Source organism: Sesamum indicum, linkage group LG3 (genome assembly GCF_000512975.1).
Source record: "Sesamum indicum cultivar Zhongzhi No. 13 linkage group LG3, S_indicum_v1.0, whole genome shotgun sequence".
NCBI classification, from domain to species: Eukaryota; Viridiplantae; Streptophyta; class Magnoliopsida; order Lamiales; family Pedaliaceae; genus Sesamum; species Sesamum indicum.
The window spans coordinates 1,549,592-1,614,466 of record NC_026147.1 but is presented as its reverse complement, the minus strand read 5'-3'; the positions used below and the strand labels follow the sequence as shown (position 1 = coordinate 1,614,466).

General features: G+C 33.1%; 4 protein-coding genes and 1 pseudogene across 4 annotated transcripts; 1 reads left to right on the top strand and 4 right to left on the bottom strand.

Moving 5' to 3' along the window:
- LOC105156978 (salicylate carboxymethyltransferase-like) lies at positions 12,354 to 17,123 on the top strand. The gene is made up of 4 exons (XM_011073260.2): positions 12,354 to 12,461; positions 12,625 to 13,050; positions 13,693 to 13,947; positions 16,705 to 17,123. Exons 1-4 carry the CDS (start codon positions 12,387 to 12,389, stop codon positions 17,074 to 17,076), a joined length of 1,128 nt encoding a protein of 375 aa, XP_011071562.1. The 5' UTR covers positions 12,354 to 12,386; the 3' UTR covers positions 17,077 to 17,123.
- On the bottom strand, positions 24,881 to 27,740 carry LOC105157077 (isoleucine N-monooxygenase 1-like). The gene is made up of 2 exons (XM_011073371.2): positions 26,780 to 27,740; positions 24,881 to 25,593 (listed from the first exon to the last, which is right to left on the bottom strand). The coding sequence occupies exons 1-2, from the start codon at positions 27,725 to 27,727 to the stop codon at positions 24,955 to 24,957; spliced, it is 1,587 nt and encodes a 528-aa protein (XP_011071673.1). The 5' UTR covers positions 27,728 to 27,740; the 3' UTR covers positions 24,881 to 24,954.
- On the bottom strand, positions 42,838 to 43,925 carry LOC105157076 (2-hydroxyisoflavanone dehydratase-like). Its single transcript, XM_020692717.1, has one exon. It carries the CDS (start codon positions 43,851 to 43,853, stop codon positions 42,888 to 42,890), a length of 966 nt encoding a protein of 321 aa, XP_020548376.1. The 5' UTR covers positions 43,854 to 43,925; the 3' UTR covers positions 42,838 to 42,887.
- On the bottom strand, positions 51,829 to 53,047 carry LOC110011728 (annotated as a pseudogene).
- On the bottom strand, positions 62,384 to 63,553 carry LOC105156977 (2-hydroxyisoflavanone dehydratase-like). Its single transcript, XM_011073259.2, has one exon. The coding sequence runs from the start codon at positions 63,483 to 63,485 to the stop codon at positions 62,520 to 62,522; it is 966 nt and encodes a 321-aa protein (XP_011071561.1). The 5' UTR covers positions 63,486 to 63,553; the 3' UTR covers positions 62,384 to 62,519.

Genomic DNA, 64,875 nt, shown 5'->3' with positions numbered 1-64,875 from the left:
TGTGATGGATGGATGGATGATCATGAAGCCCACGACCTCTTGTATGTTTATGTTTGTGGTTGGGCTTATATGCCTTTGTAATGCTTTCTTCTCTCTCCCTCTTGCTTCCAGTTTGGAATAATAAGGCTTGCTATCTCCCTCCTTATGTACTCCCACCGACTTCTGATTGAGATTTTTTATTTTAAAGCAAGCCCATGGAGAAGAAGATACAAGGAGAAGGAGGCCCACGAAGAAGTTACAAGGCCCATCTACATCTTGATGGGTAAATTATTTTTTAACAGCATAGGACCACCTTAGACTGCCCAGAGACTTACTGCGGGCTTAGTAAGTCGCATAGGTTGGGCTCATGGTCACCCCATAGGGATATGCTTAATTATGTTGCATGCAGTGATTTATTTATTGCTTTAGCATTTTATGTTTTGCATGCAATATAATTATGTGATGGGGTCTCGACAGATCGGGTTGTGTAAAACCAAGATACAACAATTGGCCCACAAGCCGTCAATAAGATCCCGAATTAGCCAAGAGATGGGTAGAGCGAGCTGAGAGCTTGAGTCCCAAAGGAAGTGGTGTTGCTGCTACCTTGGCTGAGGACTGACTAGTATCCGAGATGATATCGCGAATGTACTTGTGTTGAGAAACATAAGTGCCCGTAGGGGAACGTGCGATCTCCAAATCCAAAAAGTACTTCACAACCCCGAGATCCTTGATGGTGAAAGCATCATCCAAGAACTTCTTAACCTCCAAGATGGCGACCTCAAAAGATCTAGTAAGAAGGACATCATCAACATAAACGAGCAGGATCAGTGGACTTGCAGTAGAATGTTTAAAAAATAAACAAAGAACAAAGACCATAACAAAGAAGAGTTGCAGTGAGCTCGAGATTCCACTGTCGAGAAGCCTGCTTCAGCCCATATAGCGACCTCTTCAAACGACAAACTTTTCCTTGCGCAACAGGGTAACCATCCGGTGCCTTCATCTAAATAGTCTCATCCAGGAAGCCGTGAAGGAAGGCGTTGTTGATATCGACCTGGTGAAGGGGCCAGGAGCGACCAGCAGCAATGGCCAACAAGAGGCGGACAGTGACAGCCTTGGCCATGGGCAAGAACCGATCAATGTAATCCACCCCCTCGACCTGATTATACCCCTTCGCCACAAGACGAGCCTTATAGCAATCCTACAGGTAGTCTGTTTATTATGTGAGTTGCAGTAAGGATGGAATCTGACCAAAACGACATAGGCAATCCTGATTCGAACATGAGGGCCCTAGCTACCTGAAGGAAATGCCTATGTTTGCGTTCTATTGTTCCATTTTGTTGGGGAGAATAGACACAATTCTTTTGGTGAATGAATTACCGTGGAGCAAGTTTTGACAATTAAGGCTAGCGAACTCTGATCCATTATCAGTTCGCATGACTTTGAGTTTAGTAGAAAATTGAGTTTGTGTTTTGGCGAAGAAGGATGCGAGCAGGCTGAGTGTTTAAGATTTATATTGCATTAGAAAAGCCTAGGTCATTTTAGAGTAATCGTCCACAATTGTTAATTTATAGTGACAACCTAAAAGAGAGGCTTGTTTATATAGACCCCAAATGTCAACATGTATTAATTCAAAAATGTGAGTCGAACAGGAAAGACTTAAAGGAAATGTGCTCCTTGTTTGTTTTGTTAAAGGACAAATGGAACAAACATGTTCTTTTATAGCATCTCCTAATTTTATTATAAGAATATGTTTAAGTACTAGAGAGCTGGAGTGACCTAACCTTCTATGCCACAGGGTATACAAATTTTGACTAGTGGAAAGGCATGCCACAGAGGTAGGGTGTTTCTGTAATGAAGGCTTGTTAACAAACGAGCTCGCATCAAACACATATAACTTCCCTAATTGTGATTCTAGAGCCAAAATACTTTTAGTCTTTAGGTCCTGCAAAAGGGATAAAGAAGTGAGGAAAACAAAGTTGATCGAGTGAGACTTGCAGAGGTGGGAAACAAATAGGAAGTTGTATTTAAATTTAGGTAAGAAAAGGACGTGGGATAAGATAAGTCCTTGAGGTAGAGGAATATCATCAGCCTTAGTGGCCGATGTGCTGCTGCCATCAGGAAGAAGGATGTTTATAGGTCGCTTTAATGGGTATATGGTTTTGAACATTCCCTCGTTCCCACACATATGATTCGAGGCTCCCGTGTCTACAATCCAATAATCCAAACTCGAATTATGAAAGTCTAAATTTTGACTCATACCTGCAACCTCATCCGTTTGAGCAAAATGAACCTTCACTGGGTCCCAGGTCGCTTTATCCTGGATCAAGCAGAGCCTCCATCAAGTCCACAACGGAAACATTTCTTCATCCATCAGGTCGCTGGGAACCCAGGTCGCGCCCAGCATAAGCTTTACCTCCAACTGTATTCTTTCTCCTTTGCTCCCCGTTAGGTCTCTGTACCAGTCTGGAGTGCCATGGAGTCTAAAGCAAGAGTCCCTATTATGCCCTGTTTTATGGCAGTGATTGCAGAAACTTTATCGCTTTTCTCCCGAACTTCTGCGTCGCGAGTAGTTCTTTGGTCCAGACACATCTCGTTGCTCAACATTTCCCCCCATCATGGCTGAATCCCCAGAATCCACAAAACCCAGATTTACCTGACGTTGCCTCTCAATCCGAAGAACCATCGAATACTCCTTGTTCACATGCGGCAATTGGATCAAGTACCAAAATCTGGTTGCGGATATTGTCATAAGTTTCATTCAAACCCATGAGGAACTGTATCAGCTGGCTCGCTTCACTTTGATCAATTTTGGTTCTGTTGCACACACAAGTGCAATTTTCACAAGTACACATTGCAGGTGGCATCAGGCATATCAACTCATCCCATAGCTGCTTTAGTTTAGTGTAATAGTATAATACGCTGTGATACTGAGGTTTCCCTGAGTGATGGTACTGATTCCCTGTTGAATTTTGTACAGAAGTGGACCATCACATTCTCCATATCTAGCTTTGAGTTCCAGCCACAACGCCCTCACTAAGTTGGCGTAGAGGTAGGCATTCACAATATCCTTTGATATTGCATTGAGGATCCAGGTCCTCACCATTGAGTCTGATATCCTCCATTGTCAGTATTCTGCAGTCCCTTCAGCAGGTTTATCGCACGATCCATCTATATACCCAATCTTGTCTCGCCCTTCCAGTGCAACACGCACAGATCTGCTCCAAGATAACCAGTTGCTTCCATTTAGTGGCACTGAAATTAGCACCATTCCAGTGTGTTCAAGGACTGTTCCTCGCACACCCATACCTTCATTGCCAACACTGGCACTAGCTCCTGTAAAATCATGGTTGTAGGTATTTGCCATTGATAGGGAGTATATTTATGTATAGCTGCAGGCGTATGCAGAGACCATCATTGTGATGGCTCTGATACCATAAAGCATTCAATGGACTTCATTATAGAACTTAATATCAAAGCTGTCAAGTTTAATGTGAGTGAAAATAGCTCATTTCTATTACTGCTGAAGGAATACAACACGAACAAAAGTCATGAAAATGGTTGTAAAGCCCAACTTAAATACATACTATACATGTAAGGAGAGAGAAAAGATAAAAACAAACTAGCAAACTACAAAATTAGAAAAATCGAAAAAGCAGAATGAAAAACTGATAATGCGACCCGAGGGGAGTGACCTCCGTAACAGTGTTACCTCAATGATGATGCGATGTGCCCGTAATATGTTAACAATTTTTTACCCTTAAAGGCATTAACAAGCTGCGCTACATCCCTTTCAATTGGTCTAGAGTGACATTGTAGAGAATCCCAATGTCTATTTGATCTTGCCCGAAATCAGTGACCTGGAATGAGCGATCTCACTGCAGTTGACCAACTCCACCAAGATCAAGTGTTTGGGAGCCTGAGAATAAGACAAGTAGAATGAGCTTGTCGGGCACGTCCCGACAACGACCCTCTGACGCTCAAGTTAGGTTGATTGAGGAAAACGTATGCGATTAGGGGCGTAGATCGAACTAGTCATGTATTAATTACCTCAAAATGTGGCGTCTTGGGGTATTTATAGGGCTTAGCTGGATACTATTGAATGGGCCACGTGACCTTATCCTGCTAGCTTACGTCTCAGATCGGACGGTCATCGTTGTCTGGGTCTTCAAGTGGGCGGCCAGATCCGGGTTGGGTCTGCTTCGACCCTCCCAGTACTAAAGGCGTGAATCCAGGGCAAAAAGACTAAAATACCCTTAGTGAAGGGTATTTTGGATATTTCAAACATATACTCATCACTATTAAAACACAATGTACTTTATTACTACAAGAAAATTCAGCATCAACTCATGGCTAAAAGTAATTCGCAATAGCAAAAAATACTAGTTATTGACAGCTGCTCAAAGTTATTTTAGGATTAAAGTTAATAAAGTTGGTTATTTGTTTATTGAAATTTCCAATAGATACATGGTCATAGGACATCATCGGCAGAATAGAAAACTTCAAGGTTAATGATATTTTAATTTAATGGTTAAAATTAAAATTTTACTAGTTTAAAGTTATAGATTTGAGTTTCACTAAATGTATAGGTATTTGTCTCACTTAATATAAGTATTTTAATAAATATTTATCTCACTTAATATGAGTTTACTATAATATCGATTTATTATAATTTGAGTTTATTGATAGAATGATGTACTTTTTCAATTTATTGATATCGATGTAATTATGTAATCATCATTTCTATAAAAAAAAAAAAAGAAAGAAAGAAAAAGAATCCTCAACAATGACATAATTCGACAATGAACTAATTAAAACCTCCTCGAGGATGAAAAGATATTTATCCGTTCCTAATAAATGGAAAAGGACAATGATATATGTAACCAGCATATATATGGGTAAATTAAAAAATACTCTTTCATGACTTAGGAAATTACAAGTACCTCTCTCAAATAAAAGAAACAAATAATAATTATGTAGTCCGTAAACGATAATCAGATGAAAGTTATTATTTTACCCTTGTTGATTTTTACTTTTTTAAATAATCATCTAAAAAACATAAAAAAAATTATGTGGGTGGTAAAATAAATAATCCATAGGGGTATATTAGTTCATAAAAATATTTTTAAAAAAATATAAAAATATAAAAAAATTATAATTTGTAATTAAAAATTACTTTTTTGTTAATTTACCATTAGAATTGTATGAAGACGACCTAAAGAGGCTAACAAAATGAGTTTGTCGTTATAATTTCTTAAATCTTGAAAAAGATTACCATAATTTACCCTATATATATATATATATTGGTCGACATTGCAAATAAAGAGTTGAGTAGCTATGAATCGTACAATTTTTTATGATATATAAATAACTTTTTGCCATGAGTTTGAACCAGATCGATGCTGAATTTTCTTATTCTGAGTTAAGTACAATGAGAAATATATATTTTAGTACTTGAAAATAATATATGTGCTCAATTATTGTTAGGGTTTCTTTTCTTCTTTCCTTATATAATAATTGATTTTGGCATATGTTACATCGCAATTCTCTGATGTACGTAGTGTGAACATAATTTAATAATTACAAAAATAGCTAGAGTAGAAAATGACTTCAAGTCTTGTATTTTTTTAATTTATCGAAATGTTGATAACTTCAAGTCTTCTCTGATGTACGTAGTGATCCATGTTATTAATTGAATAATCTTTTATAGGTTTAAATATATTTCTGGTCTCATAATTATGATAAATTTTAATATTTTGATCATCCAATTTATTAGGATGGCAATTTAGTCCTGTACATTTTCAATTACGACAAAATTAGCCAAAATTTTCTCAAAATTGGGAGATATGATATCCCTTTTCGATCACCTTTGAAAATTATGATTAATTTTGTTCTGAAATTATAAAATAAGAAACATATAGAACTAAAGTAGTAGCTTAGTAAGTTATATGAACAAAACGTCAAAATGTTGTAAGACTGAAATCACAATTAAACCCCTTTGATATATAGTTTATAATAAGACATGGTTTTAAATTCATGCCTAGGACAATAACTGCACATGAAGCCATAAACCTAATTCCTAAACTTTAATTTTTGTCTCAATTTGATCTCTCTGATCATTTTTTTGATAAAAATATGGTCGGATTTTGACTTTTTAGAGTGTAAAATGATTGATTTAAGTTTGGTTTTATAACTTTAGTCCCTTAAATTTGTAAAAATAATCAAATCAGTCATTGTTTAAAAGGGAAACTATTTTTTTTATATTTTTATGGTATGATGTTATTATCTTGTATGAAAAATAAAAATTTTGAACACTTCTGAACATAATATTAACATATTGCTTTAAAATAAAATAATTCTTTTTTTCATTTAAAAGTGACAAAAAGAATATCAAATATTATAAATGAATTTATTAAACTTATCTAATCTAAAAATATTTTTAAAAAATCTAAGTTGGTTCTTTAATATTAAGAGTTAAATTATTAAATATTAACAGCTACAATTTTGAAGAAAAAGCGGGTTGAATGTAATTTTAATTAGATTATTTTATAAAATTTATTCATAATTTTCATTTTGTTTATCTATTAAAAACAGAGACTGTTTATTTTAAGTTAATCAATATATTATTATTATGTTCACAAGAGCTCAAAGTTTTCATTATTCATATAAGATAATTACAACATATCAGCATAAAAATATAAAAGAGTTCTTTTTTTCATGTAAAAAATGATTAATAAACTAAAGTAATAAAATCAAACTTATTAACCATTTTATCCTCCAAAGATCAAAATCTATCAACATTTTCGGCAAAAAATGGTAAAAGAGACCAAACTAAGACAAGAATTAAAGTTTAAGGATGTTAAAGTGATTTTAAATGAAAACTTAGTAAATAAATAAATAAAAATTTGATCACTTCATAAAAAATGTTAGATTTTTTTTTTTAAAAATAAGTAAAATTACAATTCATAATCCAACATACAAGGGTATTTGGTCATGTCATCCAAAAAATAGATAAAAAAACCTAATTGAGACTAACAAATTGTGTTGCTTATTTGACGATTATTAAAATAAGAGGTATCGTAATTGTCCATATCACAAGAAAGTATATATAAATAATTATACGAAATTTCAACATAGCACGTTGCAATTTATCCTAATTTTTATTTTGACGTAACAACACAGAATTCGTCTGGATCCACACTCCCACTTGCCAAAGCCTAGTTTTCTTGAAAATTGGCAAATAGTTTATTTCATAAGGTTGTGTAAGAAATATTTCTGTAAGAACAGTTGGTTTTATAAGCTCGTTTCACACTCCTGAATCTCATCCCATCAATTTTCTTGATTATTTTAGAGGAAGTTTACATGTGAAAGCTTTTGGTACCAACCGCAAAACAATGATTTCTAATTGAGATATAAAATATCAGAGTCAATAATTTTAATAATTCAAACTTAAAAAGATAACGTGATAGTAACCATAACGCATATATAATTCTACGTATTAGGATATTGTTTTAATATCATAATAATTATTAATTGATTATAAATTATACACTATTGTCAACACTAATTAATTAACTAACCCTTAGTTTATTGTTCAACGTGACTAATAAAAGTAAATTTTTATCGATATGTATCAACTTAATTACCAAAGATTGGTATATATTTGTAATATATGAATATATAACTTACAAAAATTAGAATTTTTCGTTTCTCATTAACTTTTTCATTTATAGTTTTAATATTGTGGGCGCAAGTGGCCGTTAAGTAATTTTTGTTGGAGGAAAAATTGACCCTTCTTCCCGCAGTCTAATTTGGCCTACTTAATTTACTTGTAAAATACTTGATTCTTTATGATGTTTCCAATCGGCTTCTATTTATAAGAATATGGGAAGGATGCGATTTAATTTTTCTGACAGAAGAGGGAAATCCACTTTTTCTAGCCATAATTTCCTTCGAAATTTATTTTTTTCTCTTCAAATGTAGTTATATTTTCGTAAAAGTGGTCCCAAGATAGAAAAATCGATTTTCTTCTAGTAAAAAATACTTAACGGCCACATACTGTGCACATGGCCGACGCTGTTAAATTATAGATGGAAAAATAAACAAGGATCAAAAGTGTGAATTTATGTAAGTCGCAAGACTAAAAAAATTAATTCTATAATAAATTGGACCAAAAATAAAGAGGGTCTAATTAATGGGATAAAAAATACTATTTCCCCGACACGAAATGGAGAATTTTTTTCAATTTAAACTATGTTATTAAATGCAGTTGCATTTATATTTTCTGATTTATTCTCTGAGTAATAAACTATCAAGATTCTTTTGGGGAAAAAAACAAAAAATATTTAGTTAGGCTTCAATCTTATCTGAACAATTTGTTTAATTCAATTTGATATGACATATAACTAGACTTGGAAAATTTTCCTATTATGTTCTGCATGTTACTATCATAGATGTCATTTCTGGAGTCATTTGCTTATTATTAAATAAAAAGCATGTCTCTTGCTTCGAATGTGTTTGGCTAAAATAAAACGTTAAAGCTTATAAAATATGAAAACATCTTATAAGAGTTAGGGTGTTTGACATAATAAGGTCTTTTATCGGTAAAATGACTAAAATGAACATGGTAACATTAGAATCAAATAAGTTGTTATTTCTTGACATATTTTACTTTAAAAAATTTTAAACGTTTTTATAAATAGTATACGTTAGTTTAATTCGAAATAAAATTTTAATAGCTAATCTTTTTACCATAACAAAAAATATGACGAAATATTACCTAAATTTTTTATAAAAATTATATATATATACAATCATGCTAGTCGAATATTAATATGGATATATAATTGATATTTTCTTTGTTAATCAATGATTATTTCTAGTCGTATGATTTATAATGTCTTGGATTTATATTTTCAGGAAATATAATATCAATAACAATCTTATTTTTATTTAACTATAACATTTTATTATTAAATAATTAAGTATTTTTTTTCTTTTTCAAACATCTTATTTCGAGATCTTATAAGCTTTTTTAAAAAAAAATTGTCAAATACTTTATTAGAGCTTATAAACTCTCTAACATCCTACAAGATATTTTGAGAAACTTATAAGCTTAGCCAAACACCTTAAATACTTTATTAGAGCTTATAAACTCTCTAACATCCTACAAGATATTTTGAAAAACTTATAAATTTAGCCAAACGCCTTCGAATTTTTTGTACTATCCCTCCCACAACAGGCGACACTGATCAAGGCTACCAGCCGGCTTACGAGGAGCAGGAGGAGGACATCAATTTAGATTAGGATGAATTTTTTTCTTTGTAATTTTCAGTTTTAAAACAAAATTATACTGAACGTTTATTACATTCTTTTATTGATACAATATTTTTATTAATATATTGTTTTAATTTATTCATTCTGACTTTAGTTTAATTGCATTCCATTTCAACGGTTTTATTCAATTTAAAAAATTCAATAAGTAATAATAAATTTTTATTTTGTTTTATTTTTTTTTGAAAAAATTAATCTTTTATCCAAATTGTTACAGTTTTGGGACGGGCCTGCGAAAAGATATTTTATTGCAACCCCATCCAAATATTTGTGACAATCGATACAAAAATCGTTTCAAATGACATAATATTTTCGTTCAATTTGTGACACAAACCCGTCAGAAACTTTGTCCCAATGACTGGCATATGTTGGGATGCTTTTCCGTTTCAAAATCTGCTCCAAATGTTTTTATACGCTATAAAAATAATTATTGCAAATTCATCAGAAAGCTTGTCTCAACAACAGTGAGAACATATTCTCTTCATTTAGCATACCTTGCGACGAAAAACATAAAAGCTATCCATTGCTGTCGTAAGACTGCGATGGGATGTCTTCTTCGGTCGAAAATTTTTTCTGACTCCACCTAGGCCGACAGTTTTGTTCTCATCGCAAATGTAAAATAGACAACATTTCATGGTAATTTTAGTCGCTAAAAGGGCCACTCTTTGTAGGGTCGAATAGCAATTTACTTTATATGATATTGAAAATGAGTACATTATCCCCTATGAAAAGAAAATATAGTCATTTACCCTTTTATACTTTTTAAAATGAAACAATTTACCTCCTTATACAGGGAGTAATGTGCTTCATTTTAATAATCATAAAGAGGTAAAATTATTGTATTTTAAAAAATACAGGAAGGTAAATCGATATTTACTTTTTTTTCTTAAAGATGTAATTTGCTTATTTACAATATCAAAGGGTTGCTTGCATTTTTTCTTTTTTTTGCAGTGTGTCATTTTTCGAGTCACTTACTTATTATTAAACAAAAAGCATGTCTTTTAATATAAGCGAATAAAGCACGACACTTGTAACAATAAACATTTATGAGCACATTGTAAACTACTAGGATATCAAGTGGCTTATATTGGTTAATATGTGCCGTATTGGTTTAAACGCATTTTTTGTTCCTTAATTTTGATTTTTAGCATTTTGGTCCTATAATTTACTAGGGTAATAATTTAGTCTCCTACGTACATTTTTATTTTTTTTGCAATTTCAGAATAGAATTGGGGATCAATTTAAAACTTTGAATCAAATTTATCCTGAAATTGCAAAAAATTAGAAACGTACAGACTAAATTATTATCTTACTAAGTTGCAGGACCAGAATTCTAAATAATTATAGTTACAGGACTAAGAATACAATCACACTATGCTGTACAAGTTAATGCGGGAAACAATATGCAATTAGCCGTGTAATTATAGGCTGTGGTGGCAATTTTGTTCCTAGTGAAATCAAATTTCATAATTGGTCTTGTAATTTTAAAAAAACTACAATTTAAAGACAACTCCTGTTAATTTTATCGAAAAATCGCATATGACTTGCACATAATCAAATTAAATTGAGATTTTGGAATTGGCCAAAGATGTCCTAAAATTGTAAAATATTTTCAGAAGACATTACTCATCTAAATTAGTGATAAATATTATTTTCATTCTTAAATGCTCTTATAAAACTATCACTGTTTATGAGGGTTAATTTTATTTTCATTCATGTGTTAATAGATCAATTACAAGATCATTTAAATTTTTCATTTGTTTTAATTTTATCCTTAATTCCAATCCCGCAATTAGCCGTGTAATTATAGGCTGTGGTGGCAATTTTGTTCCTAGTGAAATCAAATTTCATAATTGGTCTTGTAATTTTAAAAAAACTACAATTTAAAGACAACTCCTGTTAATTTTATCGAAAAATCGCATATGACTTGCACATAATCAAATTAAATTGAGATTTTGGAATTGGCCAAAGATGTCCTAAAATTGTAAAATATTTTCAGAAGACATTACTCATCTAAATTAGTGATAAATATTATTTTCATTCTTAAATGCTCTTATAAAACTATCACTGTTTATGAGGGTTAATTTTATTTTCATTCATGTGTTAATAGATCAATTACAAGATCATTTAAATTTTTCATTTGTTTTAATTTTATCCTTAATTCCCATCCCATTCCAGCCACTTTTTCCACCAACTTTAGGGCATTTATATACTTTCACTCTTATTACTAATAATCTATTTAAATACTTGGGGAGTGGTTACAAAATATTCTAGTTTTCGAAAGTGATTTTTATAAAAAAAGTTAGAAGTTGTACCAGAATCAAAAGTAGATAGTGTAAGAAAAATAAAAAGCAGATAAAAGCTAAAATGGGGATAGTGTTTGGAGAAAAATCATTTCGAAAATAAACTCAATTGGTTAAGACTGTTTTGTTCCCATGTGTTAAAAAAATACTATTTTTTGCTTATTATTTTACTTGTTGTTTGTCAGTAATAATTATTTTTGAAGCGCTCGCAAACGCTCTGTTGCTAAGCAGATTACACCCTTTTGAACAGTGGAAAATTCAAATTTTTTTTCTAGGTTATTTAGAAGTTAGCAAAGAGAAGAAAAGTTGACAAGTCTTGGAGGAAATCTTCATCTCTTTCTGTCTTATGAGTCGCACTTAAGTGTTGAAGTAGGTAGAACTCTCTATTTTATTTTTTAATAGTAGGTCTATATATATATATATATATATATATATATATATGTGCGGATCGGATTTTTCGTTATAATTTATGTTGCAACTTCTGCTTGAACTAATAAACCAGGTTTGTTAAGAATCTGGTTCTTTAGAGCCAGGATGACGCAGGCTAGATGTATTCGCCAGCAAAAAATTGAATATGAATATATATGAGAGCGGCGCAATTAATTATTAGCAAGCACCTAACAACGTTGATCATGCACAGCTATAAATAACGCTATTCTGCCTTGCATTCTTTCAAACACACATACAGATACACACAGTGTGTGTACATATATATATATATATATATAAGAGAGAGAGAGAGAGAGAGAGAGAGAGAGAGAATCAATATCATTCATGGAAGTAGGGAGAGTGCTTCACATGAATGGAGGGGTAGGAGAAGCCAGTTATGCTAATAACTCATTAGTTCAGGTATCTACTTGCTGGTATCTATACATACACATACGTACGTTGCTCGTGTTTTTGTTATATGTATATATATATTAGCGTATATAGTTCAAAAAAAAGTGATTAATTGTGTATCTGATTTGGGTAAGTAGGTAATAATCAAGGGGATGTGAATGAGTTTTGGCAGGAAAAGGTGATATCTATGACAAAGCCGATAACAGAAGCGGCAATAACTGAACTGATGATGTGCAGCAGCATGGCCTGGCGGCCGGGCAAGATCTTGTGTATGGCAGAGTTGGGGTGTTCCTCTGGCCCAAACACTTTGATTGTGGCGATGGAGTTTGTGAAAATCGTCAGCCAATTATGCCGAAAACACGGGCATGATCAGTTGCCGGAATTCCAGATACAGTTGAATGACCTTCCAGGAAACGATTTCAACTCCATTTTCAAATCCTTTGCCCCCAGTTTCCATGCACAACTGTTACAGGAATTGGGATCATCTGCACCATATTGTTTCTTATCCGGGGTTCCTGGCTCCTTCTATGGCAGGCTTTTTGCTGCAAAATCTCTGCATTTTGTTCATTCTTCTTACAGCCTCATGTGGCTCTCCAAGGTAATTAATAAAATTACTAACTAGTATATATATATTACCCCCTCTAATTAAATAATTAATGGGATATTTCCACCACCCTCCCACGAGGTTAGATATAATCACGTAGACTATCTGTGATAATTACATCTAGTATTTCTTAAATTTATTTCCGGTTAACAAATAGATTCATATGTTAGTCCAAATTAATAGATTTTGTTCATATCAGCAAAAAAATTAAATGAGAATTCATGTTTACACCGGATTAACTTATTACTAACTTATTATATGATCAAACAAATATTTGTTGACGAAATTATCTTTAACCATCTTCACACATGTGAAGGTATGTCAGAAAAATATCCTTATAAAAGTAGTTTGGTCATAAAAGATTTGCAATAAACTTGTAAGCAGATAAAAAAATAAATTTTGATTCAACTTTTTCTCTAATGTCATCAATTTTTGTGAAATGTTGCTAAGAGATGGATCTATTTGATAGATGATAATAAATGTCTAAAGTATTAAATTTAATTTTTCAAATTTTCAAAGAGACTGGTGTAATTATTCCTGAATTAATTGTCTTGAGTATGTATGATACTATACGATACGGCTATTGATTGATCAAATACTATATGGTGTATGTGTATATATTTATATAATGTGTAGGTCCCTGAAGGGGTGGAAATGAACAAAGAAAATATATACATAGCAAGCACAAGCCCAGCAAGTGTGATTAATGCATATTATGAGCAATTTCAAAGAGATTTCTCCACTTTTCTGAGATGTCGTTCGGAGGAAGTAATGGGCGGTGGGAAAATGGTGTTAACTCTTTTGGGGAGGAAAAGTGAGAGTGCTTGTAGCAAGGAGTGCTGCTATATTTGGGAGCTCTTGGCCCTCTCACTCAAGCACCTGCTATCCCAGGTACCTATCTATATCTGTATAATTTATAGGGTGAATTAGATTAGACACTCATTCAACAAGTTGTCATAATACACAGTGAAAATAGTATTTTTTGTCCTTTAATTTAAGGTCTTTCTACTATTACTTTTATTAATTATAAAATTCTCACTAATATAGTTCCGTTATATATTTTAATGAAAAATAGCAGGAAAAATAGCATTTTTAGTCCCATATATTGGGTTTGTGTCACTTTTGGTCTCATTTCTTATGGGATTAGCACTTTCTGTTCCATAATTTACAAAAATTATCATTTTTGGTACTCATGCACTTTTCTGTCTATAATTTAATCATGTAGATCACGTGTCAAGCACGCTGCAGTTAAGTAGTTTTGCTTGAAGGAAAAATTGGACCTTTTTTCCATAGTAGCATATGAGTGTTTCATTTGACCTACTTGATTCACTTGTGGAAGACATGATTCTTTGTATTGTTTCAAGTTGGCTTCAACTTATAGAAATATAAAAAGGATATGATTCAATTTTTGTGAGAGAAGAGAGAAATCGCTATGTTTTTTGCCCTAATTTCCTTCAAGATTAATTTAGTTTTTTCCCTAAAATGGAGTTATATTTTTCACAAAAAATTGATCCCAATCTTGAATATAAACCAATTTTCTCTCCAGTTAAAAACACTTAATAATCACATACTAGGCATGTGCCCTACACTGTTAAATTATAGACAAAATAGTGGATGAGGGCCAAAAGTATTATTTTTATAAGTTACGGGGCTAAACGTGCTAATCCCGTAATGAATGGGATATAGACAAAAAATGTTTATATAAACACCCCTATAAAGTACATATCTATAATTTCTCAAGGGATATCGATGTTAATTTTTCTGAAGTCTATATAAAACCTCCCACTACAAGAAAATTGGTCGATAAATGGAAAAAAAATTAATTTCGAACTAATTAATAAGTAAAATTATCGTTCTTAATCTAAATTATATAATACAAGAAATTTACTTACTAATCTATTTAGCAACGAAAATGTACTTGCTAGAAAATTTAACAAATTGTTTAAAATGTAAATTAAATAATGTAGATTAGCAAGAAAAATTTTAATTGCTGATTAGATCAATGATGATTTTAGTAGATTAATATTCGTTGCTATTAAGTCATTTTCTTATCGTGTCTTCGCCGTGCCTAATATAATCGAATTTGAAAGATCATAATAAGAAGAAAAAATTATTTGTTTAAACCTTTAAGTTTGCTTGCTATTAATTTTAGTCTTTTAAATTTACCTATTTTAGTTTTAGTCCTATAACTTTCAAAATTTCTTATTTTAGTCCTTTGACCCAATTTTGAACAATTCTTTTCCTACAGAACTTTTCAAGGGCAATTTTAATCTATAGATAATCATTAATTTTGCATTTCGTAGCTAATGCTCGCCTAGAGTGGTATAAGAGTCTATGTTTATTAAAAAATATTTATTTATATTACACTTAAAAGCATTAGGATGGGCTATTAGCCTTCATCATCAAAAGGGTAAAAGAGTCATAAATTAGACTAACTAAAGGACCAAATCTATGCAAAATTGATAAATAAAGGACCAAATCTAATATTGTAAAAAATATAGGAGCAAAATGAATTCAAATCAAAGTTGTAAAACAAAAATTTCCTTCTTCCCTAATAAGTATTAATTAATAATAATGTGCAATAGAAATTAGACGTTGTTGCAGCTATAGAACTCGATTGATAGTTAGTCTATATGGACAATATAATATATTGTTTCATTCTAGAGAAAGAAAATAAAAAATAAAAACTAGGGGAAATGTAGACATATAGATTCGGACAAATTAACAATTATTGGTGAAAATATTTTTTTAGTTCCATAAAATAAGGATAAAATTTTTTTGGTACCACAACTATGACAAATGACGATTTTAGTTTTATAAAACTCAAAAATATGTCTTTTTAGTCCTAAAAAATGACATTTTGGGCATTTTAGTCCCAAAATTATAATGCAGTTTTAGTACCAAACAATGCCTTTTTAATCCCAAAACCACAATGCACGTAAATTTTTGGGACTAAAAATACGTGATTATGAGTTTTATGGGACTAAAAGCAAAATCTACCATAGTTGTGGTACCAAAATAAATTCTACACTTATTTTATGGGGCTAAAATAGCATTTTGGTCCTAAAAATACGTCTCAACTCTTTCACCATTCCTTATTGTTAGTATTAATCACACCACATAAAGGCCATTGAAACAGTTACATGATTACATCAATACTTTTATAAATTGACCAATACATTAATATCAGTTGATACATTCATATAACTAAGAATAAAGAAACATAATACACTAAATTCACATAAAGTGAGACGAATACCACTAAACTAAGACATAATGAGTTTTACCGATCTTATTTACCAAAATATTACTTGATCACATCAATTAATTAATCACAATGAACTCAATTAGTTTCGTTCAATATTATTAATTGGAAAAAATGCAAGCAACCCTCTTGTGATATTGCAAAATAAATAACGATTCATCTCCTTATATTTTTTAAAATACAATAATTTACCCTCCTATGATTTTTAATATGAAGCAATTTACCTCCTTGTAGAAGGAGGTAAATTGCTTCATTTTAAAAAGTACAGGGGGTAAATTGCTATATTTTTTTCATAAGGGGTTAATGTGCTCATTTTCAATACCAAAAGAGAGATAAATTGCTATTCACCCTTAATTTATTATAGTACAAACATATATGTGCAGGGACTGATAGAAGAAGAGAAGTTAGGTTCATTCAACATCCCTCAGTACACACCATCGCTTTCAGAAGTGAAGACAGAAGTCGAAAAGGAAGGATCCTTCACTATCAACCAGCTCGAGGTCTCAGAAATTGAATGGGCTGCATGCGGCAGCAGTGGCTTCTGCTCCCAGGAATATTCCAAAAACGGCATCGACGATGGGTACAATGTGGCGAAATGCATGAGATCTGTGGCGGAACCCTTGTTAGTGGAGCAGTTTGGTGAATTGGTAATTGATCAACTGTTTGAGAATTACAGGAACATCCTTTCTGATCGCATGTCCAGAGAGGACACCAAATTTATTAATGTCACTGTTTCCATGACGAGGAAAGAATGAAGGCTGACTGAACGTTTTATTACAATTCATGTTTCATCTTCCATTCCATTTGATACGTATACATTATGTGTATGAAATCTATCCTTGCATAAAATTAATGAAATAATTTTTTTACGCGCGACGTTTATATTTGAAATGCAATATAAAATGCAACAAGAATTTTAATATAGAGAATTCAATTCGCATGGAGGAGGGTGTAGTACTAGTGGTGGCAACATATGGATTGAAACCCAAAGTTCCAATTCAAATTTTCTAGTTTAGGGTTGGGTTTAAAATGTTTTGTTAGCATAAGTGACAAAAAAGTCAACTAGATTGGGCTTTTATAATCCATTTCTAACAATTTCGATGTAATGTAATAATATTTATGATTTGAATAAAAGCAATATTAAAATCTATGACATGATTCTATGTTATGTTTACTTATTTATGTTAATGCTTTCTTTACTGCATGCACAACAAACCCCACAGACCAAACGATTAAGTCGAAGAAGTTGGGTTGTGCATTGGTTGGCAGCTATAGAACCAACTCTTGTAGATGGTCTGAAATGTTCCAAGTCCAGAATCTCGAGATTGAGTATCGAGTATCCTTTAGAGACTTGCATTACTTGTTGCAGCCATGTTTGGTTAGCAGGAGACGTAAATCGTCTGTGCAATACTAAGTGGGTTGGTTGGCAAGGTAGTCGACTAACTGAACTGACTCGAAGAAATCATTATATGTAAACCTCTTAAGGCTTGGTCGATATGATTGGGATTCCCGATTTTGATAGTACGAGATTAATCCTTGGACTTGAGGAACCATGGCAGTCAAATGCATATGATGGCTATAGTTTGGATGTGACGAGCAATGTCTGTGTCATGAGATATGGTCATTAGAAACCTTATCTAGTGCAATCAGAATGTGCAGTGAGGATGGTACGTTCCAAGAAACAATCCGTCCCCTGTCAGTATCATGATAGAGCATCTCCTATACGCTCTGAGACACATTTTTCTTAGAATCTGTAGCCATAATGACTGAGTAAGTGGGATAAGTTACCCAATGACAAATCAATAGGGTAAACGGAAAGTCTCGAGTTATTAAGTATAAATGTCTAGTCCAGAATGGGAATCGATACTTAATTCTAAGCCCTAAACTAAGATCGAGAGACGATCAATGGAAGGACCTTACTCCGTGTGAATTTGGTGGCTTAAATGTTCATCATTATTCACATAGTCTCTAGTTTAGTGAACTGTTGTTAGAAAGCCACCCACGAGCTATTTTTGATTATGGGATAATCGAAAATAATTAATTAAGTTAAATTAAATTAATTGTATTGGAAATACGTGCAAGTTTAGTTGAAGGTAAGTCTAAAGAGTTACACACTTACCACTAGAATGGGATGGAATTAATTTGGAGTTAAATCCAGAAGAATCAAATTAATTTAATTTGATTAAATTAATTTCTGGAGGGCATATATGAATGATTAATTATTTATTCAGTCAAATTCATTGGATGGATGACTTGAAATTTAATTAATTGGACTAATTAAAATTTTAAGTTAGTTCTTAAATTAATTGAATTAATTTATTTTGACTTGGTCTAATTTATAAATTGAATAAGAGAAAGGGCTCAAATCTTTTAATAGGATCAAAAGATATGGAGCTTTATGTTGGGATTATGATTGAATTTGATTTAATTAAAAGTCCATTAGTCATAAGCTTGGTTTAATTTCAATTATATTGAGCTCGATCCATAAAACACAAGCCCAAGACCTTAGATTGGCCTAGTGTAGGTAAAGGAGGAGTCTCCTCCTCATGAAGTGCTAAGGCCGAGTAGAGGACTCCAAGCCCTCTTTTGATTGGGGTTTGTTGGTTGTTGGAGATTAACTAGGTTAATTCTATTTATGTATAACTAGGTCATATATATCCTAAAACCTCAAGGGGCCGCCCACTTTAGTTCTCTCCAAGTTTCGGTTTTTCCTCTCTTCTCTTCTTTTCTCTCCATATTTTTCTTAGTCTTGGAGATCAAAGAAAAATCTGAAGATCAAAGTCGTTAATTCAATAACGTTAGTTTAATCTTTGTTCTTCCGTGATCGTTCTTGCTTGCACGAGAATCATATCCTTCTAGTGGGAGTGTGGACACCTTTGAAGGATCTCAACATAGGGATCTTAGTTGAATGTCCATTGAAGGAAAGGGAATCAAGGATTGTATCCTGTTCAAGAAAATGATGAAGGTAAAGCTTACTTTTTCCTTTTTGTCCTTCTCGGTTTTCTTATGTTATTCTTGGGTTATGATTATATTATGCACTTGAACGCCCAGATCAAGGGTACACCCTTTGATCGGGAATTCACATGCTTGTTTACGATTTAGTTTCGATTTTGTGCACTTCCGCCTCGCTTTCCTGGCCGATCCACTTCCTTTAAATGGTATCAGAGCCCATTTCGATGTCTAGGCTTAGAATCAGACATGTTTCATGTGAATTTGTATGTTTAATTTTGCTTTTCATTAGGACACGAGGAATTTTTTGAGAATTGTGTATTTTATGAAATTCAATTATTCTTATTATTTCAGATTTTACAAAAAAAACAAAAGGGATTTCAAAAAAACGTTGAAAACATAGCAGGCATTTCTATTGCCTCCCAGCACTAGCTGGCAGGCGTGCAACCTAACCAATGCGCCTACTGCTGTGCGCACTAACAGCGGCAGCGTGCATCTGCACGTAGGCGCGCACTATGCGCAACTTCTAGCTAGGGGGGGGCACAGCAGGCAAGGGTGTCTGCCTGCACACGCGCCTGGCAGCGGAACGGTCGGTTCGACCATGTTTCTCATTTTTTTTAGAAATTTATTTTTCTAATATTTTATGTATATTTTTATAAATAATTAATTTTGGTTGAGATTTGGTACTTAAAATTAAAATATTATTTTAATGAGTTTTCAAACAAGAATTAATTTTTCATAGGTTGCACTTGTGTCCATATTTTGTTGCATATAATTTTTAGGTTTGGATGCATGATTTTTTATATGATATTAGATGTCATATATGTTATGTGGTGCACAATTACTTGGAGTATTTTCGTGCTATGATTGTTAATTGGATTAGCAATAGGATGATCACAAAGATTATTGACCGTATGGATGGTTTTCGATTGTGTCCTGCGTGCCTCTTAATTTTCTCATCTCTATTACTTTTAGCCCGATTATTTAAAGGATTGATTCTTTTTATTTATGTATTCCCCCCAACTTCTGATTATAATGAGAATAGATAGGTTGGAGAGGTTTATTTTATGTTGTGTATAAACTATAAGGAGTGAACCTAGATGATGGAGGCCCATGGAGGAGGTCATGGTTTGACCCACGGAGATCCATGGGGAAGAGGCCCGAAAGACGGTGCCCACGATGGAGATGAAGAAGACAAAGGTGTTACAAGGATCATTATATGTGAATGGGTTTTAATGTTGTAATACCGTAGGCCCACCTTTAGATTGATAATAGGTCCGCAGCGGGCTTAGTGGGTTCCATAGGTTTTAAGCTTGTGACCATCCAATATGGGTGAGCTAGGCTTTTATTTTGCGTGCTATGCATTTTAATTAATGCTTTAACTACTTTCAACATTGAGCATGCAAAATATTGATTATGTGATGAGGTGTCGGTCAAAAACTATTGAATAACTCTCACTTGGTTGAACTAAGTTAAATAGATCCTAAAATAGAAATTAAACAAACAATTCTTTTTCTGTACTTTCCATCCGTAGTAATGCAGTGAGGAAGCTGGTTTCACCAATACATGGTCTCATCAATCGTGGCATGTTTGGACTAAAACAAAGCTGCACTATTACTGTGAACAAAGTGAATACACTTCTGTTTTCCTGTCTCACGATCAAAAAATGGCAGGGAAACCACCGCAAAATCTGAAGCGTCATACTGACTTCTGTGCCTAACGATATACAAAAGCAATATGGCAAGCTAGATGATCTCGCCTCAATTCTCCAATGCATGAAAGAGGTTTATGCGATAACCAAATAAGGATACTAGGTATATCGCCAGTAAAGAGTTCTTTAGAACCAGGATGATTGAAGGGTCCTATGTGCAAGAGCATGGGGTCAAGATGTTATCCGTAATGGAGAAGATCGAGGATCTAAAAGCTAGGCTTGACAATAACATGTACATTGACGTGATCTTTCTATCACTTCCTCCTTGCTACTATCCATTTATTATCAACTTCATATGAACAGGTTTGAGAAGTACATCAATGAGTTGATTAATATGTTGGTTCAATATGAGTCAACAACCAAAAAGTCTGTGTCATCGCTGTTAGTAAGGGAGGCTTCAACCTCTAAGACGACAGGCAAGAGAGCCGGATGCTAGAAAAGGAAGAAAGGTAAGGCAAAGTGAAGGTTTTTGTCGCAACAAGAGACGCTAAAAGCGCTCCCTTTGCTCCAAAGGTGATGGCGCAAGGGAAAACGGAAGGCTGGTCCTCAGCAGCAATCTAGGATAAATGATATTCGTGCCCATTGTTGTGAGAAAGGGCATTGAAAGAGGAATTGTTCCAAACTCCCTCCTAAGCAAGATATGTTAGTTGTTGAGGTTAATATGATCACTTATTTTGCTTCTTGGGTATTGAATATCGGTTGTGGTGCTCACATCTACAATAATTTGTAGGTGCTGGAAAGAAATTGAAAGCTAAGTAAAGACGAAGTGGTCCTAAGGCTTGACAATGGCAAAGCTATTACAACTGAATCTGTAGGAACCATTAACTTAGTAGTTAGTAATCATCCCGATTTTGAGTGTTTTATTAATAATAGTTATTTTTATTTGATGAAAGATGGATTTTCTCATCTGCTGAGTAAATTGAATAATGGTCTGATTAGATTATGATCGCTCAAAACAAACATAAATTAGACAATTTTGACAACACAGATCTGGCATGCAACACTAGGTCATATCTCTCAAGAAAGGATAAGGAGGTTGGTTGATTTAATGAGTCTAAAAATAGACAATTTAAACAACCTAGCAACCTGTGAGTCTTATCTTAAAGGAAAAATGACGAAAAAGCCATTTATTGGACAAAGCACAGTTGCCAGTAGTCTATTGGATTTAATCCTTTCAGAAATCTGTGGGCCACTGAATACTCAAGCCAGAGGGGGTTCTCTTACTTCATAACCTATGGTCACTTACGGTTCATAACCTATGGTCACTCACGGTATGGTTATATTTACCTAGGGCTGGCAACGAGTCGAGCTCGTGCTCGTGCTCGTGCTCGTGCTCGTGCTCGTGCTCGAACTCGAGCTCGAGCTCAATCTGATTTTTCAATTTTTTTTAATTTTTTTGTTTATTATTATTTTATTAAATTATAGGAATCACCAATTTTTTACATAAATTTATAAGTAATAAAATAGATTGTAGAATCCATACTATATTATTATTATTATTATTATTATTATTATTATTATATTAAATAATGGGAATCACCAATTTTTTACATAAATTTATAAGTAATAAAATAGATTGTATAATGTATACTATATTATAAATATACCAAAATATAGTTTGAAATTCTAATTTATTGTTATAAATATAAACTACTTATTAGTTTAATAGTAATATAAATAGTAAAATGTAAAAAAAAATTCATTCTGAATAGTTTAAAGTTATAGAAAAGTATCAGTTATCTGAAATAATTCAATTGAAATACACAAAAATATTTTATAGTTGAGATTAATACATGTTCACAATCTGCAGTAAATTTATGTATTACATTGATGTAACTATCATCTTACATTGTTGAACAACATGGGTTAATCAGACTATCAAAATTCTAATCAGACATTAGATGTGATCATACTTACAGAAAAATACACTTGGTAAAATTTTAGACTTATTAGATATACGGATGTCAAGATATCGTACTCGGAGCATAAGAATAATCATTCAAGTCGGTGTATCGTAGAATCAGGCCATGTGATTTTAAATCAAACCGTTCGATATGATTTAATGAACACGGTCTTATATATATTTAAATTTGGTGTGAATCGGATGCCTAAATTTTAAGATATAGTAATTATTCTTTAATTTTTTTGATCTCATTATATATATGATAAAATAATAATTAAAATTGTTCAACCATCACTATTATTATCATTATCATTATTTTTAGATTAATTCATAGGAATCACTAAATTTTGACATAAATTTATAAATAATAAAATAGATTGCATAATGCATAGTATGTATCCTGCTATAAATATAAAATTCAAAAATAGATAAAAAACCATACGAGAATTACTTGTCAATTTTAAAAAAGTATAAAGCAAAACAAATATATATTAAAATATAACATAAAGTTTATATATGTCATATTAAATAATAATTTTAATTACAAAAAATATTATAATTTACTAAGTTGTTGATTAAATTACTTTTGTATAAAAATAAAATGTATAAATAAAAGTACCATAATTTATTATTATTCAAAATAAAATGTATGGTAATGATTAATAATTATAATATATGGTCAATTTTGATTATAAATTGATCAAATATTAAATATAAAATTAAATATATAAAAAAATAAAAATAAATAGAAAAAGCTCGCGAGCTGGTGAACAGATATAATTGAGCTCGAGCTCGAGCTCAAAATCGAGCCGGCTCACGAGGGTTCGACTCATCTGTCACCCTTATATTTACCTGATAAGGTACAAGTATGAGGCCTTTGTGAGGTTTAAGGAATTTAGACTTGAAGTTGAGAACCAAACTAGTCGCAAAATTAAAGCCCTTCGATCAGACCGACGTGGCGAGTATCTAAGTGGTGAGTTTTTAGATTATCAAAAGGAAAATGGTATAGTCACTCAGTGGATACCTCTCGGGACGCCTTAATTGAATGACGTGTCTAAAAAGGGGAATAGGCCTTGTTGAACATGGTCCGATCTATGATAAGTTTTATCAAACTGCCCTTGTCCTTTTGGGGTTATGTGCTTGAGACAGCGGCTAGGTTATTAAACATAGCACCATCTAAGACAATGGTCCAGACACTATATTACATATGGCATGACAAGCCTGCTTTCGACAAGTACTTGAGAATGTGGATAGCCTTGCATATGTCAAAAGACTAGTGGGAGACAGATTGGATTCAACAGACTAGCCCTTAAATTAATTGAATTAATTTATTTGAATTTGGCCCAATTTGTAAATTGAAAGAGAGAAAGGGTTTGGATCTTTTAATTGAATTAAAAGATATGAAATTTTATGTTGTGCTTTTGATTGAATTTGATTTAATTAAAAATCCATTAAACATAAAATTGATTTAATATCAATTAGATTGAACTCAGTCCATAAAATATAAGCCCAAAACCTTTAATTGACCTAGACTAGATCAAGAAGAAATCATATATATATCCTAAAACCTCAAGGGGCCGCCCAGTTTACCCCTATGATATGTGAAATGAGCAAATACTCATGTGAAAAAAGAATTAGCACATTTTCCTCTTGTATTTTAAAAAATTAAGCAAATTACCCCCATCAATGGTTTAGATAAGGTAATAATTTTCTTAATTTTTTTCAAAACACAGGAAGTAATTTGCTATTTTATATTTTATAGAGGGTAATAGTTCTTGACAGAAGTACATCCCACAATAGTTCCCCTTCCCTCATACTTGATTTTCAGAAAATTGAATACATGAAGTTTCATTTATATTTTACGTGGATTAAATCATCTCAAAATAATTACAATTTTACCAATTAAAATCCGTCACTGATCAGAATTTGATAAAAATCAACTTCCAAAACAATTTTACTACATATATAATGCAAGCAACACGAATAAAGACGCCACGCATACTAAACACAAATGTAATTGTTAATTTGCTCACGTAACATTGCATTAAGAGCATGAACATGATATTATTACTACATGAGTTTCCGATAAACTTGTGGTTCCAATCGGGGCACTGCCTGAGCAATCAAGGGCTTGGCCATTAGCAAACCTCCGTCTGATTCAACCAAGTCAATATTGCTTAGACCATTATGTGGTGTAGTCCAAACAAACCCTTGAATAAGCCTAGCCAAAAGAATGGTTGTCATGATAGAACCAAGCACGACGCCTGGACATCCTCTTCTTCCCGTGCTAAATGATAGCATGCACAACTCGTGATCCACAAGCATGACTTCCGAGTCTTTGCTAACAATGTGGCGTTCGGGCTTGTATACCAAAGGGTCTTCCCAAACCCTAGGATTTCGCCCTAGTCCTCGACGACTTAGCAAAACATGACTACCTTTAGGAATAAAGTATCCACCCACAGTAGCATCTTTTACCGATACGTGTGGGACGTTGAAAGGTACTATAGGATGCAATCTAAAAGCCTCTTTTGCACAAGCCTTGACATAATTTAGCATAGGCAAATCGGATTCATCGACTAGTCTATCTTTGCCTACAACTTGGTCTAATTCTTTGCATGCTCTATTAAGAATATCTGGCTGATTGATCATCTCTGCAAGAGACCATTCAACTGCATTTGATGGATTATCAATTGTGGCCAGCATTAATTCCTGTGGACATACGTAAAACTCAAAAATGAAAATTCCTAAACAACATATATATATAGGAAAAAATGCAAGTAACCCCCTTGTGATATCGCAAGTAACCCTCACATGAAAGGAGTCCTTCCCTGCATTTTTTAAAATACAACAATTTACCCCCCTATGATTTTTAAAATGAAGTAATTTACCTCCCTGTATAAGGAGGTAAATTGCTCATTTTAAAAAGCACACGGGGTAAATTGCTATATTTTTTTCATATGGGATAATGTGTTCATTTTCAATATCACAAGGGGGTCAATTGCTATTCACCATCTATATATATATATAATTTCTGTAAAACAATTACTCCAATTATGACAAGAATGCACAATTCTTTGGGTTTCTTTTTTTTGCTAATATGTTAGCTAAAACAATGATTCATATATGCTGATCTTAAGGGTTTGAGTAATTAATCTATCTACAGGTGCAAATGCAAATATTCATATACTCTTAATGGGTTGGTTGGAATGGGAGTAGAATGCGTCACTCTGAAATAAGGTCTAATCCCTCTTCACTCTGCAATAGCTGTTTATGATTAAAAAAATATTTTTTCTATCTAAATAAAATGTCTTGAAAATTTGTATATAAAATACCTACCAATACATGATACATATTTAAGCATAATCATACACTTCTACAAAATAGAGTTTAATTTAATAGATATTCATATACACTTAATCTATATGTGTATAAAGGGAAAAATTGCGATTGTCGTCCTGTAATTTAGAAACGACAATTTTGGGGATGTATGTATTGATTTTTATAATTTGACACTATAATTTTAAAAATTCGACAAGTTTAGTCCTTTTTGGCTGGAAAAATGCAAGTGAGGAGCACATGACGTTTATAATTGGTTCCGGCCAGATGGGACCAACATTGTCAAAGTTTTAAAGTTATAGGACTAAATCTCAAAATTTGATTCATGCAGGAGTAAAATTACCAACTCCCTAAGTTACAAGAAGAAAATTGCAATATTTCCTAAATAATTAGTATTTTTTGTTGAAAATTCCACTATCTTTTACTCCTTATAGAGAAAATATATTAATAATATATAATTGAAAACTTAGAGCCCTAAAAATATATTCAAGCTCCACAGATCGACATGCCCCCGGCATGGGATTTATCGAGGTTTTTAGAAAATAGAGGATATACTTACAGTAATTTCTGCTTTAATCTCTTGAATTGACAACAAAGAATTGTTGTTTGAATCCTTGAGGTTAATGAGAACATCAAGGATATCCTCTTCTATTGTTTTCATTCCTCGTTGCCACATCTCAACCCTCTTCTCAATTTCTGGATCTTGGTATTTTCTCACTCTCTTTAGAGCATCTTTGAGAATTCTTTTATGCCCATCCAAATCGAAAACCTCCAACCATGGAAGATAATCAGCAATTCCGAACCCATACACGTATTTCAAGATTGTGAAGACTCCTTGCAAATGCTCTTTCTCTTCCATTCCAGGGCCTCCATCCTCCATTCCTGACCCAAAAAACCTCTTATTGAAAATCAATTTTCTAGCCATATTCCCACAGTAATGCTGTGCGGCAACTCTCACATTTACAAATCCATTTGTGAGTGGACTTTGGCTTTGCTTGAACACATATCTGACAAGATGATCACTTTCTTCAACTCTTTTCCCATGGAGCCATCGGTGCGCTGTTGGTGAAAGCACTTTTGTGGCAATAACTCTTCTCATTTTCTTCCACTGATCACAGTTGGGCGAAAAGATTGCTGTCAGGTACCCATTGCTTGTCAGCTTGGCAGATAAAACGTCAGCCCTAGAGGCGAAAATCACATCTTGTTTCCTCAAGAACTCTCGAGCGAGTTCAGGAGAAGTGACAAAGATAACATGGGTGTTTCCAAGGCGGATACATGCTATTTCTGTGTTCATTTCTTGCATGAGTTGGTGCACCCATCGGGACGTTGGCTTATTTTTCATCATTTCAGGGAAGCAGCCGATGATGGGGTAACCCATTATCCCTGGTGGAAGCGGAGGTGTTCTTCTTTTCTTGAGGCATAGCCATTTGTTAAAGATTTTGGTGGCAAAGTATAACGCTAGCAACAAAGAAAGATTGATGAAAAAACTTGATTTGCTAATTTCCATGGCAGCCAACCAATGAAAGGGTAAGGAAATTTGCTGTGGCATTATCACCTGCCATAAATAAATAGTGTGATAATTTTCGCCATATTTTAGTAGGTTAATTCGATGCAGGTTCCATCTAAAGGGCAGGTGAAAGCTACGTTAATGCGGCATTTAATTACATTAAAACAAACAAAAGTTCGCAACACAATACATGTCTGTATATTGTGCACATAACATGAGTTAGGTTGAGAAGAAAATTCTGGAAACTTTTATGGTATTGCAAAGCTTTCGCCCTCTTTTTTACGGTATTGTTTTCTGTAATCAACTTTCTATCCTCAAACTTTTATCTATACTTAATGTTATTTCACAACCACCATTATTTAATTGTTAGAGACATGCTTCGTTTTGTTATTGAAACTTAATATTTAGATGGAAATTAGTTATTTTATTTGAGTATCATTTTAATTATTTTTTTTATGTATGTGATTTTAGCACCAAGAATACAAAAAAAATTATTTATTGGAACGGCTTTTGTAATGAAAAGGCCTATTGCAGCCAAACGAGGAGCTCTAAAATATTTGCAACGGCTTTACTGAAAGTCATTACAATTTGTAACGGTTATTGAAACGGCCTCTAGTGGCCATTACAATCTGGTGACATGGAAAAAAATAAATTTGAAACTGTTTTTGTAATGACCCTGTTGAATTTGATTTAATTGTTATTGTAACGGCTTTTGCTATTGCTTTTGTAACCGCCTTTTTCACAGCTTTGTAACGGTTTTTTGACGGCATTTTGCGAAACTTATAATTGGTTTTTGCACGGTCTTGTAATGGCCTGACGATTTTATATGTTCTTGATGTATTACAAAAGCCGTTACAAATGCAGTTACAAAAATTATTATTTATTTAATATATTTTAATATTTATTTTATAAAATTAACTAAATGAATTTATATAAAAAACACATATTATAATAAAAAAAATATTAATTTAATTAAAAAATAAAAATATTATTACGAAATTTGTATTTTTACAAAATAGAAAAAAATTATCCTAATCTAAATTATTATCCCCAGCGGCCGCGTGTTTGTCGTCGTCGTCGGGTGCATGGGGATCAGCTGTAGGTTGGGGCGCTAGATGATAGGGCCAGTTCGAATGGATGCTTCTAAGGTACCGCTTGATCATCTGCACCCAATCACAGATGACGTCACAGTCCCACGTGCAACATCTGCAAAATGGACAAATAAAAAAAAATATAATTATTTTATAAAAAAATATAATTTTAATTAAAATTAAATAATATTATACTTACCTTCAACTTTTGGAACCAGAATAGCTGGTGCTCCTGTGGGATCTGCGAGATGGTGGCGGAGCACCAATAGTCGTTATCTATAATTTAAAAAAAAGTTAACGTTAAAAACATATAATGTTAATTATTGATAAAATGATATTTTTTTTATAAATTTCAAAAAATTCCCATTTCCTAAAATTACATTAAGGTCCTCTAATTTTCTAAAAATTTCATTTAGGTACATAATTTTTTTAAAAGTTCCATTGTAGTCCATAATTTTTTAATAACTTTATTAAAATTTCTATTTTCCTAATACATTAAGGTCCTGTAATTTTCTAAAAATTTTATTTAGGTGCATAATTTCAATAAAAATTGCATTGTAGTCCATAATTTCTTAATACTTCTAGAGAAATTCCGATTTCCTAAATTTTAATTACATTAAAGTCCTCTGATTTTTTTAAAAATTTTATGTAGATGCATAATTTTCCTAAAAATTGCATTGCAGTCCATAATTTTCTAATAATTTGATTTTAAAATTCCTGTTAAGGCCTTTTTTTTCAAACCTATTATTATGCTATATTTTCAAAAAAAAATTAAATTCAAAAAAATACATACATATTTAATAAAATTACAGAAAATGTAGAAAAATGCAGAAAATTGCAGAATATTATAGAAATTTACAGAAAATAAAAGCAATTCAGAAATAACGGAAAATTTCTGAATTTTTTTTAAAAATAAAGAAATTATGAAAAAATTCTCAATTTTTTTCTTAAATTACAGAAAATAAAAGAAATTTCAGAAATTATGAAAAATTTCTGAGTTTTTTTTAAATTATAGAAATTCCTAAAAAAGTTTCAGAAATTTCCAAGCATCATCACCATAATTTTCAAGCATCATCATCATCATAAATTCCAGAATTTTAAAAAGTAGCAAATTTTTTTTAAATTTTCAGAAATTCAAAAGTTTTTAAATAATGCAGATTTTTTAAAATTACAACATCATTTTCATAAATTAAAATAAATAACATATATTTCAGAAATTAAAGTTACAGACATTTTAGAAAAATTCACATAAAAACAGAAAAATTACACCTAAAAATTTTATAAAATTACAGATAAAAATAGAAAATAATAATAAAAAAAAAAACCTATGGTAGGCTATGGTTGAGGACGGTCGTGGGCCAGTGGACCTATGGTAGGCGTGGTTGAGGACCGTCATGGGCCAGTGGCAGGCGATGGGAGGGGAGACGGGGGTTGGGGTGGGCCGGTAGAATGAAAAAGGCGAAAAAATAGAGAGAGAGAGAGAGAGAGAGAGAGAGAGAGAGAGGGTGGTGGTGGGTCAGCGGTGGGGGGAAGGGAGAAAGATGGAATTAGACAAAAAGAGGAGAAAGAAAGAAAAAATCTGTAAGTGTTGTATATATACTTGGCCGTTCCAAAAATCGTGTCAAAAAGAGTTACTAAATTGAAAAAGCCATTACAAAATTCGTTACAATATATGTTGCTTAATCTAACAGTTTAAAAATCAGTTACAAAGGCTGTTACAAAGTACGGATACGACGTCGTTTTTTTGATAAATTCCATTACAAAAGCCATTCCAAAGCCGTTACAATTAATTAATTAATTTTATTAAAATTTAATTCTAAAAGAAGATGTCATTTCGACGATTTAATGCTATGCAAACGTATTACTGTACTAGAACAATATAATCAAAATATTAAAGAAATAAATATTTTTGTTTGACATTCATACATGTATGCAGTTTGCAATAAATTTCTATATTCATAAATATTAGTATTAAATCAATGTAACTGTCATCTTATAGTGTTGACTGCATGGGTTAATCGAATCGTCAAAATTATGATCCAACCGTCAGATATGATCACACTTATGAAAGAATCCATTCGGCCAAGTTGTGGCCTTACTGGGTATACGAATTTTGACATATCGTTCCTATAACGTAATAGTAATCATTCAAATTAGTGTATTTTTAAATCAGGCAATGTGATTTAACATCACACCATCTAATATGACTTAATGGACACATTCTTGCATATATTTAAAGTTTGTATGAATCGGGTGCCCGGATGTAAAGATATCGTATTTTCCAATCTGAATTTTTGAAATGGCTCATGTTTTGTTACTGCTTTTGTAACGGCCAGTGTAATTTACCTTTGTAACAACATTTGTAACGGTCAATCGAATTTAGAGTTCTCACCATTTTTTTAATTTTGATTTCAAAAATATTAATTTTTAACGGCTATATATAATTTGGCCATTACAAATACCATTTCCCACCATTTTTTTCGCCTTCATTTGGAATGACCATTTTAACGGTTTCTTATTAGTTTGGCTGTTCCAAAGATTAAATTATTTTGTATCGAATTTTGTAGCGACTTTTGGAACTCTTCATGTTATGTTATGTTGCAGTGACTTTTGTAATGACCTCTAATAAAAAGTTCGTTCTAATTGTCATAGTTTTTGTAATACCGTCTGTTTGTATAATTTCTAGTGTTTTTTCTTACTGTCATTATAACGGCTCCTTATTTTACCTAAAATTAGATAAAGCCGATATAGAAAGAGAGATTAAGGAATACAGTGGATTCTCGGATCCTCCCTCGAGGACTGAGCTTACCGAAAGGAAGGAAGAGTCATAGGATGTCTAGTAGTACCATAAGAAAACAGGCCCTCGCTATGGTGAGCGTAGTGAACACAGTCTCGCAGCTTACCCAATCTCTCAACCTTGCAAATTTGTTACAAAAAAATTGAGCCATTAGAAAAACGGTAGCAAAATTAGTAACGAACAATAAATTGTAATGGTTTTACACACACCACATATTTGTAATGACTTTAGTAAAGGTTATGACCATTACAAAATAGATATATATCTATCACCCCTCAATGACGACAACACTTCCAATCTGTTACAAAACCGTTACAAATTCCGCCTTTTTTTGTAGTGGGGTTCCAACGAGCTTGGATTTCAATGAAGGATTTTGGCCGATCAAGCGCAAGTACTTGAAAAATAAAACCTACAAAATATCACGTTAGCACTCTGATGTTCAAGTTAGTTATGGATTTAGGAATAAACAATCATAAAAATAAATTGTTATGAGAATTTGAGATATAAGTAAGAAATTTATAGAAAAAATTATGGTCAGAATGCAAGTTGATAGCCAAAGTAAGAGTAGAAAGCAATTTTTCAGCTTTTGAAAGGTGTGCTCATTAAGGGACTGAACCTGCATATGTAGAGGGGGCATCCCCCTCTACCGGGACTTTGCTTAGCGCCTTTATCTTCGGAAGGGAAGGGTTAAAATACATACGGATAAGGATTGACTTGGTCTTATCTTTAACTGATCAGTTCACAACAGCACGTCTTTGCTTGGAGAATGACTCTTTTCATGTGAGGACTCTTACTCTGCAGGAGTCCTTCTAGATTTAGAAATCCTGTGTCTAGGGGGCTCCTCCCTTCTCTTAGGTTGCCATAGTTGGGCATTGGATGTGGACCTGTGGCTTGAACAGCTTCTTTCTAAGCCTCCTTCTTAGGTTAGATCTGTGGTCCTTTTTTATGGGCCACTTTCGTCTTGAGTTGATGAGCTTAGCTTGGATTACCTAACCTCTTCTTAGGCCAAGTTTTCTTGGGCCGCACACATCATTCAATGTACTCCACCCTAAGGAAGAAATGTACCCCTAACTATTTAGATTAAGAGCCTTTGTAGCTCCAAAAAGGAGGATCCCACTTTGACATTTTTGCCGCCTATTCACTTTTGCCGTTTTCTTCAACTTAGGGAAGCGTATATTGTGCACATACAATACATGTGTGTATATTGTGCACATAACATGAGTAGGTTGATAATAAAAGCTTTGGCCCTCGTTTTTACGGTATTGTTTTCTGTCCTCAAGTTTCTATCCTCAAATTTTTATCTATAATTAATGTTATTTCACAATAACCATTATTTAATTGTTCAAGACATGTTTATGTTGACTTAGTGTAATCAATTAATTAATCACAGTTGGTTTTGTTCTTGAAACTTAATATTTAGATGGAAATTAGTTATTTATTTGAATATCATTTTAATTAATTTTAGCACAAACACTACAAAAAAATTATTTTAAATTGGAATGATTTTTTATTTTTTTGTAACGACTCTTGTAATGAATTATTTCTAAGAAGAATTTTATAGGCTGGTTTCACATTCTTTGACTCTCACTCCATTGATTTTCTTGATTATTTTAGGGCAAGTTCATCTGAATTTATTGATTTTTCAATTAATTATTTACATGTGAAACCTTTTAGTACTAATTTTTATTCGAAGATGATGAGGGTAGATGAAGAGATACGACCCGAATTCACCAAGAAATTACGAGCTAATGTAAAAATAGCCACACGAGGTCTAGAAGTTCATCATGAAAGTACAATTATTTTACTTAAGATTGGCACGAGGTCTAAAGATTCATAAAAACTGAAATTGTTAAAAAGAATATATACAACCTCAGTCCCCTAATAGCTCGTGTAAGAGAGCCGAATAAACATGAAGAAAACCCTTATAACATCTCGATGGGATTCTCCAAATACCACCATACGAAAGAGATTTCTTGAAGATTTGATACACAACACTTTCGACATGGCTGTTTCAAGAAAGATTTCGTGAATATTCGTTACGAAGGCACAATGTTAATCCTCTATAAAAACCGCCATCTACAAAAGAAGAGGCAGACGACAACAAATGGAGAAAAAGTCCTCTTAGAAATAAACACATCTATGTAGGAATTTACTCTAAACCATATGTTCCCTAAGTTTCATTCATTTCGCATCAAATTGGCGTCGTCTGTATAAATTTAACCGACAAAATGGTAAGGAGACAAGTCTTACTAGGATAGAGGGAAAACCCTAATGAGGAACTAGGAGAAACACCCACACCCCAAGAAAAAACTGATGCAGAGGTGAGAAGGAGATGTACGTGATCATATTGATCAATTTATTGCTGTGATGGAACTCGAAAACCCAAGTGATGCTTTTTATGCAAAATTTTTGGACCTAGTTCTCACAGCTCGCGCCGGGATGAATCTCGAGCTTCAGTAATTGGCCAGAGGGTGTATACACATTTCACTAGAAATAAACGCTATCCCAAAGAACCTGGTCACCTAGTGTAAGTGGAAGGGGAACCTTTGAGAAGTTACATGTAGTGGGTTCACAAGCGAACTGCTTGACGTCCCAATGTGACTTCAAAATTCTTTTCTGGAATTATCTCTCAAGGACTACGGAACAGAGGGCTGGCGAACTCCCTTATTGGATAACCGACAATAAATTGGGGTAATCTTCTAATACGGGATGAAAAATTCATTCTCATAGAGTCGAGGAAATTTACGGTCACAAAGGTCGTCGCTATGACCGAATCTATATTTAGTACATTGTGATCGTGTTCAGACTAATGTCCGACGGGTAACAGCTACTATATTTACTTTCTTTGGGGATGGGCTGTTGCCATGTGACAGACCATCGTCGCATATTTTGCGATGTAGTTTTGAATAGTCATTTTTGCTATACCGACTGTCACAAAGTTTGCAGTTTTGTTTATGACAGTCATTTTTGTGACACTGACCGTTGCAAATTTTGTGTATAACAGTTATTTGTGCAACGCCACTATTGCAAATTTGGGATGGTTGTTTCTGCGGAGATCATTTTTGCAATGCCATTGTCAAACTCTGTAAAAGGGCAAGGATTAAGAAGATGCAAAGTGGCAGAAGCCATAAACTTTTATTTCTCTGGAAGCAATTGTTCAAGAAGAGAAAAATCTCAGTTACAGAGCAGTTCTTCCGTTGTGTATATGTACAGCCTTTTACCAGACTTAACTGAAGAAGAAGGCTAACTACCAACTACCAATCTTTCCTCTGTGTAGAAAAGCGCGAACACACTTTAGACAGCGCAAAACTAATTACATAAGTAAAAACACATTTCCACTTAAACGTACAAAGAAAACGTACACGTCTCTGAGCAAATAAAACGAGCTAAGCTACTGTTCTTCTTCTTCAACCTTGAAATAACTTCAGCTCAGCATATACAGCAGTTGTGGTTCTTCACTCTGCATTTTTACATCCCCTCCTCAAGTTGGACGTGTCAAAACCTTGATAAGTCCTAACTTGGAAACAATGGACATGAAACTCGGCCCTGGAAGTGTTTTAGTGAAGATACCAACTAACTGGCCCTTAGATGAAACATGTGCAGGGGCTATGAAACCTTGTTTATACTTATCCCGCACTAGATGGCAATCAATCTCTAGGTGTTTAGTTATTTCATAAAATACAGGATTTGCTGTTATATGGAGTGCAGCTTGATTGTCACATAAAAAGGGAATTGGAGTAAGGACCTTAAGTTCAAATTCCCCAAGAAGGTTGTATATCCAAGTTAATCCACATGCTACAGAGCCCATGCTTCTATATTCAGCCTCAGTTGTGGAACGTGAGACTGTTGTCTGCTTCTTCATATTCCAGGAAATCAAACTCCCTCCAAGGAATATGCAATAGCAGTTAGGGACCTCCTTGTATCCTTGCAAGTGGCCCAATCAGCATCACAATAGGATAATAGTTCAAAATTAGCTACTGCAGGGAAAAATAAACCTTTGCAACTGTTCCCTTCAAATATTTCACAAGATGAATAGCTGCATCTATGTGTTCCTTGCATGGATATTGCATAAACTGGCTCAATTGTTGTGAGGCATGGCAAATGTCAGGCCTGCTGAATCCTAAGTAAGGAGCCTCCCCAACAATCTTCTATATGTTTCTGGAAGATCTAATTGCTCCTCTGCATAAGCTGTTAACTTGACGCCTGATGGTAATGGTGTGGTTGTAGCCTTGGCTTGAGCTAATCCTGTATCTTCAATAATGTCCTTTATGTATTTTGTTTGTGTGATGGTGAGACCCTCCTTTAATCTAGTAATTTCCAGCCCCAGAAAATATCTTGTTGTCCCAAGGTCTTTAATAATGAATAATCTGTTTAAGTATAGTTTTATTTCTTTAATTTCATGTTCTGTGGGCCTTGTAATCAGAACATCATCCACATATACAAGCAAACAAAAAAGTCCAGCTGGAGTGGTTTTAGTGAAAAGACGATAATCATATTTAGATTAAAATGAAACCATAAGCTTCCAACTTAGCTGTAAATTCTTGGTTCCATTGTCTTGAGGCTTGTTTAAGCTATATATGGACTTTTTCAACCTTCACACATTCTCTTCAGGGATTGAATAGCCTTTAGGTGCCTGCATATATAATTCATCATCTATAAAACCATGTAAGAATGCATTGTTAATATCCAATTGGTGCACAAACCAGTGCAGTTTTGCAGCAACTGCTAACGAGGTTCTTACTGTCATTGCTTTAACTATAGGTGAGAAACTGGCTATGGAGTCTATCCTTTTATTTGATTGTATCCCTTAGCCACTAATCTAGTCTTATATCTTTCAATGGATCCATCAGAGTTAAGTTTCAGCTTATATATCCACTTACAGTCTATTGCTTTCTTGTTTTGTGGCAATAATGCAATCTCCTAGGTTTTATTTTTCTCTAAAGCCTTTAATTCGGAGTTCATAGCCTCTCTTCGTTCCTTTCTTTGAATGGCCTGAGTGTAGGTTCTAGGTTCCCTTTCATGTGATGATGTTGTAATGAAACATTAGTGCATACCGATAGAGTGTACAACAATTGGTATATTAGTTTCTTCCGATACTTGTGAGCAAATAAAGTCCTGAAATTTTGTTGGTCTTATAGTGGTCCTAGTAGATCTTCTTACTTCTGTAGTGTGTCTAGGTTGTAACTCAATGCTTTCTTCCTGGTGTGAGTTTTCTAAGCTCTCTGAAGTATCAGGCTGCATTTCGATTTGAATCTTCGCATTTTTTGAGGTAAGATAAAACATACTCAATGTTTATTTTTGTATTTTTCTATTTTTCAACTTTTCATATAATATATATATATACATAATATAAAACAGACACAATTTGACAATAAACAGTAATTTTTGTTTCCCAAAAATACAATATTAAACATAAAAGATTTATATATATACATATTTATATATATAAATATATATGATTTGAAAATGAACAGTGATTTTTATCTCCCAAATCCCAACATCAAACATACACCACTTATTTTAAAATATTTTAAATTACCCCAAAACACAAATTCAAACATATCATCTATTTTCAACACACACTCACTTATCTCTATTTTTCTCTCTCTATTTTCAAAACACAAAACAAAACAACTAAAACACAAATTTAAACACAATGTCAGTGTTTTGTTCTTCTTCAATTCTATCATGTTCTATAATTTCATTTTCTGTTTCAGCTTTAATGGTTGGAATGGAACATGTTATTGAATCTGTTTGTTGTTCTACGTATGGAAAGATGTGTTCTTGAAATGTAACATCTCTTGAAATTATTATAGTTCCTTTGGTTATATCATACAGCTTATATCCTCTTTAATTATGAGCATATCCTACTAAAATACATTTTGAGGCTCTAGGATCAAATTTTGATTTGTTAGGTAGTGTGTTTGTGACATAACATAAACAACGAAAAGTTCTATAATGGCTATAGTTAATAGGTTTCTCATATAGTGCTTCATATGGTGTTTTCCACTTCAAAAGAGGTGTAGGTAACCTGTTAATATATTTCAAAAATTATGTTCATTTTCTTTTATTAAAATAAAAAATTTTACTGAAAAAAATAATTATTTATAATTTTAAATATTTTGGCACACACAATGTGCAGTATACCGCTAGTCTTGAACAATACACTAGTAACTTATTTTTTCTTTTTATAGATTGCGATTTTTACATTATTAAATACATTTAAATTGTAAAACGACAATAATAACTTATCTTTTTTTTTAATAGAATGCGATTTGTACAACACGACAAATATCTCGGTCTGCCAGTCGCTATGGGCCAGTCAAAGAGGTCGGTCTTCCAGTACATTAAGGATCGAATTTGGCTAAGCTTCAAAGCTGGCGTTGTCGGAATTTATCACAAGCAGGGCGCATGGTGCTTCTTCAAACAGTTATCGCTTCTATGCTTACATATGCCATGAGCTAGTTTCTACTTCCGCTTTCTACTTGTTGGGAGATAGAGGAAATGATGGCAGATTTCCTGTGGCACAATAAGAAATTTGCAACTAATGGCAGGATCCACACGTGAAGATGCGGGCGACCCGCCTGATCTCTTGGGACCCATCTGTCTTGGTAGCCGTCGGATTACCTTACGTCGGAACACCCAGATGATGCCACGTGGCACCCAACCATGCGGTATCGTACAACTATAAATACTAGCATTTATAAATATTTCGGCAAGTGCATTTATTACATTTTCTTGATCCCACACATTCTCCTCTGATCACTGTCGTCCCCATTTTTCTAACTTAAGCATCGAAGGACTTTAATTGGGGGCTATCCGGCAAGACTCACGTTTGTTCTGTTATCATGATCTACTTGTAGGGAGCCCGAGGAGGGATTCAGCGACCCGACCTCAGGGTACCAGGTCCGACGACCTGATCTCAAAATTGTGCGACCTGCATCATAGACGCATTCGCTTGATATCATGGGACAAATTGCACTCTAGGAAGAAGGAAGGAGGACTCGGATTTCGTAGACTGTATATCTATAACTATACACTAGTGCTGGCTCGTGTTCTTAAACAAAACTACTCCCCTGATTCAGAAGTTCTCAACGCTTCAGTTGGCCCATCTGCTTCTTTCATCTGGCGTTGCATAATGGGTACGCAATATCTCATACAGGCGGGTTCTTGTTGGAAGATTAGGAACGGACGAAAAGTTAACATCCTGTGCCACTGGATTCTAAGGCCTCTATTGTTTCGAGTTGTAGCGGCACCACTTTCCCTTGATCCTAAGGTGACGGCTAATGGCCTACTAACAGCAGATGGCACCTAGAATGAGGGATTAATTAAGGAAGTCTTTCTTACAGAGGATGTTGAAGCTATCCTTAACATGGTCGTTTTACGGTGAAAAAAGCTTTCCAGTTAGCCTGCCGCGAGGACCGACGCGAATCTAATGAGGCAGGGGAAACCTCATCGGTTGGACTTGTGAATTGGAAGTTTATTTGGTTAGCACATGTGCCGCCTAAGGTTGGATTGTTTGAGTGGCGGGTGTTCCGGAATAGACTTCCTATGGTGCTGAATCTAACGAAGGGGAGTAAAGACTTAGGGGACTTGTCCTTGGTGTGGAAGTGAGCAAGAGGACATAATACACTCCTTGCTTCGATCTTCATTGCCCCGCCAGGTTTGGGCCATGTCTCTCCTTCGTTGGAGAATCATTTCGCAAGGACATGACAACCCAGAAGATTAGATGAGGAGCTTGCACAGGATGTTGGATAAGGAGGATTTTTGTAGGGCTCTCCTCACCTGCTGGTTTCTGTGGGGAGCTAGAAATAGACTCATCTTTGAAAATACCCAAGTTTCGGCAGGAGAGGTGATGGAGAAGATTAGATGTTATGAAGATGCTCTCAAAAATACTATAGGAGAAAATGAAACTCTAATCCTTAATTGAATCAAATTGTATAATTAATTAATTGCTTTTAATGTATAATACGTACGCTCACATGAAATAATCCATGAAACCAATAATTGATTAAGCAACTACTTTATCAGTACACTACCAGTCTGCCACTAAATGCAAGACATATCAATCGCCAACATCCTTTGTAATGAAAGAACTGGGATCAAGTGGTTTAGATTGGGTAAGTAAAGGATTTAGACCCCATTTATTTTGATTTATTAGTTTGAATTAAAAATAAATAAATAGTATAGCTTTATCAATTAGTAATTGGTCTGTCCAATGAATTTACTTAGGAAAAAAATAGGAGGAGAAGAGGAGTTAGTATCATTTAATAGGTCTAATTTTTTATAAGTTTTAATAATGTTTTAATTTAATAATTAAGGTTGAAGTCTCCTAAATACGTTCAAAGTTATGAGTTTGAGTTCCAGCCGAGGTATGGGCATTTGTCTTACTTAATGTAAATTTATACTATAAAAGTATGTAAAATTTAGTGATAAAATAAATTAAGTGATGATTTTAATATTGTCATTAATTACATATATATAATTTAGTGACAAGAATGTTTCATTTATCACAATAATGAATTTCATGATTTTAATAAATTACTATTATTTTACGAACATTGTTACTAGCAAAAATTAGTGACAAAAATATATACACAAAGTTGTCACTAAATACAATGAGCGACACATGTATAATGAGGATATTATTGTCACTAAGTTGCCATTAAAGTTGTGTCACAAATTGTATATTTAGTGACAATTGTCACTAATATTTATATAATGATAAGATAAAAATTATTATCACTTATATTATATTTTTTTGTAGTGTTATTGATTGAAAGCAACGTATATATCACTTCACTGATATTCATATAAATATGTTATCAAAATTTCTGTAAAAATAAACTAATTACCAAACATGAGGGAAAATATTTGGGGGAATCGGAAGTTTACAACAGATAATGAAAATTAAATTACTATTTTAAGATAATTATAATCATACATACTTATAAAATACTTTAAAATATATACATATTAACTATATTACATGATGCTGGTCACACAATTTGGGTCGAATTGCTGAATCTGGTATCCTGAGATCGGGTCGCTAATCCCTCTTTGAGCTTCCTACGAGTGGATCCTGATAACAGAACACGCGTTAGGCTTGCTGGGTAGCCCCAACTAAGGTCCTTCTATGCTTAAATTAGAAAAGTGAGGTCGAAAGCAATCAACGGAGAGCTAGTAAGATCAGAAAACGTAATAAATTCACTTGTCATAAATGTTCATAAATACTGGTAGTTAAAACATACAGTACCTCTTGAATGCTTGCCACGTGGCATCATCTGGGTGATTGGGTGTCAGATGATCCGACGGCCAGAAAAGCGTGCAGGTGGGATGAACCAAGTCAGACGGGTCGGGTCGGATGCGCCATCATGCTCGAATTTTTGCCTTTTATGGTAGATTTCTTCAAAATGGAAGGACAATTTGATCATTTTGTAATTACCCTCGTCATTACGTAATGATCAATAGTGTTTGTCGGGTAGAATGATTCCAAATATTATTGAATGACCACCTAACTCAAATATATAAATCTCATATTATAAAACTACACTATCACTATTTTCAAGAAGTCTAAACCCGACAAAATTTTGAGCGGATTAGTGCAGTTTCATTGAATCGATATGAAGAGATTTACGAGCAATCCCCATTTATAAATCTCCTCGTTTCCAAGAAATTACTAATTTAAGTTGTATTATTTTAAATTATGGATTTAAATTTTGAAAAAGGAATTTGACGAAAAGATTTCGAATAAGTTTATATTAAAAGAAACTTTAAAATTATCAATATTTAATAAAATATAGTTCGAATTTAAAAATAGAGGACTTGAAAGTTAACAACAATTTTAAACAATTTCTTGACTAAAAATTTGAAATTCATAATCCAAATATAGCCTTGTGTTAAAAGACATTTGCAACGAGCGCTACAAAAAATACAATATTTAATATGATTATTTATTGCCATGATTAAAAATAAAATAGTTTTAGCAAACGGTCATTGAGACTACATACGGCCATGCAATGGTTGTTAAGTGTGGTATATATTTACGAGGATAGCTAAAATATTTGTTATAGTTAAAAGCAACTACGACTCTTAGTCATGGCAAATAACTTTTTGTTGAAAAAAAAATCTATATTTTCACAGCAATATTATTTAACTCTGGCCAATAAAAATAATTTACCACGATTTTAGTCCACAACTATTAAAATTATAGTTATTTGTTTCTAATGTAGTATTTTTTGTTTTATAATTTCTGCTTGTAAACTACTTAAGTTAAATTAATTTAAATAAAAATTATAAACAATTTTCTACGAACTTCTGTAGTTTATTAGGTAAAATTGTAGATATTAAATTCTTTTTCCAAGCATTACCTACTCAAACTTCAACTTTGCCCTTTAAACTTTTATTTTTAAATATTTGTAATTTTTACTATCACTTAACTCACAATTTTTTCGATGTACTCCCATCACAAGAATAAAAACTATTAGAAATACTATTTTATATAAGATTATTTTTCTCTTGATTATTATTAGTCGTGTTTTTATTTTTAGATGTCTGGACATTTAATAATAACATGAGCCATGGATCACGTCAATATAATATAAATACGACAGGTAATATTATTATTATTATTGTAATACGGATCATATATCTTAATTAACATAGTATAATTTTTAGGGGAAAAATATTATTTTAATCCGCTAAATATGCCTAATTTTAATTTTAGTCCGATAACTATGTCCATTTTTTTTTAAGTTCAGTAACTTATGAAATTGCTTACTTCTAGTGCTCTGGCAGATTTTCGGACAATTTTACCCCTATACAACTTTTGAAAGGCGGTTTTAGTCCATATGCACTCATAGGGGTAAAATTGTCCGAAAATCTGTCAGATGACTAAAAGTAAACAATTTCGTTAGTTACTGGACCTAAACAAAAATGGACATAGTTATCGTATTAAAATTAAAATTAAACATATTTAGCAAATGAAATAATACTTTTCCCAATTTTTAGATATAATTTTGAATTCATCTTTTAATATTCTGGCGCTTTATATATGCATTAAAGAACCTTAACCAACATTCTATTTTAAGGGGGCGAAAAAAGGAACCCATAAATTCTAAATTGAAAAATGCCAAGTCATATTGATATGATCCAACATAAATTAATTATATGACAAATATAATACATTTATTATATAAAATTTATTAAAATAATCAATCACATAATAAATATATTATATTTATTTAATAATTAATTTCATTTAATTCAAATTTCAGTGTGAAATGAAAGAAGCCAAGCGCTTGATGAGATTCTTGGCCTTCTCAGTTTGCGGATCAAATAAATGAAAGCAGTGATCCTCTCCGTCAATCTCCACCACCTGCACTTCGCCTTTCCACCCACTCTTCTTCACTTTCTCTGCGTAAACTAAACCCCTCGCCGTTAACAGATCCTTCTCTGACAAACAAACTATAATCTTGGAGCATCCCAGCCCGGCCAAGCTCGGCGCTCCATCGGCCAGCGGATTGATCAATGGGCTATCAATGCCACCGGGAGCAGACGGGTATACGAATAACCACAGCCTGTAAACTGTATGTTGCTCTATATCTTCTTTCGGTTCGTTTCCGATGGGATTAGAGCCCCAGAAGTAGGGATGTGAGAGAATTGCACCCAAGATTTTCACGTTTCCGGGTAAAGACTCCGACCCAGCACGCATGGCAATGTTGTGGACGATGTTCCCACCGGCGCTATCGCCGCCGATGAAAACCCGGTTAAAATCGGCGTGGTTGGTGATCCACTGATCTTTCTCGAAATGGGTTTGGTCAAGAACGTGGGAGCAGACCCATTTGAGGGCGTCCCAGGAATCTTCGTAGGCCGCGGGGAGGGGGTGTTCGGGAGCGAGACGGTATTCGACGGAGACAACCAGAGCTACGGATTCGGCGGATAAGAGGTTCATGAAGCGGTGGTCGAAGAAAGAGAAGGCGGATTCGACGCAGAATCCTCCGCCGTGGTAGTAGACTAAGATGGGGAGCTTTTGAGTGGGGTGCGTGAGTTTCGGGAGGTAAAGTCTGGCGGATACGGTTGGGGAAATGATGGTGTCTTTGGAGGAGACGCCGGTGGTGGGGTCTTCCGGCGAGGGAGGAACGTGTGGCGAGCCGAAGAGGCGCTCGACGGTGCCGTCGGTGTAGACTTTGATGATCGGAGAGAGGTCGGTGAGGACCTCTTTGGTTGTGGAAGCCATGGCAGATAAAGGAGGCCGGGTGCTCCAATCTATGGCGGTGAAGAGTTAAGACATTTGATGTGAATGCACTGCGGTTGATTTATAGGATGCGTTTAATGACCTACTTGTTAAAATATAAATGCCTTAGTTGATTTCTTTAATGATTTTCACACTATAATGAATTATTGGGATAGCATAATTTTAATTTTTTATTTTATAATAGCCGTCGTGACGTGTTGTTTTTTTAATATATAATATATATTTTTTATTTATATAATTATTATAAATAAAAATAAAAAATGCATATATTAATAAATTACTTAAAATGCATTATTGGCAAAACAAAATGTCATATTATAATTTATTTTTTTTTTTACAATATTAGCATAGAAATGGGGCAATGGATGTTTTCAATTTATCACTCTAAAAAAAATGCATATTTCTAAGGGATTGATAATAACAAAGAATCACATCACAAATGAAAAGTTTCAATAGGATTCGGACGGCCATAAATCAGTCACAATAAATCCTACTAGAACAGGTTTTCCATAGATGGTTATAAATTGATTGGAAACTCCGTATTTTATTTTTTATTATTTCTTAAAATAAAATATTTTTATTGATTGTACAATATTTTAATAATTATTTTTTACTGTTAAATTTATAGATGTTAAACTTTTAAGATTAAAATTAAAAAAATGCAATTTGTAATTAATAAATTAAATAAAAATATATTTGTTATAGTTTTTTAATTCAAACAAAAAGTAAAAAAGAATTCTAATTTAATCTCGTGGCCTCTTGATTATCCTTGGGAGGCTATGGATCAATATTCTCAATCGGTTGTTATGTTGATTAATCGCTTGATACATCAAATCACATGAAAATTCTTTTGTCTCATAACGAAATATATTTTTCGTCCTGTGGTGCATCTCAACTTACACCCGATCTTTTACCAGTTTTCCACCATCTCAAGTCTTGATGACTACCCATCATGTATTTTCGGCATTTGAAGCTCGCATTGGATGATGTGTGCCTGTGCAGCACCTTGTGCTCATGCACTCATCTATCCACAATGTCAGTGTTTGACGAGGCTTTCGACTTGCACGGTCTTGCGTGTTTTTGTGCTCCAGTCTAACTAGCTACTTTTCCAAGCGTCTTGCTCACAATCTTAGATCCTTCTAACACATCCCTCGATTGCAAGGAGCATTTCGCTCTGCTTTGCATCGCAGGGCAATCACGCTCTCACAACGCTCATCTCAAACGCAACTCTCACTCGATGCATTAGTAGCACTTGAGTTCGCCCGTCTATCATGACTCGCTTAAGTAGGATCACTCCATAAGTTCGAGGCTCATTAGATATGCCAACATCTTGCATTGATCCCATATAATATGCCCAATGTACCTTATTATTGCATATTTGCATGAGTTCTCAATTTGTCCACAACGCGATTTCGCCCCACAACCATTTTTTTGTCGAGGAACCCAATATCACATGCCACGATTCAATTTAGAAGCAATTGGAGCTTGCCTCAATCACTAAATCAGCCTTGAGGTTTGGAAAACGCCATACCCATTAATTGATTAGGTAAAGATAACATAAATTATTGATATTTGTTTTCTTTTTGCTCTTTTTTAAGTGTGCAACCTTATCTCGCCTTTTGGACGGCGCCGAGGCACTTTTGGAGGTAGGTTTGGGAGAAAGTGGCTACAAGGCCCAAAACACCATCAATTAATCAAAAGTCCCCAACAAGAAATATTATTTAAAGATAATTATACCCTTCTTCTTTAAAATTCGATCTAATTATACGTAAACCTCTTGTAATTTGAAAAATTACATCTAATACTTCTGAAATTTGATTTTATCTAACAAATAAGTCCCTTCATTAGTTAAAATTTATTAAATTTATTGATAAATTAACAAAAAATACTTAATGAAAATTGATAGTTAACCTCGATTGACTTATTACTGATTATTGCAGGTCAAATAATTTTTTCATTGACTAAATTACCCTTATAACGATGAAGTTGTACCTCCTCAAATGCATTATTGCGTGAAAACGTATGTGGGTAATTTTGATTATAAACAGATTTGTTTGACCTATTATAAACTAGTGTTAAGTCAATTGATGGTACATATAATTTTTTTTTTTATTAAAATCAGTTTTTGTTGTGCACAGAATACTTAGATAAGTACCTACAAAAGTAATTTATGTGCTCATTCGTGATAGAAAATCTAATTCTTAAGTGAAGCAAAGCGAATTATTACTGAGTTATCAGTAAAAGAGAATGGCAATTTAAAGGGAAAAGTATTATTTTAGTCCGTTAAGTATGTCTAATTTTAATTTTAGTCCAATAACTATATTGATTTTTATTTAGGTCCAGTAACTTACGAAATTGCTTACTTTTAGTCCTCTGGCAGATTTTCGGACAATTTTATCCCTATGCAAATTTTGAACGGCAGTTTTAGTCCACATACACTCATAGGGGTAAAATTGTCCGAAAATCTGACAGAGGACTAAAAGTAAGCAATTTCGTAAGTTGCTGGATCTAAACAAAAATGGGCATAGTTATCAAACTAAAATTAAAATTAGACATACTTATCGGACTAAAATGATACTTTTCCCGCTATTTAAATTGAGAAACTATTAATATGATGAAGGTGTTTTTTCTTTTCTTACATATATATGCTAGTGATGATGATAATAACGACATAAATTTATGTGCTTGGTTGCTTAGAAAATAGTCCCCTCGTATTAAATTGGATTCTGCATTGTTGTATTTTAATGTGCATGGGCTTCTAGGAGGATATTGAACGCATTGATAGAATGATAGCTGTAAGCGAAACAATCTACAATAAGTGGTGGCAGCCTGATCCTTATATTGGTAAGTGTTCAGATGCCATCACGGGTTTTTATACCAATGTATTCAAATATCTGTAACATAAAAGAAATACGTGTATTTCTAGTACTATTTCTAAGGGTTTTTTGGCTTTTTGGTTGGCTAAATGGGGGTTCTGGGATTTCTAATGTTGATAGGAATTTTTTAGTTGAAATATAGAGAGTCCAGTTGGTTTAAAGGGTGATTTTATTTGACATGAAAATTTAATGTGTATTTCATTACTTCCTAAGGTAAATGTAAATTGTGAATTCGCTACTTATTTTCAAATTTTAGTGATTTTTGGATCAAATGTAAATTGTGAATTTATTACATGTTAAGGTCAAGAATACTTAATTTTAATTTGATATGCTTGATAAATAATGTTATACAAGAGCAAAATGGTTGACACAACTTGTTTTTGTTTTCTTATTATGTATCTTGTTCAAATTTTCAAAGTTAATTTGCTTCTTGAAAGTTTTATTTAGAACTTATATAAGTGATAGTTTTCTGAACTTTTACGTCTATATTTCAAAACTTTCTAGCACACTAGAGAGTATATAAAGGGGGTTTTCTCTTGATTGAAGTTGCTTTTTATTCTATTTAATTGTTATGAATTCTTGTAACAATTAAGGTTTAATATGTAAGATTTTGATGCAATGAGGATATGTTGCTAAAGAATGGAATTATGTACTTGTTTCACAATACATGTACCGTGGTTAATACTAATGCATACCTTAAATCAAGGATAAACCCATTTTATACCGAGCATTAAGCTCTAGAACTGATTGTAATAGCAAAATGTCCTTTTTAGAAGATAGGATAATAGGCTACAACGGAAGGGAGAAAGAGTTGTAAAAATCTTTAACTCCTCAAGACATTAGGGTAGATAACTTAAAAATTAGATGCCCTGAAAGATGGAAAGAGATACAAATTATATTTGATATCACTAAAAAGGAAAACTCTTTTCCTTGTGATGACTTGAATCATTTGCAACAACCTGTTGTTGGCAGATATAAAGGCATGTTAGAAATAGCAAGCCATAAAATCCTTGTTGCAGGTGTTGTAGGACGAGAAAATGAAAGTATGACTTTGGGGTTAAGTTTCCCCAAAGATCATAAACCATGGGGAAGAAAAAGTAATCAAATGGAATATAGTCTTGATGGTGTTACCATAAGGATTAAATGACGAGCCCATTTTCTATATACATATCTGTTGGTATGTTATATGATCAAAATAAGACATAGCATTTTGCAGCTTATATTGACTCATGTCAGCAATTTGCACCGCAAAACCTAGAGTTTTTCCTAAAGAAGCAAGGAAAACCTTACCCGTTATTCAAGGAAGGGATTTAATTTATGCAGAAAATTCTAACACTCAATAAGGAAATACGAGAAGTCAAGATCATCATTAGAGGAGCATTTGAAACATTTTGGTTCAAAATAAAAACACCTATTTTCATGATACAGGTGTTGATATCTTGCTAGGTAACAAGTGCATTCAAACATTTGCAAGATATATGCAGGATAATCAGAGGAATATGTTAATCTTCACTACTAACTGTGGTAGTGAGATACAGGTTTTACGAAGAGCAAAGGCATTTAAAAAGATATGCCTATAAATTTTCATAGCAAATGTGGTGATTTTGATGCCAAATTAACTCATCCGAAAATACAGAATAAGAAAAAATTTGGTGAAGTTCTTTTGTCTTTCAGGCAATAGGGACTCATCGATAGCGATAACTTCTATGAGGAATCTAAGGAAGAGAGTAAGAACCTTATGGAAACATTGCAGGAGATAAAGTCACTTGATATTAGAGACGAAACCAAGCTCTCTCTTGAGAACGCCAAGAGACTTATCAAGAGGAACATCAGTAAAAACTCTCTGGAATTGTGGGATAGGAACAAGATTGAAACAACTCTAAAGATTAAGGAAGAATGCAAATATGAATATGTTCGATAGAAGCCTATCCAAATGAATATAGATGATAAGATGGATTAATAAAATATTTGAATTTTATGGTTATTATATTCCTAGTAGAGAGCACTTAATTGAAAACATTAAAGGTGCAAAAATATTTTCTAAATATGATTGGAAATCTGGTTTTAATTAGATTAAAATGGAGAATGAATCAAAAAAATTTATTGTATTCTTCACACCATAGAGACAATATATCTGAAATGTATTTCAATGGGTTTAGCTAATGCAGCCCAGATATTCAAAGAGAAATGAATAATCTTTCTAAATATTATTTTGAGTTCATGTTTGTCTACATTGACGACATATTGATTGTATCCAAAAATATGAAAGATCATACTAAACATCTTAAAATATTTTCTAATACATGCCATAAAGAAAGATCAGTGCTTTCTGAAAAGCAAACTACTATAGCTGTTGATAAAATTGAATTTTTGGGAAATCTTATCGAAGAAATAGGAATTAAGTTGCAAGATCATATTGTGAAGAAAATTCACAATTTTCCAGACGTACGCAAGGATAAGAAGAATTTACAGAGTTTCTTGGTGGTTGTTAATTTTGAAGGTATCTTTATTAGGGATCTTACGAAATGCAGAAAGGAGTTCCAACCACTTTTAAAGATAAAGGAAAGTTCAAAATGGAAGTGGGAAGAAATTCACACGCAAAGGGTTCGTGAGGTGAAACAAGTGTGCAGTAACTTGCCAAAGATTGCCATACCACAAAACAATGATGAATTGGTAATCTACAGTGACGCCAATGACTATTAGATGGGCAACAGTGCTCATGAAAAGACCGCTACAGGGGAAGAACCTTATAGATATAGAGGAGAGTTGTTCTCAGAGGAACAAGCCCAAGTCTAGCACATTAATGAGAATGAGTTCTTTGCAATCTGGAAAGCTTTTAAGAAATGACCCTTATTCTTACTTGCTAAAGAATTTACATTAAAAGTGGATAATATAAATGTTAAAGTTTTCTTAAAAAATAAATTAGAATAAAAAATTGAGAAAGCTCGTATTATCAAATGACAAGCTAAATGTCAATATTACTGTTATAATATTGTCATTATAAAATCGCACGAGAATGTTCTTGCAGATTTCTTGACAAGAGATGGAGGTATCTGAAGCAAATTCTATCATTCTGAGGCTCAAACATCTTAGGGAGAACCTTGAGGAGCTTGATACAAAATTCGGACAGCTATCGGTGAAAGCCCAAATAGTTGGCCAAGTCCAAAGAATCAATCTTGACGCTATCCAGATCACAATAAGAAGTACCATGGTGGCTTCAACCTCGCTATGGAACGATTTACAAGAATCAAATCGAAATGCATCACCCTCGATAATGACTCGCGAGTTGGGAAAACCTTTAGAGTACACCATAAACATGCCCTTAGAATATATGGATCTAGACCTGTAGCAGCAGATTCAAGTACCGCTTATACAAGGCCAAAGCCAAACTCTGGTGAAATGACAGTAATTGAATCACAAGAAGTGAAAACTCCTGCTGATCCAAGACAACCCAGCACCTCTGGGGTCAGAGAGGTAGAGATTAACCTTAGGTCGATGACAGGCACCTCTAAGACTAAATACTAATGAATTGATAACTTCTTCTGCTTGGCAGGTTTAATAGCAAATGTGGGAAAAAACTAATTTCTCGAGACGGCGTCAATCCAGGCAAGACCATCATCGAAACATCCAAAAAATATAACCGAGTTTGGATGTTAAAAAGGTCAAAACCAGCATATGTTTGAGAGTGGTATGATTTTGGGGCACTAGCTTCAGTTCATACTATGTCTCCAAGTTTTTTCGAAATCTCAATAACTTTCGGAGTGGATTAGTGGGGCAGTTCATGATTTTTGGCAAAATAACCCGCACTAGAAAAGAGAAGATATTCTGGAGCTAAAATTCATATCAGCAGCTCTAGAAACAATAGAAAGAGATCTCATCCAACATTCCATTTCATCAAGCTGCAGAGACCAGATATGATAGCTTTCAACAAAATTAAAGCTGCCTCAGGAGAACCTCCACTGGTGTCAGCCATAAGAGATGATGATATTTCCACTAGAAAAGCTTGGGGTCTATGCGTGTGTCTCACCGAGATAGACAAAGTCAAGTGTTCATTTAAATATTTTCACTTAAAGTAAATGGATCATTCCTGTTAAATTTCATGACAGAAAAAAGCACCGAGTTTGCAGAAAGTATGTGAGAGAAAAAGAGAATACTTATATGGGAGAACAGTTGCCTGCAACCGAGGCCTCAAGAATGAAGACATGCAACATGCTGCATGTTGGGCATGATATAACCATATATACCCTTGTTGGGTGAAACAAGAAAAACCCCTGTTTAGGACCAAAATTCTGGTTGCCTAGAAAAAACCCAAACCAAAATAAGATAAGGTAAAAGGAAGAATTTTTACAAGACAAAGTAAAAACATACAATTAAGACTATCGGTAGAAGAAGCCCAAGGCCAACTATCATAAAGGAGAAGAGCTAGCTAGCAATCATATAGCTAACAAGTTATCATGACCATCAGCTGGAAAGGACGAGGGGATGACGAAAGCAATAATGTCATTCGAAAAAGGTAAAGTGATGATGAACGTAGTGACGTCATCAAAAATAAGTTTGAAATCCGTATTTGATGTCCATGGATGTTTATAAATAAGGAATCACCGAAGCAAATGGGGATCATCAGAAATTTTCTCGAAATCTTCAAAAGCATAATATAGTTTAAAAATTCAAGTCTTTGTAGTTTTAATTCTTAGTTTTATGGAGATTTTCCCAATGAGTCAAGTCCTCTTTTGTACGAAAGGTTAAGCAGTTGTCTCTTCCAACAGAGGAAATAATATCTATGTAATATTATATATATATATATATACTTTTTCAATAAAAATTAGGCTTCTGTCTAAACTGTTGTCCATAATTCTATTAAGTCCCTATATTGGAGTGGTTTCTATGCGCTAAAGTAGGAAATGAATTAGGGTTGTGTTGTTTGTTGTTTAAGGAGCCAAGTGCCTACGAACCCATTTGCTTCGGTACTGTAGTTGGAAGAAGTTCGTGAAATCGAGTACTTGAATACCCGTGAACAAGACAGTCGAAAAGTAAAAATTTAAGAGGGCTTAATTTATTTTCCAAAGCTTGTAAGGCTAAACTAAGAACAAAATGGTTATAATTTGGTCAAAGGGTATAAATCACGCACAATTTGAAAGATACAGGGCAAAAAATGCCACTACCCCATAAATGCGGGGCAGTACTTGCATTTAAGCCTTATTATTATTACTAATATTAACGTAATATAAACTTAGATATAATTTTATTTCAACAAGCGATTTAGGGAGAAGAAAACCCATAATTTCATTGTGAAATGAAAGAAGCCATACGCTTGATAAGATTCTTGGCTTTTACAGTTTGAGGATCATATATATGAAAGCAGTGATCCTCTTCTTCAATCTCCACCACCTCCACTTCGCCTTTCCACCCACTCTTCTTCACTTCCTCTGCATAAGCTAAACCCCTCGCCGTTAACAGATCCTTCTCTGCCAAACAAACTATAATCTTGGAGCATCCCAGCCCGGATAAGCTCGGCGCTCCATCGGCCAGTGGATTGATCAATGGGTTATCTATACCGCCGGGAGCAGTCGGGTATACGAATAACCACAGCCTGTAAACTAGAGTTTGCTCTATATCTTCTTTTGGTTCGTTTCCGATGGGATTGGAGCCCCAGAAGTAGGGATGCGAGAGAATTGCGCCCAAGATTTTCACGTTTCCGGGTAAAGACTCCGACCCAGCACGCATGGCAATGTTGTGGACGATGTTCCCACCGGCGCTATCGCCGCCGATGAAAACCCGGTTAAAATCGGCGTGGTTGGTGATCCACTGATCTTTCTCGAAATGGGTTTGGTCAAGAACGTGGGAGCAGACCCAATTGAGGGCGTCCCAAGAATCCTCGTACGCCGCCGGGAGGAGGTTTTCGGGGGCGAGTCGGTACTCGATGGAGACAACCAGAGCTCCGGATTCGGCGGATAAGTGATTCATGTAGCGCTGGCCGAAGAAAGAGAAGGCGGATTCAATGCAGAATCCTCCGCCGTGGTAGTACACTAAGATGGGGAGCTTTTGTGTGGGGAGCGTGAGTTTCGGGAGGTAAAGTCTGGCAGATAAGGTTGGGGAGATGGTGGTGTCTTTGGAGGAGACGCCGGTGGTGGGGTCTTCCGGCGAGGGAGGAACTCGGTGTAGACTTTGATGATCGGAGAGAGGTCGGTGAGGACCTCTTTGGTTGTGGAAGCCATGGCAGATAAAGGAAGGTTCTCAAATCTCAGGTGGGCATTTGATGTGAATGTAGGTAATTTACAGGAGAATAAGTTGAAAATAGAGCACGCTTATGATGACCTACTTATCATAATTAAATAGCAACTTGCGTGCTTTAGTTGATTTGATTTAATGAGTTGTTGGGACGCCATAATTGTAACTTTTTATTTTATAATAGTCGTCCTCCGGCATTGTTTGGGCATATAGATAATATTTTTTATATTTTAAAATATATTATAAATAAAAATAAAAATATATAACAAAAATCAAATACAAAAATGAAATAAAAGAAAATTAACTAAAGGTTTGTTTGATTTGGCTGAAAAATAGGTATATAAGAAAATTGGAAGTAAAAGTTGATGTATAAGAAAAAAGTTTGTTGTTTGGCTAGAAAAAAAGTTGGAAGGAAAATAATATTTGATGTATATGAAATCCTTTCAGTGTCTAATTTCGTTTTCGTTCATAATTGGACGGAAAAGTGAATGTTTAAGGCCAAAAATAAAAATTATATATATTTTATTTTCGTTCAGTGTCCGAATTAGGGTTTTATTGCCAATTTTCCAACTAATTGGGACACTTCCACCAAAAAATGCAGACATGGTAAATCCCTAGTTCTAGAAATGGCCAGCAGACCATGTGTGTATTCACGTGGATATTTTAATTACTCAGCCAACTGCGTGGCAGTGATGTAGATTTGTTGGAGGGAATGTACAAGTCACACTTAGTGCTCGTGACTCTTCTCAGGCAAAAGAACAAGAAACGACAACGAAGCTCTATTTATCCCAAATTTTTCAGCCCTGATTTCAGCATTGCAAAAAATAATTGTTAAATTTCAACCTATGAGGGAGGTAAATATCTATATACATAGGTAAATAGCGGCTCAGGAGGGTGACGAGTTCGAAGAGGATGAAGTTGTGGGTGGTCTGAATGACTATAAGTCTTCTTCAGGGAGAGAAGAATTTGATGATAGTGACAATGAGTAGGAATACAAAACGAAAGAAGATTAGGATGAAAAGGAAGATGTGGCAGCTAAAAATGATGATTGGTTATACATTCGAGTGGGAGATTTAGTAGATAATGTGATCAAAGAGGCAGATGAGGGAAAAAAGAGTGAGGCCAGGGATGAGGATTCTGATGTAGAAGGGCTAAGGGTTGATGATACTAATTTTTTTGTAGTTGAGAACAATTATCTTGTTCATGTCGGTCATGTCTGTTCCTTACATAATTTTCAGATATCATTATGTACTAGGTAGGTTTAGAAGTGAAAGCTTGAAAAGGTTAAAAAATTATTAAAATATTTTTTTAATAATAGTTTTATTTATAAATTTTGATTGATTCTAATTTAACAAATCCACAAATTAAGATAATTATTGACATGTTTAATAAAAATAATTTAGTTATAATCTAATAATCAATATTAAATTTTTCAGTTATTCTACTCCATTTAAAGATTCAAACTCTTAAACTTTCTACCATTTTAGTTTAATTTATTTGCACTACTAATCTACTGTAACATGTTAAAATCCTTCAAACTTTAATATATATATATATATATATGTAAATTACAATGAATTTTTCTGAGATTTGGTATAACTATGGATACCTCTTATTGTTTGAAAAATTACAAATATCCCATAATGTTTGATGAAATTATGTAATCCTATGATGGATGTATGAAATTATCAATTTTGCCCCTACTATATTTTTTAATTTTTTGATAAGACAACCAGCTATTCAGGGGTGGAGTCACCGGTCATCAATATCTAGGTTGTCGATGATTCGCATTGTACAAGCAGCCGGAATACATGGAGCCCACTCAACTGCATTTCACGGGTTATCAATAAATTTTTTTTATTCAAATTAAGTTAAGTCGAATTAAATGAGCAAGCACAATAGTTTTGTCATGTAATTGATTAATTTTTTTTAACTATGTACTAATTACTGAACAAATGCATTGTACTTACTATATAACTTATTTAAGTTTGACCGAATTTGATTTGAATTAAAATATCTTGATTATCAACTCTTTTTAAAACACCATACAATTTAATTAAAAATTATATATATTTTAGGTATTTTAATATTTAGTTAATATATTTTATAAATAAATAAAATTTATTAAATATATCAAAACTAAATAATAAATAAAATTATCAATACTATATAATTTCTTAAAATATATTTAAACTAAAATAGTAATTTTCTCTTATATATCAAACAAAGGGGTAAAATAGACATTTGCAAATATAAAACAATGTCAAAAAGTGTTAAAAAAAAAAAAAGAAAGAAAGAAAGAAATCCACTCATTTTAGGCATGTGAAATGCACTCTCTTTAATTTAAAAAAAGGAAAAAATGCATAAAACCCCCCTGTGTTTTAAAAAGTCTGCAAAAAGCACCTCCTTGTTTTCAGAATAGGCTAAAACCCCCCTCATGTTTTGTTTTAGTCAGCAAAAAACCCCCATTCTGTTAGCAACTAATGGGAAGTGGAGAAGACGCGCGTCTGCTGCATTTGGTAGTCTTTTTCTGCGATTTAGGTTGATATTTAATAATTTTTTGGACCAAAATACCCCTCTATGGGTCTACATAACAAAAAAAGGGATTTTTGCTTGTTTTGTGTATTCTTTTTGTCATTTTTCACCTTAAAAAATAAATTAAATTTTGGCATATTAATTTTAAATTGAAATATTAAATTAAATTATATTTAAATTCAAATAATTTTATAATCATTAATTATTAAATCTAACTATTATTTTTAATTAATTAAAATATATATTTAATTACAATAATTATTATTAATTAGCCAAAATATTTAATTATTATAATTATCTAAAATATTCTTAATTTACTAAAATATATTTTAACTAATATAATTAAAATTAATTAAAAAATTAAAAAAAAAGAAAGAAAATCTGGTATTTCGCCCACTTTCGCCGGAAACTTCGAAACAATTTTCCGACGCCGTCCGGACGAATTTCCGACGCCCAATGGTACCATTAGAATCCTCTCTTCAAGACGAACATTTTCATACCTTCAATTTGAGTTTTCGTCGATCATAGAGAGTGGGCTCAAGCAACGATCGCCGAACATATTTTCCATCGATTCGTCTCCGTCCGATCGAATCTCAGTCTCAAACTAGCACCATCAGACTCGTCTCTTCAAGACGATTCTAATGAGACCAGCCTTACTCAATTTGGTAAAGAATTTAAATCTGGTCGCCGGCGACGAGATGTGGTAATAATAATATATTTTTAAAATTTTAAATTATTTATATATAATATAAATTAAATAATATGTTGAATTTAGATCTTTTATTTTTTCAAAATCTAACGGTTGAGATTAATTGATTAGATCTAACAATCAATATTTGATCAAAAAAATCCAACGGTCATTAGAATAAGAAATAATATATATTAAGTAAGGGTATAACGGTCATTTTCTAAAAAATTAACACCGTTTGTTGGATTTAACGAAGAGGGGCGATTGAGCTGAGTTTACAAAACACATGGGAGCTTTTAGCCTATTTTGAAAACAGGGAGGTGCTTTTTGCAGACTTTTTAAAACACAGGAGGGTTTTATGCATTTTGTCCTATTAAAAAAGAGGGGGTATTTTCTTGCCTTTTAAATAACACAGGGGGTTTTTTGCCTATAAACATAACATAGGGTGTTTCACGATATTTTCTTAAAATACAGGGGGTGTTATGCAATTTATTCTTTTATTATTTTTTATTTTTTATAAATAATATTTTATATTTTATAATTATAACTATAATATATATATATATATTAAAATTTATTAAATCTTAACCTTTAATAATTTAGATCTAACGGTTGAGATACATTGATTAAATTCTACGATTGTTATGCAATAAAAAAATTCACTGGTCATGAAAAAAGAAATAATATATTTTCATTTAGTATCTAAGAATAAAATAGCATTACATAAATATATATATATATATATATATATATCAATTGGACACTAAAAATAGAGTTATTCATAATTCCTCTCGTACCAAAATGAATTTCATAAAATAAAAAATAGCTATCGAATTGTTTTAGGTTTTTAACTTTTTTCGGTAAATACTTCTTGCATTCTTCCATGTACTCCTTTCATAATTTTGCCCTACATTTGTATAAGTGTTCTTAATTCCTTCTCTTTTTTTTTTTTTCTTCTTTTTGAAGTGTTATAATCCTACAGATAAATAAGAGTAGATATGTTGTGCTTGTTTAAAATTTTTCAAAATTACATTACATATTAAATTCTTTAACGTTCGTTTGAATTATTTTTTGTATCATCTTTATGAGCTTCAGATTGGCCTAATGAATTTACCAATAACAATAGTTTACTCGCTAAATTCGTAATTCTCTACTTAGAGTTCGAATCTTTTAGAGAAAGTAGAAATTCGACGTATTATAAGTTAGTGATGGTCGACTCCCGACATACGGAGAATGTAGAGGCCGTCATTTTGTGTATTACATTTGGCCACCCAAGTTTATAAAGTTTGATTCAGTAAAATAACACTTGATACATGATTCCGCATAATGCTACAGAGACTAAAATGATAATTTTATTGCTTCGAAAGCGATTCAATACATTTCAACAGGATCTTGATACAAGTAGTTTTTGTATTTTTCAAAAGAAGGTAAGGAGTATATATATACTATCATCTATGCGCTACCTAGCACAAGTAATACAAAAATACTACATTAACCTTCATCTGTCCCAAATACAAGGTTATGATTTATTGGACAAGGACAACAAAGTAATTTTCTCCATCAAGTTAAATCATGTGGTTGTCATCTAATCTTCTTGATTTGAAAAGGTCTAAATTATCCCTTTAATTGCTTTCTTCCTCCATCAATACCAAAAGCCTAAATTTCATGGAGATAGAGAATAAGATAAAGAAAGGTTGAAGCCCATAAAAGAGTATTGAGGGCAAAGGCTGTCATTTAGTATATACTTAGTGGTGGTTTGATCCATTAAACATTGACTTTAATACCAAAGGGTTAAATGCATTTTATTCCCTTAATTTAAATTATTTTGCATTTTATTTCTTTAATTTTTTAGGATAATATTTTAGTCTACCATCATTTTAATTTTTACTATTTCAATGCTTTTCCCATTGGAGTTCACCCTTTTCGCAGGTGGAGGTGAACTTTGATGAAAGACAAGGACTGAAATTGCAAAAATTACACAAATGTAGGATCAAAATGCTATTTACAAAGTTAAAGAATAAAAAATACGAGAAAAAATGAGCCAATAGAAATAACAGTCTCAATTTTAAAAGGTCACGTGAGGTGCACATGCATATTTCCAATGAAAAGGGTAGTAAACCCGACGAAAATGAAACGAAAATCACAAAAATTAAAAAAATTCAGTTGCAAAATGCTACTCTTAAAAGTTAAAGAATGAAAACACTAAATAGCCTGAATTATGCGACAAAAATGCATTTAAGCCAAAAACCAAAAGCCTAAAGTTCATGGAAATAGTGAATGAAACATGCAAGCTCCGATCTAGATTTTATGGTGTTTGGCCAAACTTATTAAAAAGATCTTACAAAATCATACAGCTTGTAAGATTTTTTTTAAAGCTTATAAAATCTTAACTCTTATTTTATAAATACGTTCATAAAGTATTTGAATAAAATAAGATTATGAAAATTATATAATGTTACTAATGACAAATTTGTGATTAATTTGAAGAAATTTGTTAAGATCTTAAAAATAAGTTAGACAACTTATAAGCTCCCAACATCTTATTTTTAGACCTTATACGCTTTTTTTTCTAAAAAAAATTACCACACACTTTATAACATTTTATAAAATATTTTAAACGGCTTATAAATTCACCCGAATACCTTTACATATCCGTTTGTTTTATGTTTGGAGAGACCATCTAATCTTATTATTAAAAAGGTTCTAGAAAAAAGGTGCTGTTATGTCTCATCTTTTTCTGGTAGATGATGTTGTGTTATTTTCAAGAGCAGATGATCAACAATCTTGTGAAAATATTAAAGAGACACTTATGAAATTCGTGATGTGTCTGGACAGGTTATTAACTACCTGAAATCCAAAATGCACAATTACTCAAAATTTAGGTAAATATTTAGGGTTTCCTGTATATTATAAAGTAGTCTTCAGACAACAATTTGCTTACATTGTTGAGAAACTAGGACAAAAATGGTCTAAACTTTCAACTTTGGCTGGTAAGACTACTTCACTGTGTTTGGTTTTATGTTTTTGCTTTTCTCAACATAAAATAAAACACACTCAATGTTTGTTTTTGTGTTTTTATACTTTATCTGTGTGTTTTTTTGTTTTTCAACTTTCTATATAATATATATATATACACTTATATATATAATATAAAAGAGACATGATTTGACAATAAACAGTTATTTTTGTCTCAAAAAAACATAACATTAAACATACAATATTTATATATATACATATTTATATATAATATAATATAATTTGACAATGAACAGTGATTTTTGTCTCTCAAATCCCAACATCAAACCTACACCACTTATTTTAAAATATTTTAAATTACCTTAAAACACAAATCCAAACATATCATCTATCTTCAACACACACTTACTTATCTCTATTTTTCTCTCTCTATCTTTAATACACAAAACAAAACACTCAAAACACAAATCCAAACATATGGGTTGTATTTTTTCTACCATCAATATTTGCCGCAAAATCAATATCGCTTAGATGTAGGAGCTTCATAAAATGACTTATCACCCCAACTATGAAAAGGATATCTAGTCTTGTTTTTGACAAATTATCCTTTTTCATTTGAGATAACGCTGATTTATCTTGAAATTTATCCTAGTCATTCTCTACAATCTCCCACACATCTTGAGAACCAAGTACCGCTTCCATTTATATGCACCACGTTTCATAATTTTCTTTTGTGACGAGTAAAGAACCTACTCCATTATTCATCATATTTTAAGTGGCTCTGATCATACCACTTTGTTAGAAAGGAAGAGAGATGAGAAGTAGTAGAAGACAAACTTAGATAATTATTTATAAAATTTCTTTTTGTCTTACAAAATCTCAACTATAAATAAGTATTTGTAGATGCACAAACGTAGACTTTCAAACCAGCTTAATAATTATCTCATAAATTTGTACTAATATTAAATTTGATCTAATACAATTACCAACATATAATAACTATGAAATTTACCAAACCTATTGAAAATTCCCTCGAGCCGAGCTCGTGGTGCACCATCTGGTGCACCTCGCTCCACCTCAAGCACCCTTGCACCTTGGGCTCGAGGTGCAGCACCACTAGGCCCTCAGCTCGTGGTGGCTCGAGTAGCACCACCAGGCGCAGCTCGAGCCAGGCACCAAACATTGTTGGCCAAGCGTATTCACATACCCCTAATGAATTGAAAATAATAAATGACTCCCCACCCACCCACTCCCATGTGTTAACTCAATTCAGAAAAGTGTTTATTCTTGGACAAAATATTACACCGACTACTGCATATTCCATCCGAGAGTGGGGGGCTGGTCGAGGGTTTTACAAAGAGATCAAATTGAAAATTTATCCGCGACACAATAACTCACCAGGTGAAAATACAATTTTCGATGGAGTTTTTTAGTAAGAGTGGTCACTATCAATGAATAGTAGTTAGGTTTAAAAAATAATATTTATAGTAGTGTCGGGAGTTATATTGTGTGGTGGGTTGCATTTGTTTAACATGTGCCTCATATATATTAAATTACTTTTTAACCCTTGTAGGTTAATATTTTTTACAAATATACATCAATACATAAATTTTTTGTAGTTTGAAAAATTACATCTAATATTCTTGAAATTTCCTTTCGCCTAACAAATAAATCCCTTCGTTAGTCACAATTCACTGTATTTGTCGATATTAATAAAATAAATCAAAAGAAATTTATATTTATTCTCGATTGACTTACTACTGATTTATAGCAAGTCAAACAAATCTTTTTATGACCAAATTACCCTCATACGTCTTCACGTGTTAATGCATGTGAGGAGGTCTATCTTCATAATTATAAGGGTAGTTTAGTTCGAAAAAATTATTTGACCTGCAATAAGTCAGTTTAAATCAATCAAATGCAATTATTAATTTTCGTTCAATTGTATTGTTAATATCAGCAAATTTAGTGAATTTGACTAACAGGAGACTTATTTGTTAGATGGAAGCAAACTTTAGAGGTGATAGATGTAATTTTTAAACTACAGGAGGTCTACGTGTAATTACACTAAACCTCGTGAGAGGAGGTGTAATTATCCATAAATAATATCCTAGCGTATTTTCATTTTCAATGTTGGTGAGGAAAATAGTAATAAAAATGTTATTTGCAGCCTATATAATTTTAATAGTCATGTTATTATTTTTATTTGTTTTTTTGTTTGAAAATCATGTGAAAATACAATTATTTGTCTAGAATGAAAATATATATGGTGTTAGATATTAAAATATTATTGAAGTAGATATTAGTAATTATGAATAAAACTCTTTATAATAAATTTTTTGTTATTAAAAATATAGCTCAATCCAATTAAGTAAGTAACAACTATAAAATTAATTACAAAATTATTTATTTATAATGTATAATTATATAAAAAGGATATAATTGGCATCACTAAAAAAATATATATATGTATATTGTAAATCATTCACACTTTTATAATATACATTGAATAGACACTGCAACTCCACCATGTTGAAAGGTTTTATTCTTTTACTAATTATCGTGGCACGTCATTCCTACATGAATATAATAAATAATATTTTTACTTTAGAATATATTATAAATAAAAATAAATTATATAAATCAATATATTACCTTACCTAAAAAAAACTAAAGAAAGAAAAAAGAAATTAGCTTATCAATTAATATAAAATTTAAAAAGTTGATAAGTTAGTCATCTATTAGTTGAAGGGCACTTTTTACTTCACGTCTGTTTGGTGTGGTGGTGTCATTAATGATGTTTATGAGTATCACGGACTTTTATTTTATATATATATATATATATATATTGCCAAACTAGCCAGTTTTGTATTTTATAATACTCACTAGCTGAATGTATGACTATTTATCGATCACAATCGGGAAAAATAATGAATTATAGAGAAAAGTATTGAGAAAGGGTATTTGGAGACAATATCCAAAGGGGATCTGTGTTGTGTTCAACTTGTGTTTTTATTTACTTTTTATTTGATTACAATCATGTATCTTATTTATAGCATAAATCACGTATCACATTAATATAATATAAATCTGACATATAATAAATATAATATATGAATTATATGATAAGAAATTCTAGTTCAAATCTGAAACAGTTAAATAACAAGTGCAATATATTTATTGTCTGATTGACATACAGTTCAAAAAAATTGACCAATCACATATTAAATGTGATTACTTTATTTCGACCAAATTAGATTCGAACAAGAATTTTTCTTTATATGATATAAACCCGAGTAATACTCAACCAACAAGCGATTTAAGGGCAAAAACAAGGCATAAATTTCAGTGTGAGATGAAAGAAGCAAGACGGCTGATGAGATATTTGGCCTTTTCCGTTTGAGGATCAAATAACTGAAAGCAGTGATCCTCTCCTTCAATCTCCACCACCTCCACTTGGCCTTTCCACCCACTCTTCTTCACTTCCTCTGCGTAAACTAAACCCCTCGCCGTTAACACATCCTTCTCTGACAAACAAACTATAATCTTGGAGCATCCCAGCCCGGACAAGCTCGGCGCTCCATCAGCCAGCGGATTGATCAATGGGCTATCAATGCCTCCGGGAGCAGACGGGTATGCCAAGAACCACAGCCTATAAGCGGCACTCTGCTCTATATCTTCTCTTGGTTCGTTCCCGATGGGATGAGAGCCCCAGAAGAAGGGATTTGAGATAATTGCACCCAAGACTTTCAGGTTTCCGGGTAAAGACTCCGACCCCGCACGCATAGCAATGTTATGGGTGATGTTACCTCCGGCACTGTCTCCACCGATGAAAAGCCGGTTAAAATCCGCGTGGCTGGTGATCCACTCATCTTTCTCCAAATGGGTTTGGTCAAGCACGTGGGAGCAGACCCATTTGAGGGCTTCCCAGGAATCCTCGTACGCCGCCGGAAGGGGGTGTTCAGGAGCGAGACGGTACTGGACGGAGACAACCAGAGCTCCGGATTCTGCGGACAAGAAGTTCATGTAACGGTGGGTGAGCAAAGAGAAGGCGGAGTCGACGCAGAAGCCTCCGCCGTGGTAGTAGACTAAGATGGGGAGCTTTTGAGTGGGGTCGGTGAGCTTCGGGAGGTAAAGTCTGGCGGATAAGGTTGGGGAGATGGTGGTGTCTTTGGAGGAGACGCCAGTGGTGGGGTCTTCCGGCGAGGGAGGTACGTCTGGAAAGCTGAAGATGCGCTCGACGGTGCCGTCGGTGTAGACTTTGATGAACGGAGTTAGGTCAGTGAGGACATCTTTGGTTGGGGAAGCCATGGCAGTGTAAAGAAGGGTTCTCACTCCTCAGTGGTCAGAAGTTGACACTTGATGCAAATCAGCTGTAGTGGGTAATTTATAGGAGAAATTGAGGTGGAAAATGGAGCATGCATTTGCCTGCTTTCGTTGATTTTTTTAAATAATTTTCATACCATAATGAATTATTGATTGAGACACCCATAATTTTTAACTTTTTATTTTATATTTGTCAACATCATAGGTCCATTTAATATAATTTAAAATTTTACATGAGAATTTAAAAAATTAAAGTCATGATTATTTTAAATTACAAAACAAAAATATTTGTTTTCAAGGGAATAAAGAAGAAATTCGCGGCAAAGTAAAAAGGATAAATCTAAATTGCCCCTGAAATAATGAAAAACGACAAAATATCTCCCTAACAAGAAAAGGTAAGGAGCTTTCTCAATTTTTTAGTAAAGAAGCATATTACCTCCTCTAGTCGGCAGTGTAGTTTACTCATAAATTTTGGGATTGATTTAGCTATTCTGATCTGTAACTAATTGATTATTTTTACTCTTAATTACTAAATAAACAGCACATATTTCCGTAGAAATTACATCGAATTCATAGAAAAACGCAAAAAAAAAAAATAAAAGCGTGTTGCAATATAAAGAAATAGAAAGTGATAATATTTTTCAGCTTTTATATTTAGTAATTAGGGATAAAAATGACTATTTACAAATTAAAATAACTAAATCAATCGCAAAAATGGACGAGTGAACTGCACCACCCAACGAAGAGGGTAATATAGTTCTTCATTAAAAGGTTAGGGAGACTATTTACCATTTCTTTTAGGATTTTTTTTTTAACTTTTTTCAATATTTTAGGGGTAATTTGGATTTATCCTATGAGGTTTTCGACGGTCACAGACAAATCCTAATGTCCCATCAAAAAATATTTGTGACGGATGGAATAAATTCGTTGGAAATATTAATTTCATATGAAAAATTATACCATCAAAATGTCGTTCCCATAAATAATGACATAGAAGTTTTCTGTTGAGAATTCTACCTCTCAGTCTTGTGACCTTGAGGTTGAAAACTAGGTCGCATTCGTTGAGGTCATGGTCCATGACAGTTATAGTGCGATAGCACTTAAACCTACGAATCAGAACACAGTTCCCATTGCAGCACTTCATGCGGTTGCTATTTCTGAGGTCGCACATGCCACGTCTGCAGATTTGTTAGATACGAGATAGATGCTCTTTTTTTTTTGTCTTTTATGTAACAAATTTGGTTAGTTAGTTGGGGTGATTACGCCCAATAATATATTTAATCTCCTGTATACCTTCATTTTTGGATGATGAAATCATTACAGAAAAACTAGAGAAGATTTTCTCTACAATGACTGCCTCTTGCATTCCTTTTTT

Excerpts from the sequence above, each read along its gene's own strand:
- LOC105156978 (XM_011073260.2), top strand. The coding sequence starts at position 12,387 with ATGGAAGTAGGGAGAGTGCTTCACATGAATGGAGGGGTAGGAGAAGCC. Across the intron at positions 12,462-12,624 it reads CTAATAACTCATTAGTTCAG|GAAAAGGTGATATCTATGAC; the intron begins GTATCTACTTGC and ends GAGTTTTGGCAG. Across the intron at positions 13,051-13,692 it reads GCCTCATGTGGCTCTCCAAG|GTCCCTGAAGGGGTGGAAAT; the intron begins GTAATTAATAAA and ends TATAATGTGTAG.
- LOC105157077 (XM_011073371.2), bottom strand. The coding sequence starts at position 27,727 with ATGGAAATTAGCAAATCAAGTTTTTTCATCAATCTTTCTTTGTTGCTA. Across the intron at positions 25,594-26,779 it reads AGATTAAAGCAGAAATTACT|GAATTAATGCTGGCCACAAT; the intron begins GTAAGTATATCC and ends GTATGTCCACAG.
- LOC105157076 (XM_020692717.1), bottom strand. The coding sequence starts at position 43,853 with ATGGCTTCCACAACCAAAGAGGTCCTCACCGACCTCTCTCCGATCATC.
- LOC105156977 (XM_011073259.2), bottom strand. The coding sequence starts at position 63,485 with ATGGCTTCCCCAACCAAAGATGTCCTCACTGACCTAACTCCGTTCATC.